This window comes from Diadema antillarum, unplaced genomic scaffold (assembly GCF_040938485.1).
Source record: "Diadema antillarum isolate AM-2024a unplaced genomic scaffold, OU_Dant_1.0 seq00001097_RagTag, whole genome shotgun sequence".
Classification (NCBI taxonomy): domain Eukaryota; kingdom Metazoa; phylum Echinodermata; class Echinoidea; order Diadematoida; family Diadematidae; genus Diadema; species Diadema antillarum.
The window spans coordinates 552,336-624,424 of NW_027271914.1; the positions used below are offsets into that span (position 1 = coordinate 552,336).

The 72,089-nt window shown below is 38.8% G+C and overlaps 4 protein-coding genes across 4 annotated transcripts in view; 2 read left to right on the forward strand and 2 right to left on the reverse strand.

Moving 5' to 3' along the window:
- Positions 1–428: 428 nt before the first annotated feature.
- Positions 429–8,737, reverse strand: LOC139743576 (small ribosomal subunit protein eS7-like). The gene is made up of 6 exons (XM_071654056.1): positions 8,716–8,737; positions 5,428–5,516; positions 4,820–4,891; positions 3,863–4,006; positions 3,005–3,220; positions 429–597 (listed from the first exon to the last, which is right to left on the reverse strand). The coding sequence occupies exons 2-6, from the start codon at positions 5,506–5,508 to the stop codon at positions 520–522; spliced, it is 591 nt and encodes a 196-aa protein (XP_071510157.1). The 5' UTR covers positions 5,509–5,516; positions 8,716–8,737; the 3' UTR covers positions 429–519.
- A 353-nt stretch (positions 8,738–9,090) lies between these two features.
- On the forward strand, positions 9,091–15,743 carry LOC139743577 (ribonuclease H1-like). Its single transcript, XM_071654057.1, has 6 exons — positions 9,091–9,221; positions 11,640–11,914; positions 13,432–13,580; positions 14,120–14,207; positions 14,788–14,912; positions 15,621–15,743. The coding sequence occupies exons 1-6, from the start codon at positions 9,118–9,120 to the stop codon at positions 15,717–15,719; spliced, it is 840 nt and encodes a 279-aa protein (XP_071510158.1). The 5' UTR covers positions 9,091–9,117; the 3' UTR covers positions 15,720–15,743.
- Positions 15,744–27,560: 11,817 nt separating this feature from the next.
- LOC139743578 (elongin-C) lies at positions 27,561–37,402 on the reverse strand. The gene is made up of 4 exons (XM_071654058.1): positions 37,339–37,402; positions 30,947–31,151; positions 29,611–29,659; positions 27,561–28,098 (listed from the first exon to the last, which is right to left on the reverse strand). Exons 2-4 carry the CDS (start codon positions 31,107–31,109, stop codon positions 27,957–27,959), a joined length of 354 nt encoding a protein of 117 aa, XP_071510159.1. The 5' UTR covers positions 31,110–31,151; positions 37,339–37,402; the 3' UTR covers positions 27,561–27,956.
- Positions 37,403–48,143: 10,741 nt separating this feature from the next.
- Positions 48,144–72,089, forward strand: part of LOC139743569 (uncharacterized) — a 25,603-nt gene continuing 1,657 nt past the window's right edge. The window contains exons 1-11 of the mRNA XM_071654050.1: positions 48,144–48,414; positions 54,096–54,185; positions 56,215–56,334; positions 58,709–58,846; positions 59,971–60,099; positions 62,665–62,781; positions 63,668–63,787; positions 65,789–65,905; positions 66,725–66,881; positions 68,586–68,785; positions 71,474–71,697. Of these exons, the coding sequence (XP_071510151.1) occupies positions 54,119–54,185; positions 56,215–56,334; positions 58,709–58,846; positions 59,971–60,099; positions 62,665–62,781; positions 63,668–63,787; positions 65,789–65,905; positions 66,725–66,881; positions 68,586–68,785; positions 71,474–71,697 (1,389 nt within the window). The 5' untranslated portion in view covers positions 48,144–48,414; positions 54,096–54,118. The remainder of the gene's footprint in view (positions 48,415–54,095; positions 54,186–56,214; positions 56,335–58,708; positions 58,847–59,970; positions 60,100–62,664; positions 62,782–63,667; positions 63,788–65,788; positions 65,906–66,724; positions 66,882–68,585; positions 68,786–71,473; positions 71,698–72,089) is intronic.

Genomic DNA, 72,089 nt, shown 5'->3' on the forward strand with positions numbered 1-72,089 from the left:
AAACCACTCGCTACGACTGAGTGTCTTTAAGCAAGGTTGACTGCATTTCATCTTTATTTTTTAGTGTTCTGAATTATGTGCATCAGTCGACTCCTGGGCATATTTATCAACATGGTGCAAAACACAACGTGCTGTAAAAGTAAAAATTGGCGTACAAGTAATTGTTTGTGCTTAGTCGGGTGAGATGAATTTAGCGTGTTTTTAAATGCAGAATCAAAACGTCAAATAGCGTTACACACAAAAAGCAAAAATATTTGTGTGCTTTTAGTTCCGCGCTGGTTTTTCTTGTGCAAAATGCATAAAAATTTCTACACCACGAAAATTTTTGACTTTTACAGCATACAGCATTGTTAGCTCTCTTCATCTTCTCAATCACACATACATCAGTATACACATTTGTAATCAAAACAACTTGAGAGTCAACTGTATTACTTTTTTTGGGTAGGCAGATTTCCAGCCTGCTTTATTACACATGTCGTGGTCGTGCCATTTTTCTGTACACTACATTCTCCCCCCTCTTCACAGACTGTACTCAGGGAACTCGAACGCCACTTCTTTGCCAGTTAGCTTCTTGTAGACAGCAGCAAATGTTTCCGTCTGAACAGACATAAAGGCAACAAAAAGACAACAAATTAACAAAAGTGAAATTACAAAAGATATATAAGACTGAAAACTTAAAGGGATGGCATAGTCTTGGTTGAGATGACGATTCAGGTTTTTACTTTCAAAACCGATTTTCATCAAACAAACTTTGAATTCCTCTTATAATTGTATGCTATTCTAAATTTCAAATAAGTAGTTTATAATTATCTTGCAAAAATGTAAAACCTGAATCCCAATCTCAACCAAAACTATACCATCCCTATAAGAAGTACTCACTGGATTACAATGGGGGTCAAAAGATCTGTTTGATATGTTATGAACATACAAGCAAAAGAACAATTGGTCTAGTATCTAATGAATGAAATCATAGTGCTAACAATCATGCCCCACAAATGAATGGGGAAAAAAACAGTCCTAAAAAAAAAAGAGGAATTGTCCTTTTTAGTCTCTAATAAAGATAAGGAAAATGTTCTCTTGAAAGATTTTGAGAAAATCTATCCATACCTAAATGAAAACTGAAATGAATGACATTTCATGTCTACAGAAAATGAGGTGTACTGTATTAAAGTCTCATTAACCCATATCCGCCGATCTACGGGATATCCCGTAGTTCGCGCAAATGCTGCGAACGCCGATCTGTGGGATAATCCATAGCATAAATGGCTTGGACGATGATGTCATTTATACAGCTTATTATAGCCTGTGAACTCTATCTCTGATATCCCACAGTCCTTTGCATCACTTCCTGTTACTGATATTTTCATTTGGATTTGTATTTGCCTTGGAGGTTTACAGCAGGCTGCTGACAGAATAGGTCTACATCTATGTGAGATCGAACACTGCTGAACGTGTACATATAGGCCTCCTTTACTATAGTCCCATCCATAGCGTCTATGAGTGCATAGACCAGACTAGTCTGCAGAGCGCAGATCTTTTGAGTTATTATTCAACATTTCTTCATATTTGTAAGCATTATACCCCAAGTTATATACCATCGGAAAGCTTACATTATGAAGATTTCAAAATTGATAGTTTTTTTTTTGTATAAAGGCTAGGAATATTTTTCAACAGTGCTTTCTTTTGAATAAAAGATGTGATTATTCATTATATGTAAATCATACGAAAATACTGAAATCATATGACGTCACATAATTCATGACATGATGCTGATTTACATCTAATATGAAAGGCCATCACTTTCTCTTTCAATTGGTATATAGATTTCCATAGTTTTCTTTTCATAAGTGTCAGTGACATCAACTTGAATTTGAGATGGCACAGTTTAGTGAACGTACATGAAATAGCCTCCGGCAGCAACAGTCTTTAGATTGCATTTACATGACCGGCAGATATAAGTTAAAAAACTAAATAGAGGTGTGGTGCTCTGGGTTTTCTCACCATAACAAAACATGAGAAAACATGCAAAGACAAAGGGCCGAATGCATAAACGCTAGCAATTGCTTGTGCTAGCCTTTTACTCGAATCCGTATACATAAAAACATGCAAGCAGAAGCTTTTGCTAGCAAGCACAAGCTATTGCTTGCTGCCCGCAAGCAATTGCTTAGAGACCAAGCATTTGCTGAAAAACGTATGCATAAAACATACCATTTGCTAGTTCTTGCTAGCAATTGCTTACGATTTTCCAAGCTCTGTAAAATGAGCTTGAGCTTTTGCTTAACCGGAACGTTCCCTTTTCAGTATCATTTTCATATTTATGAAAGAAAGACCACACTTGTGAAGGAGTGGTATAAATCTACAAGAAATTACTCATAAGTAGTGTAAGAAACTTTTTCATTTCAACAACGGGAATGTCCAGTGGTTAGCACGCAAAATGTGATGAAAAACAGGTAGGATGTCTGACTTCGGTGGAGAGCGAGGAGACCTCTCTCCACGGGCGATCTGGCAGATCCGGGCTGCTGTAAGCTGCAGTGATGGGAATCAGCCAGTAATACGTGTGTGTGTATAGATGTGTGTGTAAAACGATGTATGTGTCTGTCTGTGCATTTCATAGCTCTTCTGCTATGTCAGGAAATGTTTCCACACACACATGCCCTTTCAAATACATGCTGCCACACTCGCCTTTGTTCTTGTGTTCGCACAGGCGTGACATCCCTTTTGTTGACAACGCAAGCAATTGCTTGTGCGGGGCAAGCAAAAGGTATTGGCATAAGCAACAGATTATGCATATGGATTTAAGCAATTGCTTGATCTAGACCTTTTGCTAGACGAGCTTGTGCTTTTGCTTGAAGCAATTGCTTACAAGCAATTGCTTGTTTTATGCATTCGGCCCAAAGAAAAGGAAAACAAATAAGAGAAAGAAAACACAAACAACCAACAAAGCAAAACACACTGACACTCTCTATCTGAGCATGCTAGAATAGTCTAGGCTTTCCAGACCCACCTTGTGCTCGATCTGTGTCTTCTGGCTGACGTCCAGGTGTACCTTGATGTTCCTGCTGCCGTCCAGCTTGACGTGGATGCGCTTGCCGACGATCTCGGAGGGGAAGACCAGGTCTTCCAAGATGTTGTCGTGGACCATGGTCAGGGTCCTACTCCTGGGCCGCTTCTGCTTGCTCTTGTTGCGGGACTTCCTGGTCGGCTTGGGGAGGATTCTCCTCTGTGGGGTGGGTGGGGGGGGGGGGTGTGTTCAAAGATTTCAAACAAGTTGACAAAGGTTCTATAACAGCTGATATGAACAATCAAATGAGTGAGCTAACGATATAGGCAACTCACATTTGTCTGTTGATAGCGTATTAAAAAAAATATCATTTTCTGCTATAAAAGTGTACAAAAAAATTTTCTTCCAGGCTGAATAATTTTGAAACGATGATCAGTCAGATATATCTGGATTTTAGACTGAAGCATAATTGCATGTGAATAAAAATGGGGGAAATTTCCAAATTTTGTGTACAAACTATAAAGCAATTCATGAAGCGATGGAATCATCAACTCACTTTTTGCACATTCATATTGACTATATAAGAACTGTTTTGTAAAAAATTAGCAAACTTAAAACATTCAGATTGCCGTCCCTGATTTTAATCCAATTTCGATCAAATTTTCACACTTCTGCTTATCAAAGATTTCTTTCTTTTCAGACTAACTTTAAACTGGTCAAGTATTGTCCTTTAGTGGGATGAGAGAGCCGTATCGCAGAGCAATGTTCTTCCAAATATACTTGGCAGTCACTCGTTTATCTGGGTTGTTATCGTTGTTTAAAATAGGAAAAGAAAAGAAGAGAGAGAAAAAAATGGCTTACCTGGGCAATGAAGAGCACATGCTTGCCGCTGAACTTCTTCTCAAGCTCGCGTACTAGTCTGACCTGAATCTTCTGGAAGGCTTTCAGCTGGGGAACAGGAACAAGCACGATGACAGCTTTCCTGCTTGCACCTACGTCGAGCTCCTACCAATTGATTGGAGAATGCACCAATGTCAAATTCATTGCAAAAATCTTACAGTTCCAGGGTATGGTCACCACGCAATGACTGCCGAATTGTACGAATGCCAGTTTCCTCCACAAATTAAATACCCATGGGTTACTGTAAACTCAGAATTTTCGCTGTACATTAATTTTCATGTATTTCGCGCTATTTCTGGCTAGCTAGCGCAAATTCTAAAACCTGCAAATAATATCTTAACAATTTTCTCTGCACATTTCCGCAACGCGAATTCAACAACCTGCGAATATGTTTTTGAGCCACTCAGCGCGAAAAATTAATTGTGCGAAAATATTGAAGTTTACAATACAATAGTATGTTCTTACAACACAAAAACACAAGCAAAAACTGAAACACTGATTCACAATTACCTCAATCTCAACTTTTGGTAAGTTCAGTTTTTCTACTTTCACATGCAGAAGGTATTGCTATCATCTGTTTTCTTCCTTGTAGTATTGTTGCTCCTGATTATACATTCTTTCCTGACTGGGTGTACAAGAGTTTTCTTCATGAAACTGAAATGTCTCTGTTTCTACTGCCTCCTCTGGTCAATCTTAAACACATCTGTGCAGCATTTCATGAAACTTGTCCGTCACTGACAACTGTTTAAAGCTATTGAAATCCTTGCATCTGAGAGCAAATTTGTCTGTGAAAATCACCGACTAAACAAACTGTTTAACGCTATTGAAATCCTTGCACCTGAGAGCAAATTTGTCTGTGAAAATCACCGACTAAACACTTGATGAAATGCCCCTCCCCCGGGAGTAACATTCACTGACCTTGGCTCCTGTGATGAAGAGCTCCCTCAGTTGACCCTTGAGTTCTGAGTTGGATTCCAGCTCAATCAGAGCCTTGGGTGAGAGAGAAATGAGCGAGAATGACAAACTCAAAATATAAGTCAAGAACTTACGCATCTGCAATATGGTCTACATATCATTTTTTGCTCATCTATATGTACTTATATATTCATAAGTGTATAACAAGTCAAGTTCTACTACAGTAAACAAATGAAACAGAGTCTATGAATGGTCTGTCAGAATACATTCCTATCATAACTTGGACTCTACTAACAGCCACTGTAGAAAATTGCAGTTAATTGCTAAGCTTGAATAAAAAAAAATCAATGACTGACAATAAGTAAAGTACGTTAGGGATGTCTCTAAACAAAAAATCTTGGGGTTGCTCACTGTCTGCATATGACATAGCTGTAGTGTGTACAGAATATAAAGGTATTTGATTGCATGTTACACATTGTACATGAATAGACATCACTGAGTACTAGATGCCCTACTGTTTACATGCTACTGTTACTAGATAACCAAATTTTCAGTTGAGTATACAATGTAGATCATAGATGTACATGCAGCATCAGAATTCAGATACCCACCTGTGAGACGGACAGTTCAAAGTTGTCAGGGGTTTCCCCCTGGGGCTTGATCACCTTTGCACTGGCACTGAACACCGCCATCTTGACCTCTGTGCAGGGGGGGGGGGGGGAAACATGCCACAAGAGATGCACTTATCTAATTTATACAGTAACGCAACAGGACAGAAACATACACACATAGATTGGGACAGCAGCATAAATAGATTAGAAGTTAGGAAAAAAATTAAACTGGTGCCAATTTCTCACTTTTTGTTGTCAGAATAATGATGTACACATACAGATAAGCTGAAGTTTGTCCTTTAGATAACATTGGTTAGGCATTTGCATGGATTGCAGTGACAGTGTGAACCATCAAAAATTTTCAAAATTCATTCACTGTCAGTCATGTCAATAATCATATGATAATAATACTTGTCATCTCCGCACTGTCTGGCTGCAAGTGCAAGCACGCAATAATACAGGGCAATATAATGACTCGCTAAACCAAGGAGGTTGAAGAGATGGAGTAACAACAGAGTTATTCCCTTTGATCCCATGTTCGAAGCCGCCGCTCAAAAATATTTGAAGCACGTGCCAAACAGGATCTGCCCCGCAGATACGAAGACAATTGACTCGTGTCTCATTGCATAATCACCAGCCACTTTCAAAGCAAGATATGTCTTTGTGATGGTAATTACTTTCGCTATCCCTTCTTTAATATAAAAGGTAGGTGGCACATTTACTACAGACATGAGGATGCGCGAATAGAAATTGAGCAAAAAAAGCTGAAATGAAGATGAAAATTACTCGACTGGGCATACCCGGGCACTAATCTGATATATCTATCAATAAAGAATTATACTTGAAGATTATTCCATATTAGTTTCATTTGTGGAAATTAAGCAGAAAAGTGATAAAGCCAGCTTTCCAGGATGGTACAGTTTTAAAAACTTTCACATAATACAGTTCTGATTTACACTTTTGCGCAAATTTCTGAACGGAATTGACTTTTGTTTTACATGGTTTATAGATTAAGTGAAATTTCATTTCATTTCATAGACAAATAAGCAAAATATGGCCAACATTATGATAATGTTCAAAATGAATCTTCAGATTGCTCAGCAAGACGGCGGCCTGGAACATCCATCATCAAAGCCAAAAGGCACAAGTGCACCTGTGCTGTGGAATTCTATTGTAGGGGCAAGCATGGTGTCACCGGACACCATGGTATTACCGGACACGCACATTTTTGCGTACTAATGACATTCTGTACGCGCGAGACTTCGTAGATTAGCCTCACAGAACTTTGTGTGGACCGAAATCACAAAAAACGCCACATAAAAATGTAAAAACACGAAAAAATTAACATTTTACCTCAAATTTATAGTTGAGTGACCCACACCTCTTCATAGTTAATATTTATGCATGTTTGAATCATATTTCACGACTGAAATTCTATGAAATCCCACTCACATACAGGAAAAATGCTGAAGATTCCAATACAATAGAACCAAAAGTTCACTGATCGATATCGGAAATTTGTAGCTATCGTCCTCAAACGCGAACGATGCGGAATAGTTGTGCGCTAAAGGGGCCCGCAACTCATCACCCGCGCGTGCAGCTCCCATAGACAAAGCACGTAAACTAGAAGTAGAGTCTAACCAGTTGTCGATTTTCTCACAAGGTTTTATTGCGCGAACTGTTCGAAATGTTCAAGACAGACATTTTACCATAAAATGCGAAATTTGAGCCTCACTTGCCGATGTTTTCTTTGTCATCCGCTCGGTGAGAATGTGTACGGTGATTTGTGGGATAAATTGTGATTCTGGTGCAAGGATTAGATGCGAAAGATGTCGATTATTTCATTGCGAAAATCGTGTCCGGTAATACAATGCGATTTTGCACCGCGCAAAAAGACAACTTTTTGAGAGGGTTATGTTTGAAGCATATTTTTTAAGAACTGGAGTGAACAATTGACATTAGTTGGCTGAATTCGTAATTTCCAGGAGTCTGTGAATAAGTGATGTTATTTTTAGCCGAAATTTCATCCTCTGAGTATGGAATTCAAAGCCACGAAAAAAAGCGTCCGGTAATTGGATGTACCACCCTACATCAATAGAAATCTGACAACTGTTTGAATAATTACAGCCAGTTGGAACTCCATGTATAAAACCTCCTTGGCTAAACGCTGCATGTTTACATGATCCTAAGACAAATTGCTAAGTGCCCTCCCATACTTTCGCGAAAGTAAACAACACACCGAAAAAGTTAACCCATTTAACGCATTGTCACTCTGTTGTGCTATATTAGTGTTTTTGCCGGTATACTTGGGTGACCCGCACCTCGTCATAGTTAATGTTTGCCCATAATTGAATCACATTTGGCCACTGAAATTCTTTGAAATCCAACTCACATTCAGGAAAAATGCTGAAAATTCCAATGGAATCACAAGTTCACTGATCGATATTGAAAATTTGCAGTTATCGTCGTCAAAGGCGAACGATGCGAAAAAGTTGCGCGCTAAGGAAGGGGCCCGCAACTCGTCACCCGCTCTCCCATAGACTTAGCACGTAAAAGACGTGTGCGATGACCGTGATGTTCCCATAGACATACGCGTAAAAGATGCGTGCGGGTGACATATAACACGTATTCCTATAGCCCTATTAAAATTTCAGATTTTCGCGAAAAACTGTTCGGTTTTCACCACAATTTGCTTGGTTGTGGTAGTCCTGCCAAGTTTCAAGCGTACAGAACACAGTCCCGGGCATACATTTTTGTTCAGTGCGCTCAAAACGATTTTAAGCGGGGTGACGGTATTCGGGCCCCTGACGAGGTGCGGGCACCTGGCTATACCGCCGGTCCAGTGCAGACATAACGCGACGATGTGCGCGACATCTTGCGTAGTTTTAGAGTGCGAATATCCAACCTAACACTGACTGGCAGCAACTGTTTTCCCATTTGTATCAGAACATATCAATTGCTAGCCATTGGTACATGGAATTAGTAATTATACAGAACAAAAACAGATCTATGCAGATCCAACTCGAGTGAAAACAGTCAGATTGGCATGAGTCGCCTTCATTTGTCCCTGCCGCCGCGAGGGTGTAATCATGTAAATCCGATGCTTCGTTACGGAAAAATAATCCGCTTCTATCTGATCAATCCGACTAAATACTACACACTTATTAACATTATCTATACTTTCGATTCTTAAAATATCAATTTCAAAGAAGTTTTACACATGAGTGAAGCTCAGGCATAAAAATAATGGGCTATATTTTCGACAACCATTGTGGGCTAGTGCCTTACATCGACGGCCGTATGAAAAGAGGCCGATTGGTACAGCACTAGCGCCTATGCGCTGCCACCAGCAATGGACTCATTCACAGCATAGCATACGGGGAGCTGTCGGCACTGGCAGACTTTGGCAGCACTAGACCTAGATATTTTGCAATCGTTCCTACCAAAAAGAATAAAAAACGCTACTTCATTTTAAATTTATGTAAACAAAATGTTACACATCTTAATAACAATAATTTTGTTGATATCTTAAAATAGTTTTTATCCATTGGCATGCCACAATAATTTAAAAATCCACCATATATCAAAACATAATACAATGAAATACTGCTAAGAACCTAATTTGAAATTGCCGATTTGAAACGATTTGGATGGATTTGTTGGAGAGAAATGAGTGTGCCCTAAATTCTGATGCTCAAGAAAATATTGACAGGCAGTATACACTGCTTTCAAATAATGGGGCGGTCCTTCTACGCAGTTCGAAGAGGCAGGAGGACTGGAGTGTATTTGACTTGGTGAGTGTTATTGCAAGATTCTCAAGATGAAGAGTTCAGAATTTTAGTTATTTACGTGCATTGCAATGGATCGTAGTCCCATATATTAAAATGCATGTTGGTAATGTAGGCAGTATATTATTTTGATGATTTAAATTTACTCTTCTTGTTTTTAAAAAAAATGAATATCAAATGTTTATGTGTCCATTTAGATAAAACTTACCGTAATTAGCTCACCTGAGCTAAATGCTTGAAAAGTGAGTTATTGCTAGCATTCACCATGCATCATCCAGCATGCATGCACGCGGGAATTGGAATGCGCAGGCATGTCACAACTCACATGCATGTGTGACATGTGCACACATTTTTGTTTTAATATGAGTTATGACCGAAAGATCAGTCTGTATCTGGTCGTCGGGGATATGTTCCGCGGAGACTGCGTCTGGCATAACGGATCCAGAGGAGAGCGATAACATCAAAAAAATAAAAGACTCCTCCGGACAGACGGATCTTTCTGTCTAGTCTAGAACTGTCTAGTCACTAGTGCACACATGCACATATATACACATCATGCCTGCATATATAAAGCTGGATTCTGTGAGTGTACTGATCTGTCAGTGATATTAATGTTGTGTTGCGTGTTGTGCGTACCGTTTGTAAACTTCTTCTTTTTTTTTCTCATTTTCACCTCCTTCCTGAAAACCCACCCATAAAGGATATAGAGTAAAATATCCCGTTTGCGGCAGTTTAAGCATTGTTAAGGGTTTTTCCAACTTGTAAACAAATCAGGCAAATTATTTTCAACCATTTCATATATCATAGACAAGATTATTCATTAACGCAATTGTTTTCGTGAAAGAAATTTACCATTGACCAACGCAGTTTTCATGATTTACAAGGGCAAAACCCGGCACAATTTTCGCCGATAAGGGCGATATGCGACGTAGTATTTCTGCTTGCGGCACGATGTACAATCCCTATGCAATACGCGCGTGCTCCGCGATCTTTAGCTGAACGCCTTCACATTTCTCGCGAACATTGCGTAAGCGCCAATTCCCATTGCGAAAGCACGTGAAAATAGCGTGCGCACATGCATTGGCCGCAAACAAGATCGCAATTCTGGCGGTGTTGTTGATGTCTTTCTCGTGTTTTTCTCATTTTTTTTCGATGGTAACATCCACTTTCCGAAAAAAATGGCGGCCCACATCGGCTCGCGAAAATTCTATTTTACGTGAGGATATGTTTTCAAAATCCATGAACATCGAGAAAACGACAAAAAATCCAGTTTCTTGGACCATTTTTTCTTAACTGTTATGTTAAGAAGTACCGAAAATTTCATTTTGGATGCGATATGTTGTCATTTAGGTGAGAAAATTTCACTTTCGTCAGAGATCGTGCCCATTTTATCGGTTGGTTTTTGTTGATTGCTAGTGTGTTAGTATATGTGCAGTGTGCATGTAACAGTGCAATGCTGTGTTTAGCTGTATATTACCGTGTATGTTGTACCTGCCGCGAACGGCTGCACGGCCGCGTACTGACGCAGTTACTCTAGTCACCAAACTTGGGACGCGCATGTAGGAATAGGATTGCAATTCGTTCAACTGGGCACCACGGCCACTGCGATGGTCTACAGCCAGGCAGGGCAGGGTTCAGTTCCCAACAAACTAGCCCCCAAATGATTGAAGTAACATAAAAAGTCTTCTTCTCCACAACTAGAAGTGATGGAGCTAATCAAGTTAGTGCTACAATATACATTATGAGTTAGTACATTGGTGACTGTAGTTACAAGTTTGTTCATTATGGTTCCAGAGGTGCCCCCCTCCCCCCTTTGTGGGGTCCTGGGGATCAAATTGAGGTGCAATTTTTACATTTTTATCTTCTTGTTGAAAACACGGTCAAATTTTCACCAAACCTGACAAGCATTATGGTCATGGTGATACTGTGATAGTTTTGCACAAATAGGCACCATGCATGCCCCTTGTCCCCGGCCCTGGGACCCAAGGGTAAGGGGATCCCAGAATCCTGAAATTATAGACTTAAAAATCAGTTGTGAAAATCTTCTACAAAACCACAAATGCTTTGAGTAAATGCATTAGTGAGTGTACTTCCAAGTGTGGTAATCACAGATCGCTGGCGAGACAGAATTGCATGGGGCCAAGTATATTATTTTTCTATTTTTCTTGAAAGTGTGTGGTAAAATTTTCTACAAACTTGACAAGTATTATTGCCAATGTGATAGAATGTACAAAGTTAATGTATGGACACCGCGCCTCCCTAGAGGTCCCCAAAGTCCCCCCCCCCCCAGTTTGCTATGTTCTTCTCAAGGAAACAACAGTCTTCAAGAATGCATGGAAAGTAAACTTGCGATACCCAGGTGATTGCTAGACCCCTGGGTCTCTTGTTTGATAAATATTGTCATTCTATCCCCTTACTTCACAGGGATGAATGCAAGAACCAAGTCCATGGATTTGCTGGCGCAAGGTACAAGAAGTTTGGAACTGAGGACGAAGCATGGGGCTTTGTAAGTGGGACAGATGATAAAGGCAGTGGGGTGTCTACATCCAGCCAACCTAAGCTACTGACTGAAACCTTGTCCAGTGGCTACTCTTGTCCGATCAAGACATTCAAGCGATCACACTCTACCGATGCAGAGCCAGCTGTTCGTGCAAAGAGAAAGACGATCCAACAGCCCTCAGCTAGTGAACATGCATCAGGTGAATAATAGAACTCATCATGACAGGCACTCATATCAGTTATTGATATTACTGTTATCCTCATGATCATCATCAGTAGTAGTACTAGTAGTGGTGGTGGTGGTGTTAGATATATGGTTCCGTGACATTTGCCCCTGCGACAGCTGCTCCCATTGAATATTTGCACGCTAAGCCAAACAAATTCTACCCTCGAACATAACCCTGACCCTAATCCTAATCCTCACATCAAACTAAGCCTAAAACCCTATCATAACCCTAACCCAAACACTAAGTCATTTGAGAAATTAAGACCAGAGCAGTTGTCACAGGAGCAAATGTTGTGTCACCTACAATGTGGATATGCAATGTCCATATTGTGCATTTTCAAAACCAGTCCAAATCAAACAAGACAGAATAGATCTAGTACATTATTGTCAACATTTAAGTGTGCTGAAGATGAAGCCAGCTATCAAAAACAAGAAGAGTTTGCCCATAATACACAATTTTTTCCCTTTCTTTGGTCTGGAAATGGTGATATAACATATAGTTTTATGAAACCTTTATTTATGTATATCTCCAAGATAATGAGTTAATGTTTAGATTAGTATGAAAGTGTGTCAGCACTCAAATTGCAGTTGATAATTCAATTATCTATACTGTATCTCACATTCTATTTAACAAAGGTCATCCATGTTACAGTAAGTATGGAGAAAGTTGAGAGTCATAGGGCTCAACTGGTGGCAAATAAAAATGTGCCAAGTGACATAAGGAAAACATATTGCATTTAATTCGGAAAAAGGAAGGATGACTATAAAATAGAGCACTGTGACAAGATGAAGTTTACCCTCTCCCTTACACATCAATATTTCAGACATGGTAATCACTGTTTCATTTCATTTTACAAGGGGAAACACTGATGCATGAACTAGCACTTGAAGTTAGTTTCTTGTTCCTCAAGAGTGAATCTATGTTTACTTGTCCAGTGATTTTGAATCTGCATGTGTACAGCTTTATGGCAGAGTATTGTGAATATACAGTCAACCTTGCCTAAGTCAAATCTATTTGGACTGAAGAAATAGCTTCAACTTAGAGAAAATTCAACTTATGAGGGATTAAAATCAACGCAACATGAAGAGAAGGGACACAAAAAACCTTCGACTTGGGCAATTATTCAACTTACGAGAGGTCGACTTAGGCAAGGTTAACTGTACTACTAAACAAAGTAAGTCAGACAGAATTGTACTGGTAGAGTACTGTAAAGTGTTTTAAGAAATGTAAAGCTGGCTTCTGTCAAGTCATAAAGACCCACCTTCAGCCCCCAACAAACAGATGGGCACTAAATGATGACACATGTACCAGAACTGCTCAACCCATCCAAGATAATGCCTCCTTGATCTGTGTTGAATGAATGTGAGTAAAGAAGATAGCACAACTGTCACAAGGGAATATCATTCTGGAGTGTTTGTTGCCATGTCATTGAAATATCACAGACTGTGAATAAAGCAAAACTGATGAGCTGCCTTTCCCTTTTCTACCAGGGCTTGTTGTGTACACGGACGGTGCATGCACCCACAACGGGGCCCATGGTGCGAGGGCTGGCATTGGAGTCTACTGGGGCGATGAACATCCACTGAACTACAGCGCCCGTCTGGAAGGCAAACAGACCAATCAGAGGGCAGAGCTCACGGTAAGCAATGTTCAAGTTTGCAAAAGCTTGGATAGATTTTTTTCCATTACACATGGATACCCACAAACTAGTAGAGGGCATACTATTGTTTTTGTCTTGTTTTGCCACATTTTATATGCAGACACAACTCTGTTCCTTGTGTGATATGGGCATGCCATGCATCATGTTACTCAGCTGACGTTTGCAAACACATAGTTGACTATGTGGACAGTCTTTTCACTTCATCTCCTATGATTTATCAATCCTTGTCAAAGTTTACAGAGAATAAACAACTTGCAATATCTAGCCATAGATGGTACAATGGAGGAGAATGGCAGTGTCCTCTGAATCTGGAATGTTTAACAGACCATTTTTTTTTTTTTTTTGCAAATGTTCAGCATGGTCAAGTGTTTCTAGGCAGTTCGAATATTTTTTAGTTATCAATTTTTAGTTATCAATTTGCAGCAATCATGATTTGTGAAAAAAAAAATGTTTGCTATTCCCTTTCTTTGTCAATCTCTGCGATCAATGTGCCATGTTTCCTATTTCCTTCTCTCAAGGCGGCCCTGAAAGCTCTGGAGCAGATAAAGGCACATCACAAAGGGAGGCCAGTGACTCTCTACACAGACAGTAAATACACAATAAATTGTAAGTTGCATGGAAGGCATTTTGAATACCTTTCTCATGCTTGCAGCTTCGCCAGCTTCCTTTCTCTCTCTTCCACTATATATATGTATTGTGACAGATATTGTTGAAATTTTGTATTCATTTGTATGATGGCCAAATCTAAACTCCTGTCATTTTTGTCAATTATTTGCAATTAAAAAGAAAAAAAAATAGATTGATGCAAGAATTTCATCAATTTGAATAATTATACAGTATCTACTGCATACTAGTAGGATTAGAATCAGCACTGGCTGTTGGGTGGAAGCTCGATGGTCTAGTGGATTGGATGCCTGTCCTGAGATCAGAAGGTCGTTGATTTGTGACCTCTTCAGAGAGGGATATAAGTTGTGTCCTCATCCCTGAACAAATGCAAGACCTATTATTTTCTTTCTTCCATACTTTCTATCTATCTATCTCTTTATCTGTGTATCTATTTATCTACTCTATCTATCTATCTGTCTGTATTTCTATTTTCTTTGTATCTATTATCTATATTTTTGTCTCTGTATTAAAAAAAAAAAAAACAACAACCTCACCTGGAAACAACAACAAAACTTCTCAGGTGTGACTGACTGGATTCACAAATGGAAGACCAACGGGTGGAAAACGTCCCAGAAGACAGATGTTATCAACAAGGATGACTTGATCAAACTCGACGTCCTGAACAAGGAGCTGACTGTAGATTGGGTGAGAAATCTTGATTTTCGTCCACTTAAAGCAAGGAATGCTAGTATGACAATGCTACTCTTTATTGATAACCCTTCATTCAGTTTTTGACATGTGTGATAGGTTGCACAACTCAAGACAGATATTCCCATTTGTGTTTCAGTACAGTATCTATTAGCGCCATTATCTATTATATTCACATGTTAAATGAACTTTCAACTACAGCAGATCAGGAATACTAAGCAGTGTGATACGGTCACTGTATTTTTCATAGAGATACAAATACTGTACAGCCAAAGGTAAACCATGTATTGGACTATGCAGAAATGAAGTGCTGTATTTAAAGTGAGCAGTAGACCCCACAAATAATGCTCCTCCAGATTTCCTGTTTATTTACTACTGCATGATGATTTTATTAACCCGTTGAGGACGGTTTGCTTTTGCTACAACTCGCATTTCCCATAGACGCTCGCTTGAGTATACGCGGGACTCGTCCTCAATGGGGTAAGAGAAATTTCAGGTCCTCCTTGCAGCAAACTGTTGAGATATTTATTCACCTTTTGACATAATTTGACCTTTACTTGGCCTTTAATGTCACTGGAGACACATTTTATGCTTCGACTGATGTAAGTTCTTCTCATTCAACTAATTAATGACATCATTTGCTTGTACCATAGTCTTTGCTTGATATCTAATTCTTCGATTATTTCATTTTTATTCTGCCATCAGAAATATGTTCCAGGACACTCGAACGTCAAAGGCAATGAGAAGGCAGACAGATTGGCCAGAGAGGGCGCCGATCAGCCTCTACCATCAAAGGGAAGGTAGCACCAGGAGGGGTTGTACGAGGTGTATGTTCATCACAACAAATGGTACAAGAATGAATGAACTTGTTCCTATCAATGTTGTGCGAGTTGTGAAAAACAGAAATTAAATTGGGGAAGTAGAGCCTTTAAAAGGGATAAAGAAAAGAAATATAAGAATGATGTCATAGAATTAATTATTTTTGTTGTTGTTTTGTCTGTAGTAAATTGTGGTATTTTTTTTTTTCTGTTTCATTTTTTTTTCACTCTTGCCACAAGATGTCCCTTTTCGAAAAATGGTACTGAAATTATGTTTTGTATACAATATTTACATGAAAATTCACAGTAGCAAGTTTTTCTCATATGTGCACAAGGTGACCAGATGCTCTTCATTTCTTTTTGAAAATTGTTTTTTTTTATTTTACTCCCTTAGGAATTTTCACTCTAAACAAACTCGTAGGGATGTGAAAGATACTTTCTGTCACGTAATTGAGAAGAAATAGCAAAACGTTGCAATATATTGAATACTTAATCCAAATTGATTGCTGCAGTAGATGACTAACCCGTGTTAGCACATTTCCCAACTCCCAATGGTCACTCGCTGTTTGATATATGATGGAAATCTTTCTGCTAGACCATTCATTTGTGTGAAGATTATACCAATCTGTGACATGCTTAATCGATCGGACATTTAGGACAGAGAGGCAGAGGTCTGAAACCAAGACTACAATTAAAGGACAAGTTCACCTTTATAGACATGTGGATCGAGTAAATGCAGCAATATTAGTAGAACACATCAGTGAGAGTTTGAGGAAAATCAGACAATCCGTTCAAAAGTTATGAATTTTTGAAATTTCTGCTCAGTCACTGCTGGATGAGAAGACTACTACAGCTTGTGATGTCACATGTGTACAACAATATAAAGAAAATATAGAAAAAATTCAACATATTTTCACTTTTCTCCCATAATAAAAAGAGCAATTGACCTCCCTCTTTCAGAAGGCAGGGAAAATGATATTACCCTTAACATACGTCAGTGACGAGTCGAGGAATTGCGCACTTTTTGCAAAAAGTAAAATTTGTGAAATTCTTTGTATATTTTCCGTAAACAGCTATCGTTCTATGCATGCGACGTCATACACTGTAGTAGTCTTCTCATCCAGCAGTGACTGTGCAGATACTTTGAAAAATTCATAACTTTTGAATTGATTGTCTGATTTTCCCCAAACTCTCACTGATCTACTGATATTGCTACATTCACTTAAAGGCACATAGTCCCGGTAGTGTAGAGGGCGCTGTTGATGATACTGCTGATCACTGTTAGCATTGATACGAAGATTGCCGAAGTTGAGCTGTCATCAAGAGTAAAGCACGTAGGTGTTGCTAAGTAACGTTTCCTTCGTTGCTTCTCTGCGCATCACGCAGTCTGTAGTAATGCCAGGGTGCGTGCATACGTTGTGCTTGTTATTATGACATCACAAAAGAAGTTTGCTAAAGCTGTCATCCCCCTCAGCCGAATCATCAGCCGAACTGTGATTGGACCACGATCGGACCACTGACTACAGTGGATCGCACTTCTTCGGACTCGGGGAAATGGGCCAAAGCGTAAGCGCTAAAGAGGAGTCGATAGCGTAGGTCTCTATAGGAAACTTGCGTCGTGCGCCTGCGTACGCATTTTGACTAAACCACTGGGACCATGTGCCTTTCATCCACATATATATGAAGGTGGACTTGTCCTTTAACCCTCTGCATGCCACATCAATTTCCGGTCCATAGGTTTGTGTGTGAACGTTGTGCACATTTGGCTCTTTGGCACATAAAGAATTAAAGAGACAAAGTACTGCCTTGGAGGTGAGCTCTGAAGAAGGAAAACAAGGAAAAGTAGAAATTACGCGGTGCGTAAAATATGTCCCCGCCGGAAGTAGCATTTAGTATCAAAGTGTACTATATAGGTCAAAAGATCAAGGTCAAAGGTCAAAGAAGTCAAAGGTCAACATTCTGTGTAGAAGTTTTGAAGCCCTCACCTAGTGCCATCACATAAAGCAAACGGAATCGAAATCGGGTTAGAAATGGCGAAGGAGTAGCATTTTGTAGCAAAATGTACAATACAGGTCAAAAAATCAAGGTCAAAGGTCAAAGAAGTCAAAGGTCAACATTCTGTGTAGAAGTTTTGAAGCCCTCACCTAGTGCCATCACATAAAGCAAACGGAATCGAAATCGGGTTAGAAATGGCGAAGGAGTAGCATTTTGTAGCAAAATGTACAATACAGGTCAAAACATCAAGGTCAAAGGTCAAAGAAGTCAAAGGTCAAAATTCTGTGTAGAAGTGTTGAAGCCCTCACCTAGTGCCATCACATAAAGCAAACGGAATCGAAATCGGGTTAGAAATGGCGAAGGAGTAGCATTTTGTAGCAAAATGTACAATATAGGTCAAAAAATCAAGGTCAAAGGTCAAAGAAGTCAAAGGTCAAAATTCTGTGTAGAAGTTTTGAAGCCCTCACCTAGTGCCATCACATAAAGCAAACGGAATCGAAATCGGGTTAGAAATGGCGAAGGAGTAGCATTTTGTAGCAAAATGTACAATACAGGTCAAAAATCAAGGTCAAAGGTCAAAGAAGTCAAAGGTCAAAATTCTGTGTAGAAGTTTTGAAGCCCTCACCTAGTGCCATCACATAAAGCAAACGGAATCGAAGTCGGGTTAGAAATGGCGAAGGAGTAGCATTTTGTAGCAAAATGTACAATATAGGTCAAAGGTCAAGGTCAAAGGTCACGACTGAAATTCTGTGTAGAAGTTTCAAAGCTCCCACGTACTGCTATCATATAAAGCAAACAGAATCAAAATTGGCTCGTAAATGACAGAGAAGTAGCAAATTGAAGATTTTGATCACACACGGACGCACACACGGACACACGGACGGACGGACGGACGGACGGACGGACGGACGGACGGACACACGGACACACACACGTACGGAGCCCGTTTCATAGTCCCCTGCTCGAACTCGTTCGGCGGGGACAAAAAGAGAACATGGAGAGGAAAGGCAGAAAGAAGATCAAGAAGAGGAAAAAGAAGATAAGCAAAAACAGTTAAGATTAAGAAGGGCAGAAAGAAAAGAGAAGAAGAAAAAGGAATAGAAGGTTTGGAATTCAAAGTGTCAGATTGGAGGACAAAGTTTTGACCGTGATAGCGAGTGCAATAAGTCGGTAACTATAGAGCGACATGTACATTGGGATACTCTAACCATTTGTACGTCATATTCAGATTGTGTTTATTGAAATAAAAATCATATGTGTACATTTTGCATGCTCTATGTCATCTCCCAAGAATATTTAATGAGATTTTGTTTGGAAAAAAAGAAGAAGAAAGATGTGTACAATACCTTTCACTATGCCCAAAGCAAATGTAAACCTTTTGAAGTACATTGTATTGAATGCCAAATAAACGGAAGATATGTTACACACTTTGCATACATTTCCTTTGTTTTGAAATGCAAGTTTTGATTGTAGCAATCGTCAATGACAAAGATTGTGTGATTTTCTAGAGAAAGCTCTTGCATTGTATCTCTTAAATGTAAAGCTACTCTAACAAAGCCTCTCCTTGCAATCATTCTTACAGTGCGCATAGTAGATAAGGAAGCGTATGAGTGGTGAGGGTGTGAGCGAAGGTGGTTAGATGACAAAAGTGTGGAAGACCCAATACTGTAAAAGTGGATATTTTCGCGCGAGTAATTTTTCGCGCTTGGCCGGGTAAGAAGAGTTTCGTGTGTTTTTAATTCCGCGTAATCAAGACATCACGCACAGGAACATATGGCAAGCAAAAATATTCGCGTGCTTTAATTTTCGCGCTAGTGTCTGGTTGCGCGAAATGCGCAAAAATTTCAACACCACGAAAATATCCACTTTTACAGTACCATGGAGTAGGAAGGCTGGCCCTGCTCGGATGAATTCGAAAATCTCCGTAACATATTGGCCCGAATTCACGAAGGTGGTACAATTGAAACCATGGTTTAAACCATGGACAAAAACCATGGAGCACCAAGTGTTGCATGGCCTATTTCGTTACGAAATCAGTCATTTCGTCGACGAAATTACCATTTCGTTGATGAAATGTTAATTTCGATAACAAAATAATAATTTCGTTGACGAAATGACTGATTTTGTACCGAAATGGGCCATGCGACACTTGGCGCTCCATACAAATTGTCCATGGTTTAAACCATGGTTTCAATTGTAGCACCTTTGTGAATTCCGGCCACTGTGTACAGCTCTATCATTGATCTCTATGTACATACACACAGGGCTGAAGAATCTCAGCAGGAGTTTTCCATTACTGATTAAAGGGATGGTACATTATTGGTGGAGATGAGAATTGGGCTTTTAACTTTTTGCAAGATACCAAGAAAACACTTTTAAGAGGAATTCAAAAACAAAGTAAAACAAAGAGATCGTAATAAAGTGTGGGTCCCACACTTTATTACAATCGCTCTTTTTTGGATATCTCACCAATTTCAAAACCAATTTTCATCAAATAAACATTGATTTCCTCACAGAATTACATGATCTTTCATATTTCATAAGAGGTTTCTCATTATCTCACCAAAAATGTTAGAAACCTGAAATTAGGTCTCAACCAAAACTATATGATCCCTTTAATGTATGCTTTGATGCTCATATTAGCTGACAGTCAATTCTATTTGATGAAAATTGGTTTTGAAATGGCTGAGATATCCAAAACAATACATACTGACAAAGTGATCCTAATCCACTTTTTATTAGGATCGCTTTGTTTACTTTGTTTTTGAACATCCCGGCCATTTCAAAACCAATTTTCATCAAACACAGTTTGAATTCCTCTTTATAGAATTGTATGCTTTTTAACAGTTGATAAAAGTGGTTTCTAAGTACAGTGTATCTTGCAAAAAGTTCAAAGTTGAATCCTTATACAGTGTATCAACCAATACTATACCATCCCTTGAACTCTCTTCCCAACATGAATGTGACATGCACGCATACATTTCTCTGTTCAATACTGTACTCCACAATTGCAAATTCAGTGGTAGATCCAGTTGGGGGCACGCACCCCCCTTTATTTTTTGTTAAAACAAAAGAAAACAAAAATGGAGGGGAGTGGGCATGAAAGCCCCTCTTTCATTTTGTAAAGGCACCCCCCCCCCCCCGAATCCTCCAGAAACATCTTTATTCATATTTCCACTGTGACGTCAACCTGTAACCCTTTTATAGCTGAACAATAGATACAGTTATGTGCTTAATTGCCAGAAACATTTGCATGAAAGTGAACATATGAAGAGTTTGTTAGCAAAAACCGATAAGTCCATTTTTGAAGATTTTGAAGTACGGTCTCAGTCATAAAGTACAAAATAATACCTTTTAAATGATATATTGGTCACTACATATAAAGGTACATTTTTGAAGTTATGGTCAAAAGAAGCAACTATTTTCTTATTACATGTATTCTCTGTATTTTTCCTGACCTTTAATTGCAAATATCTCCATTTGGCAAATATGGACTTATCGGTTTTTGCAAACAAACAATTCATATGATGCTGTTTCAAGTGCAGGTAGTGATACACGTACCAAGTCATTTTCACATTTTATCCTATACATACATTATCTCTTTTTCAAATTCATTTTTTGGACTTAATCACAGCTTGCTTAAATAAGGATGGTACACTTTTGGTTGAGGTGGGGCTTCAGTTTTCCAGCTTTTTTGTGAGATACGTCAGCAATGAGAAACCTCTCATCGAATATGAGAGAGCATATAATTCTAAGAGGATTTCAAAGTTATTTGATGAAAATTCATGGCTTTGAAATGGCCAAGATATTGAAAACAAAGCGATTCTGATAAAAGGTGGGACCCACGTTTTGTTAAGATCGCTTTGTTTTGTTTTTTGATATCTCAGCCATTTCAGAGCCAATTTTCTTCCAATAGACTTCCTCTTAGAATCATTATGGTCTTTGATATTTCATAAGTGGTTTCTATTAAGGCATCTTGCAAAAAGTTTCAAGCTGAATCACCATCTCAACCAATACTACACCATCCCTTTAACAAGTAAATTTACAATCCAGGAAAGGCATGACTAGGGTGAGCTTGAAGAATGGTTTAAACTTTGGCCTGCATTTACACGCACAGAGTAAAAAGATGGCATTAATACACAATGAACTGCAAATACATTCACAGACAGACTGAAAAACCCAACACACACAGACACTCACACCGGTGCAAGACGATGGGAGATGATCTGAATCTCTCATTCCTCATGTATACACTTGTACCTTTACTACAAAGTATTTTAAAGTACAGTCAACATTGCCCAAGTCAAATCTATGAAGTCCAAATTTTGGACTGAAGAAATAGTTTTGACTTTAACAGAGACTCCAACCCGGAGCACCTTCTGATCTGGAGATTCTCCCGCCTGAAACCCCTAGCAAATGGGAGACTCCAAGTTTATGTGCGCAAAGCGCGAAGTTCCTTGGTTTATAGATGCTCTCTGGTGCTATCTAAGGCTTATTTTTGCAGCATACGATAGCAATAAGTAAAAAATCCGATCCAACGGGAGACATTGAGCCAGGGCGGGAGAAATTAAATCTCAAACGGGAGAACGGGAGATTTTGAAAAAATGGGTATTCAGCGGGAGATCTCCCGTCGAAAACGGGAGAATTGGAGTCTCTGCTTTAATAGAGAAAATTTGACTTACGAGGGATTAAAATCGATAAAATATAAAGAGAAGAAGACTTCAAGACCTTCGACTTAGGCGATTATTGAATTGTATTCGATTTTGATATGCGAGGTTGACTGTATAAAAAACTAAAATATCTTTCTGTATTGTTGAGGGAGGAAAACAAAGAGGGTTCATTTACAAAAACAACAAAATCCCATAATCTTCTACATGGAAACCCTGTTATAACAAACTCACTTAATAGCCCGAATTCACGAAGGTGGTACTATCTTTGTCCATGGTTTAAACCATGGACAAAGACCCTACGGTAGTTTTGTATGGGGCGCCAAGTGTCGCATGACCTATTTCGTGACGAGATCCGTCAGTCATATTATTGTCAACGAAATGACCAATTTCGTAACGAAATAGGCCATGTTAACATTTCGTTGACGAAATGACTGATTTCGTAACGAAATAGGCCATACGACACTTGGTGCCCCATACGTTTGTCCATGGCTTAAACCACGGACAAAGATTGTACCACCTTCGTGAATTCGGGCCAATGTGCTTAATCCGCTGGTCATGGTTTTCCATTACAGTGTGTAGTTGGTATCTTTTTTTAGTACATTTACGAGGTACGTAGCAGTTGTACAGGCGACTCCCGCAAATAATGAAGTTCTCGGGACTGGCAGTTTTCTTTCATTATATCAAAATTTTTTAAAATCTAAACAAATAAAGTGTTTTAAGATACCTGTATCAAGATGATAATTTGGGGCCCTGAATATTACTTTGTTGTATTCAGATTTTGTTATACAGTACATGTAACCATGTTCGTTATAATGGGAGTGCACTTTACATGTACACTGTACTGAGGTAAGAATCTGCGGTCCTGGCGACCTCGTTATATCAGGGTTTCCCTGCGCTTGAAATTTTTCCACATGGATTTGGGTGCCTGACTCACAGATGACCATCTCTCACCAAAGTGCCACCAACAATCTCTTGAAGAAGCTCGGACAAAATGAAACACAGGAATTTACAAACTGGTTTGAAAGGGAGAAAAAGAAAACAAGTCTAGAAACATTTTCTTTTTAATTATTGCATTACAAAATAACTTAACAAAACAATGTCACAAATCACCACACAGAAAAAAAATTGAGCATGTGCATTTAATAGGCATACAAGGGGGCATATCTTCATAATGTCATGTGTAAAAAAGAAAGAAAGAAAGAAAGAAAATGCATCAAATCACACAAAAACAGAAAATGGGAACAAACTTAATGAAGTCTTACATGAGATACTCCCAAATGGATGGGCCTTCTCCTTTGCTCCACAGAACACTAACTGCTCATTATTAAAGAGACCTCGCAAAATGTAGTTTGCTCGTGACTGGCAGAACTTGCTACATTAGCTTGACCATCGGTAGACCTGTACTCCTTACACTCATTTTAATGCACACATACACTGTACATATTTTTTCCAATGAATAAGACAACTGAAACATTCTACCTCGGGGGTTTCATCATTTACAAAAATAAAACTGCAACATCTTTTTTTTTTCTTTCTCATTTTCAAACATTTCCTATTAAGCGGTGACTATCAAAAACTAATCGAATATTTTAGTAGTTTCATTTACTCTTGGAAATTAATTTCACGTCACTAGGTGCCACAGAAAACATTTCATATTTTCGCACAATATGAGCTGACATATTTGCTGAGTAGAAATTAGCTTCATACAAGTGCAGAAATGTGTGTTTTTACAAGCTAAACGACGAACTGTCTATATGACACTCACATTTGTATAAATACAAATACACAAAATACACAAGTGTAAAATCTATGCCCGCAAACTGAGAAGATGTAATATTCTTGTACAGTTACACATATTTCATCAACATAGTTCCTCCCATTTGGAAAATTAAACGCTCATTTTCACAGTTTTGCTTTTGTTTGCTATTTGTTATTTTACAGAAGAATGACGTAAAGCTTGCATCATTTCTTGGCACATAAAAATTTCTTTTCCAGCCATCTTATGTACACAGGCTTCGTCACAGGTTAATAATTTACACACATTCAAGTCATTCCTGTCAGAGAAGAAATTAACACACAGTTTTATGCACATGGCACTGACCTGCCCAGATTTTATATTCACGAGAAAACAAAGGATGAAAGATGAGTTTAAAACTTGCCTCATAAGGTGGGAAGTCATGTGTCTGCGTTATGCAAATTTGGTGAGCAAACATCAGCACTGATAAAGCAATTGTTTATACAAAGGAACCTTGCTATGAGGACCTGTAAGCCATGACAATTGCCATGCTATGTTAGGTTTCTCACTATACCAAGGTAAAAAAAAGAAAGATAGAAGAAATACACAGAGATAGGACCTGCGAAGTCATCTTGCTATGTGACAATCATGTTACCCAACCTCTTTATAAGGTTTTGCTGTTATCAGATTGTGCTACTTCAGAAGAAGAGTTAACTTTCCTTCTTTTCTTTTCTTTTTTTTTTGTAATATGAGGATGAGACTAGTCAGTTTTTGATCACATGATGTCAACTATCAGGTGACAAATTTCAAAACAGCTCAAGAATTTGATGCCACTGACACGTATGTCACAAAAAATGTCATCATACCTCATCTACTCTTCACTGAGAAATGCTCCAAAAGAGGTCATTCCACTCTGGCTACAGCTGTCGCTCAAGTTATAGCATCGTTTCCGAGATCATTCGCAGAGAAACCAGCATTCAGCCAATACCCACAAATAAGCATCTTTATCAAATTTAGAATTGCATTTTTATCCAGTCAAGATTTTGATTTGGTGCAATTAGCTTCATGAAATATTTTCTCACACATGTTCTGCTGTAACCTGGTGTGTGGTAATGACATTGGAATGGAAGAAGGAAATAACAAGACATGTTTCAAAAGAAAAAAAAAAGAGATAACAAAAACTGCTGATTAGAATATGCATTATTATTTGTTTCAGCAAGTGACAAAATCCGCTTCTCCACACACACACTATTGTCAGGCCAAGCCATACACTGTATCATCCTACTCTTTAATACCCACTGCTTCCAAAAAAGTTGTTAATCAGTGGTGCACACTGAACATGACCTCGCATATTCTTGGCGTTAATGCCCGACAGCTCTTTTTGAGAACGGCTTTAAATAGCTAAAGGCTTTGATCAACAGACTGCCCTTTCATTGGGATATTACAGCTGTATCTGGCTAATCAATAGTGGCAATCATTAGCATAGGAAGTTACACAACATCAAATCTTTACACTATGTACGGTGTGGTATGTGACTCCAGTTGTGACCACATAGATAGAGAGTAAGTGTAAGACACCAATGGAGGCTTATTGTTTACCGGCTATGGCATAGATAATATACTGGGATGAAGATCTTGTGTGTAGGAGCTGTCCAATACAGTATTCCATATGCAGAATTACAGTATATGTGATACCAATTTGGAATAACGATACATCTTTCTAGAAATAGAGCATATTGATTGTATAGATGTTTGATATATAATACTGTACATAGATTTTGACAATGCTATATAGCATGCACACTACACCTGTGTGTCATATTTACTGCTGTGAAGCCAATCCCGATTGTTGATCAATATTGGGTCTGTGGATGAACACATATATTTTAAATACAAAACTATGAAAAGCAACACAAATGTCCTCACAAACCATCACTTCCAAAAGAATATTTGCTATAAGTCAATATTTGCTCTGTTGGGGAAATATGTCGTGAATTATTATTATTATTTTTTTTTGTATTCTTCAACATCAATACAGGAGTGTAGGAGTATGTTTTTACACATCATAATTCGAATACACAAACTTTTCCCAACACTGTCCCTCTTTGCAACATTCACACTCCCCAACAGTCTCAAGAACATGCGTCACGTGTGAAGTCTACTGTTTTAGGATCAAAGCAAGAATGAAGAACAATGGACCTGTGACCACCATCATCCATAGTGTCCTACATCATTTAACCTCACACGTGATTCATATGGGCATTCAATACTGACCAATGTCCAGCATCAGACCACTTGAAACGTGATGTTAGAGGACAAAGGTTGGTACCGGTAGCCTGAATATATCAAGTTCATTAATACTCAGTTGACTCCACTGAAGTCAGATGCTAGCTGGAGGTTATTACCATACTTTAAAGACCTACAGCATGCTATGTTGTATCTCTGGACAATGCAACTCTTATAAGTGCCTTGTTTCAAATATGATATGCTCTTCAGTATCATCTTGATATATATATATGCATACATCATTTCTACAATTATCGATATTGATATTGTAATGAAAATCAAACAACAGAAGCCAGTCCATTTTCCCCTCATCGAAAACTGTACCAAATGGAAATTTTCAGTTTTTAAATGAGGGGAAAAATAACATTTCTGTTTGATGACTTCAAGCTACCACATACACTCATTAATCCAGTGTTAAACGCTAAAGATGGTCATCAATTTCTACTCTAATTGCAATAGCCATAATCAATAATATCTTCGATACATCACTCCCATTCTAAAAATGTTCAATACGCTTTTCTCGTTTGACCAACACATTAACCTGCCTTGATAATACAAATTTGCATATGTATGAGCTCCACAGGGTGCGAAACACTCGACTACCAAGGATCAAAATTAACCTCAGAATCAAACTTAGCATCAGCGCCAAAGTTAACGACGCTGTGTAGCACTGCAGTGGCTAAATTTACTAAAACAAAATGGTTGAACTTTGTTGACTGAGCTGTACAATGATGTACACATGCATGAAAAACACACTCCAGCTTTAATACAAAAATGTTTAAAGTTATGCCGTCACTTTTAAGATATTTATAAGCAAATATCTCCCTGCTCATAAAAACCATTCAATACATGGTTCGTTCTAATACTACTGTCTTTGGGGGAAATTGAGTATACTAAATCTTGTCACTCACAGAGTTTTCATTTGTTTTTAAGCATTTTTAATGAATTTCAAATACAGCAATCCGTTTCCCGTTCCTCCTTTTTACAAAATATCACACACACCGGTGGCAGGTAGGAATATGCAGCTAATAGAATTTGAATGAAAAACATCTAACAGTGCCTTTAATGTGCTGCTTCCACAGGAGGAACACGTAAATATCTGTGACACTTTATCAACCTGTGAAAAAAAAAGAAACTCTTTGTTTCCCTGAAAAATGAACCATACATCTCTTGCAAAGAAATGTTTTACAGCATCATCAAATCTTTATAACATAGTTAAAGAGAGAGCGAGAGAAATAGGAGGGATAGGGTCAAGAAATAATTGCGTTTCCTGTATTCTACCCCTCCTGTCACTCTCCGCGTTGTGTTATACCATTTCAGTGACACACCCTAACTGTGATAGGCCACTTTCTAATATCCCAGGCTACGATAACATGGTTTTCAGCTCTTAGTCTAGGAGAAGATGGCAATTATAAAGTAAGTCACTCATAGGTTAGCTTTTAGGTGTGCCTGACCGACCAGTGAACCAAGCCTTTTCCCAGAATCCTAGAAAAAAATCCCCAGGATTCTGCGCCCTCGCTTGTTGACCTTTGACCTGCCTAGCAGTCCAGGAAGTTGGCAGCCATGAGGAGTTCGAGGGCAATCTCCGGCTGGATGGGGAACTCGGGGATCTCTGTGGAGCTGTTGGTGTAGCGCACTTTGTAGGTGAAGTACATGCACACCTTGCACAAGACGTGGGATCTGAAATGACATACCACATACATATATTAGTGGAATGGATTGATGAAATGCTGGTAATTTGTGAGGATCACACAGAGATATCTTAGCCATGCATCATTTTAAAGGGGAAAATCTTGTAAAAAGTTTATCAAAGTTGCATAAAAATTAAGGAAGTTACGAAATTGTAAAGTTTGCTAATTTTCACAGAACAGGTTTTGAACAGTCAATATGAACATTATGCACATGGGTGAGTTGGTGATGTCATCCCCTAACAACTTGCTTTATAGTTTGTACACAAAATGTTGAATTTTCCAGCTTTTTGTTCTAACGCAATATATATGCCCCAGTCTTAGATTCTGATATATCTGACCGATCATTACTGAACAGCAACATATTTTTGCGGCATGAAATTTTCACAAATTGGAGCTGACAGCCTTTTTCGCAGCAGAAAATTCTGATGAATTGCTACTGGCATTCAATGCATATAGTGTAGACAAGAACTTCCGCATGTATTTGATGTATGTATACATTATGATTTTGATCCAATATTTGCTGTTATACTTGTAAAATGTTATTCATTCTTTTCAGAATAACTTTTTCTGGCCTAAACTTCCCCTATAACGGCAAACAATATTCTCTGGCATGGACAAGCTAACAGTAACAACTAACCTGCCACCAAGACAAAAACCACAGAAGTGGCTGAGAATAGGAAGGCGGAGCTGCTTGTCATACAGTCGTATCTGCATGATCTTATCAACTCTAAGTCTTACACCAACGAGGTGTGTGAAAATCTCATTCATTTGTACACGATGCAATTTCTACTGCTACTGACACAAATTACAATAATTATTGATACTGACCAGATTGTTTCACAAATTATTTCATGTTTTTCATAAGATGTGCCAGTGCTACATAAACTTTTGTCATATAATTCTTCTTATTCTCACTAATTTTGTTTGTTTGTTTGTTTATTCCATTTTTCCATCTGAGAAGATGGCTGGATGTCCCATACTCGGCTACACCAGCTGGTCTTCCATGGGGTCCAGTTGGATGTGAGGTGGGACCACTTCATCGGGTTATGTACCCTGCTCTTTGCGATGAATGAATGAAGCGGTATCTTTTACGTGCATGAGTTGCGACTCTCTCATACACGGTACCTCCATTTTATGTCCTACCCTAGGGACAGAGTGTTTTGCCTCTTACTAGAGGGGACGGTGTAATTGCAAACAACGTTGTTCAGTAAGAATCGGGAATTGAACCTGGGTCCTTTGGATCTGGGGGCAGATGCGCTACTGACTAAGCCAAATCAAAGTGGGGTTGACGCACTGAATTTTGACGAATGATCACTTTTAGAAATTGCTCTCACAACTTATAATGCTTTTTACATTTTTTAAAGACTTAAACAAAAGTCTTGAAGTCTTACAATTAAACAAGCTTCAGTAAGACAAAACAATAGTATGCAAAACCATCCATACACTGCAAGATTAGCAAGAATTTAGATATTGACAGGTTTTCTGTCTTGTGAACACTTACGGGATCTCTTTGAAATGAACCTCATTTGTTTCATTTTCAGCAAATTGACCTGTTGGAAAAAGTAGAAAATACAAAGTATGTATAAGGTACTGAAATCAATACACATGTACATGTAAAATACAATAAACATTGGAACCAAACTCAAAACTGAAAATGTTTCCTTGAAACAACAGAACTGTTATGTTATATGAGATTTTCTTCACTGTATGCTAGTCCACGCATTAGTGAATTTGTTGTCATAGTGTAGACCAGCTACTTTGGACCGTACATGTGCTGCTGTAGCAGCAGTGAGCTGCTTAACCCGTTGAGGACGAGTCCCGAGTATACTCGGGCAGGTGTCTATGGGAAATGCATGTTGCAGCAAAATCAAACCGTCCTCAACGGGTTAAAGTGCTCACTCAATTTGTTGAGACTGTACATAAAATTTGTCTTACTCGGCTGAGCATCACGAATTAAAACGCAGGAACATTTTTGCTTTTACAGCATTCAGAGGTCCGTCATTTAAATGTACTTAAACACTGTTTCAATAGACAGTATATCTAATAATCGGTCTAACATTGAGTGAGTCCTAATGAAAATTGATAATGTGATCTGGGGCCATGTGTAATGCTCTCCCACGGGCTGAAACATTCCGGGATGTTCTGCATATCTTGCATGATATTGTGTCCCAATGCCCGCATGGTAAGTTCTGCTGTGACAGTGAATATGCATACACCTGTAGATGACATGTAGGTACACACTGCAGGATAACTTTCCATAGATGACAATAAGCCAGTTCGGGGTTCCAATTTGAGCATGAGCAGAAAAAGGTCATCTGTACCGGCAGAGCATGTTGGGGTTTTTTTCACTGGGATAAGCATCTGTGACGTAATGATTATTCAAGTGATCATTATGAGTGGTGCTTGCCAGCACATCCACCTAACAGCAAAAGTGGTACTTGACAATATCAATAGAAAAAGATTGTTAATACATTCAATGCAAAATAATGAAATGGATGCTTTCCAAAGTGCTAATTAACGAATCATTGTGCTGGTCACCTGGTCTACGCAAGTTCATTCTTTGTTTGAAGATGACTGATGAATTCCATAAATTGTTACGTCGGGTAAGCTGAAATACCTTCTCTTGCTTGAAAACTCGTGGAGTGCCTCATCAATTGAGAAAGAAGAAAGGTCATTTGTACCGATGTGCCCATGAGCTAACCCCGATCTGGCTTATAGGTCAAGATGGTGAACAGGACTTATAACTGATACGAAAAAGAACAATTCTTATCATTTTTTCCTTTCAAGAGATTTCGGATAGCTTGTGATACAAAACTGATGGCAGTTTCATCACTTACCGGGTCCGCTCAGCATCGCCTTGATTGTTCCCGAGGTTAGCGCGTGGTCACGTTTGACGATGAATTCATGGCCGTCGGAGGAGACCAGCTTGACGTACATGGCATCGGGGCCCTCGCAGCCGCCGTAGACCTTCTCATCATCTCCGTCCTTGTTGTCAGCCATGCTTGACAAGTGTGTCTGTTTGTGTGTGGGGGGAAGGGCTCTCTGTGAGGAGAACAAAAGAACATCAAGTGATATCCCTATTAATAATTGAGAATTAATGCACATCTGTTGTTGTGGGGGGGGGGGGGGGCACTGTGGCATAGTGGACAAGACTCCCGTCTTTCAATCGGAGGTCCGGAGTTCAAATCCCCTCTAGTGTCTACGTCTTGAACAAGATGTTTCTATCCACCATGTGAACTCTCGCCCCAGGTGTATAAATGGGTGCCTGGCAACGCAAAGGGAATAATAATTACAGGAGACTCTGGTAGAACAATGGCAATAGAATGTCCTGTGAACAGGCTACCCTGGATAAAGAAAGACTACGGTACCTGTTGTATCTGTTTGCACAATTATACAGTTGGAGATGTTTGTTTCAACAAAAGTTTTGGAGAAATTTCACTTGAAATGAGCATCAGAAATGTGCCATTATAACTTGTCTTTGGAAAACACTGTATACAAGTGTAGCTTTTAAATCATTTGAAGAAATACACATAGTTAGTTTGTACTGTACTATGCGTACAGTACTGTACAAGAAGGCAATCATTATTACTTCTTTTTTTGTCTTAGAATTTTTTTTTTTCAGGGTAAGGGATTTTTTTTCCCTCTCTCTCTTTGATGTATGTTCTCTTCCATAATATTCTTTGTGTGCTACTACCAGTATGATTTCACATATCATACATGATCTGTATCTAAAAAAAAAAACTGTCTCTACTGCATCAAAAGTCATCGATGCTATTCAACCACCATACTTGTGTGTTCTACAAATGCACAGAACTTTGTCAATTCACTGAAAGTGGCTATGACATCGTCTCACTTCAAAAAGTAGCATATTATATGTGACCCTGCACAAAAACAAATTAAAAAGTCGGAAGACATGGATTTTTAGTTACAAAGTAAGTGCATATTCTGAAAGAGCAGACTCTAAGCATTAAAATGTGAATTCAAATGGACTTTCCTAACCTATGTATCTAAACATTTGAAACATGTTTGAAAGAAAGCACACACTCTGGAAAAATGTAAACTGAGAAAAGAGGCTCTGAAGTACAGGGTCTATTCAAGCGCTTAATCCTTAAAGTGGTGCTACCTGTGCAATGAATCGAACAAAAAACAGGATGTGTCACTAATGACAACACACACCAGCTTACATAAATTTTTTAGAAATGTTGCACGTATGCTATAAACTGTAGCTCTACCCAATGTAGTGCGACAGGGCCTTAGGTCACAGTGACTCATTTTCAGGTGCTTCCCGAGGCATGTCATGCAAGACAGCATGTGTTGGGGCAATCAATTATTTGCTTTCATTCATACCAAACATGGCACCACTGGCCGGGACAAACTTTTACAATACAAAGTCCACTATCCATAGCTCATCCCCATACAAAGTCCCAGCCTGAAGCAAAAATCACTTAAATATTGCATCATCAGACATGACTGCTGTGAGCCCCGATAAACACGGTCACTGTGTTCACTAGTGAGCATGTGCGGTATAGTATGAAATTCAAAGAAGGTCATTGAACACTGACCGGCTTCGAGAAACCCTCACCTTTGTACCCAAGTATTGACATCCAAATTCATTAACTGATTGACATTAAACATTCGAACGTAGCGTTAATCGTAAGACCTCCCGATAAACTCCCCACATTGATTTCATTACTTGGTCAGTCTCAATATAAATCTACCACTTGATTGCTCTAGATCATCCTAGACTCGTCACGTTTTGCTATGAAAATGCAGGAAACCTCCAATAAGCTGTCCTCGTCTTGATCAACAAATTGCGGAAGTCCAAATGATAAAGAAGCCTTGATTTTTGCCATTTGTGACTGCACATAAAATTGTTTGTGTGAGTCTGCATTTATCAATTCAAGGTATTGCCTAACTTGACCTGGTTTTAAAAATGGTCCCAACACTGTAACAGGCAACTGCTTTTATAGTTGACAGGTATTTTCACCCTGATAAACACTATACACTTGTGCAAAACATACTAAATGTTTGGCCATGTGGATCAAGTCACCCCATCTCATATACAGTACATGCATTTGAACAAATCAAAGCAGTGGTGGCGCTATTTAACTTTTACAATAATCTGTTCACAATGCTGTGCCAGTGCTCAGCGCTAGCTCTATTTGGTCACACACGAAAAGCAGCGAGCACTATCTCTAGCTCCACAGTACGTACAGTTTTCTCAGCAATTGCTACATATGCACAGTACGTATTGGAGAAAGAAATAACAAATTTGTAAACCCTAAAATGTATTTTTAACTTTAAGTACTGTGTCACGACAATATTTAAGCCATGGTAAAAAGGAGAAAATTTGGTGGGATTTAATGCTGCATTAACATACAACTGACATACTCTGTGAGTGCCTGTTGCAAAGTACTCTGCATTTAGACAAGAAATGCACTAGTAAATACCGAATGCGTGACAGCAAGTTGCACCCGGGTGCGTAAAATCACCTCATTCATTTGCATGCAGCGTACACATACAGTGTACAGCTAGTGTTTAGAGACCTGACTGCTGGTGACAGAATGCTACAACCTTTAAGAAGAAATTCTCAGGGGTGTAGACCTACACCTTCAAAGGAACATGTTGCATGAAGCTACACTGTTTTGAATGTACAAGTTTTCTCTTTGTTATGTGACTTATGCTATGTTATTATGCTCCTTGACATAAGTTGTGAAGTCAGTGGTTCTCAACTGTTGGGAAGACTGAGCTTCAACTAGAGGGGGTGGGAAAAATCCCCCCCCCCCCTCCCTGATCCTTCTTATATTTTCTGTATACAGACATAATGTAACTTCCTGGAATGAATATGAGGAACACTAATTACAGTTTACGGTACACATGTATATCACTACACAATCACTTACAAGAAGAGTGTACATGTACACTTTGTATACTGTATGAGAGAAAACAAAAAATTCCACTTGGCAAATAGCATGCCATTCACTCAGGGCGATCCAACAGTGGGGCGCCTTGGGGTTAGTGGACCCAATCATGTTCGTTGATCACACTCAATCATTCTTGTTAATAAAATTGCAATTACTGCACTGCGCACCTGACCTGCACAAGATCACAACGTGCATGTGATAAAGTTTAAGATTGCACAGAGCCTACTTTTCTTTGTAAAATATACTTCAATCTAAGACAAAAGTGTTGAAAGGATGTGGGCAAAACCAGATGAAGAAAGATGGAAGGATAGCCAGGAAATAATTTTACTTCTCAAATGTGATTGGCAGTTTTGATCAATGGTAAATTAGAGAATTCTAGTTCAAAATAGTTGTAACAAAGTTCTGTACAGACTTACAGTATGTAACCTGCATTTATAGCAAATTGTGATGCGATATCAGGAATATTATTCCCTGGCGCCTGGATATCATTATCATCAGCATTTGCTCCTTTGAATATTAATTCAAATTGAATGATCAACCGACACAAGCTTTATTTCTTTCATTAGATGTTATTTATAGCTACGCTATTCACTATAGATCTACCACATGTAAAATTTTCAGAACGTAGCAGTCACAGATCACATGACCTATCGCTGTCATATCTGGATGTTTTGCTTGAACAGCATACATGTCTGGGTATACTTTAGACAGAAAGATCCGTCTGTCCGGAGGACTCTTTTGTATTTTGCCATTAACGCCGTCCTCCGTAGACAGACGGAAGGTTGTAGTACCCATTGCTGTGTGGATGTTCTTAACCACTGTCTCTATGGAAAATTGGGTGAGGTACCTCACCCTTCTCGATTGCGTCTAATTCACGGCCCTAGGTCGGCAAATTTATGCTTGAATAGTTAAATCAACTATTCAAGAATAGACTACACTCACCAGATTAATGAATAATCCAATATTTCGGTCGAATTTTCAACGCAAAACACACATCAACCAGCCCGTCGCGTCGTCACGTTCAAATTGTAGAAACATACAGTATGAATCTATTAGCCAATCACATGCGAGGTAGTTTCTACGTGTTTTTTTTACTTAATAAAGTACCTCGCATGTGATTGGTTTACAGATTCAAAATGGCGACCTACTGCTAGCGAACGGCGATGTTGCGATATGGATAACATTTCTGCATTATAATTGCGTTACTGTGAGTATTTCGATTGCAAAATGTGAGAAATTAACCCCAAATATTGCTGCATAATGTATCATGTCATGTCAAACTTGTTTGAATGTAAAAAAGCTGTCTGAAATTTGGTTTATCGTAACGTTTGATCTGTGCGCTACTGCCACACAGGAGCTGGCATCATTGACTTCGGTCTGTATACGGACGGGATCCGTGAAGCCAGACGCAGTCTCCGCGGAACATTCCCCGACGGACAGATACAGACCGATCTTTCGGACAAGGTATACTTGTGAAATAGGCCCCACCACTGCGTGTCCGTATTATAATACTACATGGCATCTTGCCTGTTTCAACTCGAAAATTCAGCCCCACCGTGTGGTGTTCAGCGGTACACAAGCACAGCAGCGGGGCTTTCTTCCACAGGATAATACATACATGTACTCGTGAATGCGGCCCACCAAACAGCGTTTACGCGAGATTGATACAATGCAGTGGTGGGGCCGATTTCCACAACTTCATCCTCCCTTTCTCCTGTTTTTATCTTTGTTCTTTCTTTGTTCTCCCTATTATTTTTGGAAAGACTTTCAAATGTCCCTCAACTAATTTAACCATATATACAACCCTAAACTAACCCTAGCCCAACCAGACGCCGTGCAAAGACGGCGTCAGACGGACTGTGATACACCAATCTACTAAAGACCCTCGAACACGGCCACACAACAACAAAACTGTTGAAAATTTCTACATTCTTATCACAAATTTTACGAATCACTCACATGAATTGAAATGCTTGGACTATGAGCATGGTATATCAGTCCATAGTGAGCCCTCACTCAACATACACTGAGCAAAAAGTCCAATCTTAACCCGGAATGCTGTGATCATCGGTGGGCGATTAAAAAAAAATCTTTCCCAGCTTTGAACGATGCAAATTGTGCTGGTAGAGTTTGTATGCCCGCACGGTCGACAGCACCCCCTTTGCCCAGCATTTTGCAGTGCTGCGCCGACATTTCGAATCATTTCTGTGATTTCTGTGGCATATATACAATTAAAAAAGGCTTCATTTTCAGCAAGTTGTGATTTGTATGTCAATATCAATAGCTAAAGATGGAAGCTAAATAGATAAAGTTTTCATTTTACATAGTCTGAGTAACAAATATGGTGTAGAAACTCTAGTAAATTCAGAATAGTGTCGGCGCCCAAGAATTTAAAGATTACTTTACCGCAAGTCGCTAGTCGGTACAGCTACAGCCGTGTCGCGACTTACACTTGTGTACAGTACATAGTTAAACTAACCCTAAACCTTAAACTTACCCTAAAAACCTAACCCTAAGCCCAACCTGTCCTTGCTTGCTAACATACGCACGGATGCATGCGCACTGCGGTGGGGCCGATTTCACAATTTTGCCCATGCCTGGCTTCGGATACTGCACTAACTCTAACATAATGCATGCCGAAAAAATATTCTATGCATACTCTATCCAGTAGAAGTATATTAGAACCAACTCATCAGTTAACATTTAAGCTACACACATACATAGCTACAAAGAATCTAGAAAATCTTCATTGTTAGATTGGTGTGTATTAGACTAAGGTTAGAATTTTAAATGGACCCCTCGCTCTGTTTAGACTGTTGTTAGTTTTCCCCTAGTTTTAATTGTACAATGTACGTAAATAATTTACTATCGCATTTTGAAGTTATGTTGTGCCAATGTTAGAGTAATCACGGTGACAATGAGGATTGATTTGCCATTTAATTCACGTACTTTACTACCCCCAAACCGTGGACGATGGTCCATGCATGTTGCAAGAAAGGTGAATTTGTTGAGCTACGAACGAACGAATGAATGGTGAGCTCGTGAGTGGCCGTGTGTCACAGGCCGTGTACAACATGTATACAATTGTACACTGCAGCACAGGCCTACATTCTATTTTGAGGCAGAAAATTTCATCACGATCCGGTGTAGTTAAAACCGGCGATCTTGGCCAAAACTATACCAATAATCATCTAGATGTAAACATTCGCATCTCTGACTGCAGTCATTACATAGAAATGAATATTTAACATGTCCATCGTGATACAGAAAGGATTTAGGCAAAATATACAACCGTTGTTACTCACCGACTCCTTCGTTGCTGGCCACACCACAACGATCGATTGTAGCGTCAAGACGTCAACGAAACAACAGTGCAGTGCAGTGCATACAATAGCCAGCAGCTCATACCACACAAACCAGTCCAGTAACGTTGTGTGTCCGTTCGTTCACATGCGCCGGATGCAGTACGCTTGTACAGTTTGCTGTGTAGTACGCGTACGCACAAAAACTTGGTGCTCGCCGCTTGCACACTGATGATGGCGATTTCGATTGCGAGGCGCACAGATCGACGCGCTCTCTGCTGGTACACATGGCGCGCCATTCACCCAATAATTCCGAAAAACTCAGTTTATCGCATTTATCGCAGGATAAATTCAGTTTATCAGTCGATAAACTAATTTTTCGAGAGAAATGGTGTTTATCCAAAAAAAAAAAAAAAAACCCCAGAAAAGAAACCACATATATTAACCTTTTCAAGCGAAAAACTAAATTCATCGTGGAAAACTAAGTTTTATAGTAAACAGAGTTTTTCTCGAAAAACTTAGTTTCTCGACTGATAAACTTAGTATTTTGGTGATAAACCTTTCAGTCAATAAACTTACTTAATCGAAAATAAAAGTTATTTTTGGCCTATTACACATCCACCAGGAAATACCTTTCGACGCACTCAAACTGAAATAGGTGCTGTGTATGTCAGTACATAAACTTCACTGATTGATATTTAAGGTCAGACGGAAGGAACATGAGAATAAAAACATTGTTATTGATAAAGGATAAAATATTTTGCACAGTGACGAATGAATATTATTAACAAAGAGATTGTTTGTCAGTAAAAAAAGATAAGAAAAAGGATATTGCTGTATATGATTTTAGAAAAAGGATATTGCTGTATATGATTTTGTGTTTTATGTATTTTGTGAACAAAAATACACCAGAATGTAAGGCTTATTCAATTGATGTAAAGATAACAATGATATATTTGTTCTGCATAATTTGATTCCATTGATGAAGAATAAAATATTCTTTAGAACAAAAAAATTTAGCCTTGTTGTCAGTAGTGGGTGCTATACGACACTGCTGCATTACGGCAGTTGTCAACTTCACCACGCGCGTCGCCCTGCAATCACAACGCAACGGACATCGATGAAGTATCGTTTTTGCTCGCTGTTTTGCCATGGACGCCGAAGGTACAAGTGGGCAGCCAGAGGAGCCAGCATATCCAGAACTTTGAGATGCAGACGTAAGTCTGTTATTTTAAATACTTTGATTCAGACTGGTACAGTGAAAGTGTAAGTTCGTGTTATTGGTTACAGCTCCCAGGAGTTAACGGTCAGGACGTACTGTATGTGAATAAATATTTACACATACTTCTCATCTTAACATGACCTATACATCCGACTTCCCTAAGATAAAATTAGTTCGAAAAGGTAGACCTTCATACAGGATAAAATTGATCATTTTGGTGAAATTTACCGACAAAACCAAGGGCAAAGCTCGAACTTTCGAGACCTGGCAATCAAGAGCTGCAAATAAATTTTTTTCAAAATAATATCTGTTTTAGATTATTATTTTATTGGTAATCAAAAATTAAGTGACATTGTGTATGTTTTTTCATGTTTATCATTTAACATAATTCTGTAAAAAATGGCATATTTCATGAATTTACCTTAATTTGTCAATGAGACTGCTATGAGCTAATGAGGATTTACCGCATCAAGCATTTGCGGCATGCCATGAGGCCCACACAGAAAAAAAAGTGGCCTTTTGGTTTCATGTTGGATGCTTGCAATCGCGACTATTTAAAGTTGCAAGTCTGCAGCTACCTGAGCTCCACGTCTTAATCCTGTCCTAATTCTGTGCAAGCGCCCTTTTCGGCAATGCTTAAATATCGACAAACTTAGTTTTTCGCTTTATAAACAAAGTGTTACCGTTACACTGTAAAAACATCGGTGTTAGATTTAACACCACGGGTGTTAAATCTAACTCCGATCAAACTTCTATAAAGGACCACACCCACAGGTGTTAAAAATGCACTGTGATGGTGTTGAAAAGTGTTCACCTGACACTTCGTTGTGTTAATTTGACACTGTACCTGGTGTTATTTTGACACTGTACTGGTGTTGATTCAAAAATGACACCACATGGTGTTGATTTGATATTTGTTGGTGTTAATATCAATGGCTTAACACCCGTCCAGCTTCAATAAGAGACCACACCAGCTGGTGTTACTTTGGTGTAAATTTATTTTCACATTTTTCATCGTCTTGTTTAAATTAAAAATCAATAAGAAGTGCAGTTACTAAGAAACTCTTCAAAAAACAGTTTAAAATTTGGAAATGACACCCGGAGGTGTTAATTTAACACCATGAATGAGCACCGAAAATTTAACACCAGCTCGGTGTTCACTATTTAACACCGGACTTTTTGCAGTGTAAACTTAGATTTTTAATAAGCTCAGTTTATCAAAAATAACCCTGTTTATTGAGCGAAAAACTTAGTTTATCGATAAACTCTGTCTATCGAGTGTAAACTAAGTTTATCGATAAAGCCTGATCATCAATTGAAAAGCTAAATTTATCGTGATAAACCTAGGTTTTCACTCGATAAACAGAGTTTCTCCCGAAAAACTGAGTTTATCGATTGATAAACTGAGCTTATTGGCACTACCTTTTTATACTCAAGTGCGACAATACTCTGCAAGAGAGATGCACTAACTTGGAAGAAGAAGAAGAAGAAGAAGAAGAAGAAAAACTACGTTTATCGGCGATAAACTCAATTATCGGAATTATTGGGCAAATAGCGCGCCATAGGGGCAGCCGGGCTTCAGTCTAGGCGACGGCGAAGGCAAGCAGTATCCATCACGCGGTACAACAGTCGTTTCCTTTTCAACAGTACAAAGAGTCTCCGAGCTGTTAGACTTTATGCAGGCAACGACTGCCACTTTTTAATGCCTGGGATGAAGTTCACACAAATAATTTTCATTCCTAAATTGTTATGCAGAAATATATCTAAACTTATTTAAATCAATCAAGTATGAAACCAAAGCACAATAATGTGCCGGAAATAGTACTGGCCGCCGGTGTAGTGACGTTTCTGTTTTACCCAGTAGCGCATAAGGATTCCAGGAATCATACAGTACTCGGTACACTGTACTCAACGATTTCTTGGAATGAGAACCTAGGGCCTATGCCAATCTGAGGTCGCACTTTGGTCTTTGTCCACTTTGACTGTAGCCAAATATACGCCAGGTTCATGCTTCCTGCTCACCAGCTGCTAAATCATGAATTTTACACCATAAATAATATGATAAAAGCACTCTATGTACACAATACATGCACATACCAAGCTACTCCCCCCCCCCCCCTCCCCACCTGTTACTAGTAGATTGTACAGTCCGACCTCTTTATATCCGGACATGTCGGGACCGGAGCTCATCCGGATAAGGGATTTGGCCGGATATTGGAGACTCAAGCTGCCTACCCAATGGGAGCTCTTATATGTATAAATTTTGCGTGAACATTTCACGTCCTCGTCAGCAGATCAGAGTTCAGAATTCTCTGATAATTTTGCGTAATGTGCGATGCAGTGATTTATGGGGGGGGGGGGGGGTTTGAATGTCTTAATGCATGTTATGTTAGATGAATATAAGATATGAATGTGCGTTACTATATTGAGAATAATATGTAATTCATGTGAGTTTGTGTAGGAATTTCGTTGGAGTTTGATATCCTCTATTTCCTCGTAGGCCTAACTATTAGATTGGAAGAAACCCAATAATAATAATAATAATAATTTTAAAAAAAAATCCGCCGAGATCGCATCCGGCGGATTTTTTTTCCGGATCCGGATAAAGGGAGGCCGGATAGGAGAGGTCGAACTGTAGGCCTATTGTAGCTCCTGTGTAAAATCCACCTGGAATGGACGCTGCACAGTCTTACACAGTTGGTTGTTACGTTAGTTAAGTTGTGGGGGAGGATCGTGGGTATTTATTTATTTTATTTCATTTTTAGAAAATACGCCTACGTTTGAATAGGCCTACATTATTTTGAGGGCTACATTTCATCATATTAGCTTGCTGACAGCATTGATGTGAATTCATGTAAAGGGATGCAGTTATATATCTCTACTATAATAAACAGCAGATAGACCTGAAGCCACGGGGGATTTCATGAAGCGTTTTGTCGGATTTTTTTGTCTTGTTTTGTTCTGACAAATGATGCAAGGATTTCAGTAGCTCACAATGGTTGGTTTGTCAGAAAAAAATCTGACAAAACGTTTCATGAAAATGCCCCCGAACCCTCCTTTAAAATACACACACCAATGCACGCTCATCACACATACCCGCACACACACGCACACACGTTCATACACTAGATAGTATATTACATGCACTTTCGATAATCTCTATCTACTCAGAAATAATAATGACAAAAACATCCGGAGATGTCGGTGTCATACCAGTTTCCGCAAAAACTTCCACCGTAAAATAGGTCGTCTCAAAGTCGCGGTTAACAAACAATGTTAAGTACCTTAGTGTTTGTTTGTGTTCTTTTTTTTAGGGGGGGGGGGACTGAGGGCTTTTGGGGTTCATGTTTTTGTTTTGTTTTTTAACTTTTATCGACTCGATCCTCATGTGATATTTCGAAATTCAACGGATGTCCTTGGCTTGTTTTATTCAGCAAAGAAACACCGAAAAAGTGACATGAAGAATACAAGACACAATGACAATTTGGAATTGTTTCAACTGTTCCCTCTGATTGGTCACTGAATACTGTTCTATTCCCACCATTAATGTTATTTACAAGATTGTGGCCAAAAAGTCGTTAACAGAAGTGCATGAATGACGTATGCATGCACACAAAAAAAAATGTAGTGTTTCTTCACAGTAATTGCGTGCATGGATGACATATGAAGAGTGTGTTCGCAAAAACCGATAAGTCAATTTTTGAAGATTTTGAAGTGCGGCCTCTGTCATAAGGTACAAAATAATACCTTTTAAATGATATATTGGTCACTATATACAGTGTATAAAGGTACATTTTTGAAGTTATGGTCAAAGAAGCAAAAATTTCTTATTATTCTCTTTATTTTTCTTGACCTTTAATCGCAAATATTTCCATTAGGCAAATATGGACTTGTCGGTTTTTGCGAACAAACTCTTCATATATTTTCGGAAGCATGCACCGACAGCCGTTGATTATGAAATACACTATATATACACAAGTCAAAGTATCAACTATCAAAGAAGGTAGGCCCAGTATCTAGTACCTCATCAGGTATCATTAATTACGTAATGTCAGACATAATTATAGCAGTGGGGATGTGTGAAGATTGTTGCTAGAGGGAATAGTGAAATGAAAGATGGGATGTGACAGCAGCCCACCCCCTACACAATAATAATAATAATAATAATAACAATTGATATGATTTATATAGCGCCAAATCCACTCTGCAGAGTGCTCTAGGCGCGGAAGGAAGAGAAAGTGACGAAGTAAAAGACATACAAATATCAAGTACATGTAATGAGTAATCAAATTGAGGCTCTTAAAAAAGAACAAAAGATATATAAAGAAAGAATAAGGCTATACCATTGATCCTGCCCCCTTGGCCCCAAATTACCAAACGTTCCGAGGCCCCTATCAAAAAACGAAAGGTGATGGGGACCTATAAAAGATACAAGCTCTGGGTCTGAATGTATCATTCGTTACTATTGTGGCATCCCGAAAAAAGGGGGGAACAATCATAAAACCTGATAAGTCAACCAACTCGACAATCCTCTTCCCTCATACACACTCACGCAGTCGAGAGTGCTCTGGGCTCGAAGTATGATTTCAAAAAGAAACATAATAGGCGTCCGATGTATAAAAAACCAAAGTGATACAGATATTACGAGTAAAGAATACTATTTCGTCTTATCGATTGTACATACAAAAGATTGCACAGTCATAATCCAATGCAATGCTGACATAATAACGTAACAGAAATATACTCGCTTTACCCACAAAACAGAATCCTGCAATTTTTGCACAATGACGATGTCGCACAGAGCACAAATAATTTGCTGTCTCAGTGACTCATGATTATGTACCTCTTTTATAATAATTATGTCGAATGTTGATGCAGCCTTCCTTGAGTTTCAAAGAAATATTTCTTTATATATTATATATATATATATATATATATATATATCATATATATATATATATATATATATTTGTATCTATATTATATTATGTTATATATATATATATATATATATATATATATATATATATATAATAATAATAATAATTTGGATAAAATATTACTCTTGCAAAAGATTACTCTTGCTGGTACCAAAAGGGAAGTGTGAGGAACGGGAGTGGGACGGTATGTAATGGAAGCGGTGTGTAATTTATTTATGTTATATCGTCACAGATACAAGTGAAAATCCGTGTAGGTGGTTTGGAAATGCATGACCGTGCGAATAACGGTTGTAAGTGACTTGTATTTCCTTCCACGTGATGACTTCCTTTACAATTACCCACTGTCCACAAAGAATATAAGGAGATAAAAAAGAGAACATTCCCTTCGTATTCTTTTGCGCACTAGATTGTAATAATGATGTAATGGCATGACAAATCTTCAGTTTACCTGTACTCTCTAAAAAAAAAAATCGAGTGAAAATGTTCACTCTTGAAGGAGTGAATAACAGAAAAAAGTAAATTTAGACTGAAATTGGAGTGAATTTTGAGTGAGAATGTTCATTCCCACTAATTTTGGAGTGACCTCAGGGATCACTCTAAAATCTTCGAGTGATCCCTGAGGTCACTCTAAAATGAGTGACAATGAACATTCTCACTCAAAATTCACTCCAATTTCACTCTAAATTTACTTTTTTCTGTTATTCACTCCTTCAATTGACAGTGAACATTTTCACTCTATTTTTTTAGAGAGTATAATCTTTGTTAAATTTTCGTTTTTGACGTGAAGTTAATCACAAACATCTATGATTATGAGTGTGTGTGTGTGTGTGTGTGTGTGTGTGTGTGTGTGTGTGTGTTACAATAACCTAGCCGTGTAATGAATGCCAAGTATTCACTATACACGACTAGATTATTGCTGGTTGGTTGTTGTGGACTTATCGGCTTTTCCAATTAAACGTGCGAAGTGGACTTACTGGTTTTGCCGCAAAACACTAACTGATTTTTATCATGAAAAATTGACTCATCGGATTTTTTGCGAACATACTCTTCCAGTGTCTTCACTTCTTTTTGTTCCCGGGGGTGGGGTGGGGTAGGGTGGAGGAGGGGTGGAAGGGGTTGTAGTTGCCATGTGATCATCCAAATCCTCCAAAAAACATGAAGTTTTTAATAGGCCTGCTATTTTCTATTACAAACTATAATATAGCCTATGGAAGAATTGTGAGTTGAATATTCATCTCGTCAGGTTTTTGTAGAATATTATTATTTGCGACCAACACCAATATTTGGTGAAAACATATCAAACTTTGAAATGTCATAACTTTCTCATTTCAAGTCCACTTTGAATGAGAAATCCTTTTCTATTTTTCTATATTCATTATAATTAAAGTCAACATGTAATAATATTCATTGCATTAAGAAAAAAAAAAGGCATTTCATAGCCGGATATTAGAGACGGAACGACAAGACTGAAATTTGCCATGCTTGAAATCACGTGTTAAAGCTTTTCGCAACTCTCCTCAGAACCAGTGATTAATGTGAAAAGAAAACAAATTGAATTGTCAGTTTTGTGATGTCATCTTTTCATACCTGAAAACCCCAATCATGCCGAATTGTGCGATGTCAGGAAAAGAGTATAAAGGGCACAACCCCCAGAGGAAGTATTTGAAGACTATCATATAGGCCTACATCAAAACAATGGTTTGACAAAGATCCTGTTTGACAATATGGAAATGCATGCAAAGAAGCCGCAAGCAGAACAAAATTCCCCCTTTAATGGTTCACTGCGTGTCAGCCTGTTCCTATATAATCCGACTGATTTCAAGTTCACACCCGAGTCTGCATCGCGAGAAACAGCAACAACTCTTGGCACATCATAGTTTCTTTTCACTGTCCATCACACGCTTATAAGGTGAGTACTTATTAGAGTCTTCTGACAAAACATGTGCACTTTACCTTCGTTGTAAAATTTTACCATCTAAAATGATGTAGTCACGCCTCGAAACAAAAGTGAAAAGACCGGTCTAATTAAAATGTTGCGGAAGGGCTGTGATTATATTTCACGTATTCCATTGAAGCCTCAAGTCGTCTGATTTTATCATGATTGTGACCTAGAAAACGCTCGGAGAGCGCTCACAGACCTTCGTCAAGCAGCTCATTTCCATCCATGCTGTGATTTTCACCCTACATTCATTGTTATCATCTGCATGGCTGGATTCTTTGACCATCTAAACAACAATCATGGTGACGCGACATTTGCTCCTGCGACAATAATACAGGGTTAGTGCTCTCTTCTTATCTTCTCCAAGGATAGGGTTAGGATTAGGGTTGTCATAGGGTTTTAGGATTAGTTTGACGTGAGGATTAGGAGTAGGGTTAGGGTTGCGTTTATGTTTGTGGGTAGCATTAATGTTTGGCGTAGGGTACAGATATTTCATGGGAGCAATAATATTGTCACAGGAGCAAACACTAATGTCATCGAACCAAACATCATCAATATACCCTCACTGCCGACCAGCCGTAGCAACCTCCATCGTCCTTTTAGCAGTTATAAGTCCTGTGGCCAACTGCAGCGCAATGGCTCCTGAGGATCGCAAAAGCAAGCGCGCCATCTAGCGTTCATTATAGAGTTTCTCACTGTACAGTCTAGCTCTTTGGATTTGCAATATCCTAATCCTCGAAAAAAAAAATTATAAAATCCTGGATTAGATCAGTGATACGGATCACTAGGCCGCCAGAACTGATTTGATCGCTGCCAGAAATCATTTGATGGCTGGTAGTATGGAGAGCCATCACATAAAAAGTGACGGTGATCGAATGAAAAGTGGTGGTGATCAAAATAATGAAAAGTGACGGTGATCAAACGAAAAGTAGCCGTCATCCAAGCCGTGTAGGCGATCAACTCAAGGTTGTCCTTTCCGCGTTCCATAGCACATTAGCCTGCTGAGTGGTTGATGAGAGTACTCTACAACATACACCTCATTTTGAAGTTGAGGGACATAGTATCATATTACTTTCTTTTATTTATTTACGGGGGGGGGGTGGGCTATACACATGTACATTTTGTTTCGACGTAGATTCAGAGAACATGCGACTTTTTATTTTTTGAGTGGTAAAATCATGGGACGCGTTTGAGCAGCAAAAAAGAAAAGAAAAAAGACGACTCCCAGGAATTGTGTAAAATACTTGGGTCTATTTAAGACATAAAACACGAAAGACATTGAATCTTTCGTGTACTAGTATTCATATAACATAATATCTTAATTTTTAGCACGTATTATACGACAACGTCCAAGTAGATACTTGTAATTTGATTGGAGGATTGTTGGTGACGTGATATTCAATAAGTACTCCATTCAACGCGCCGTGCAATTTTGGTTCTATTTTTACGTGCAACTTGGTTCGATTTTTTTTCGTTCTATTCCACGGTTCGAGAAATTGTACGGTGCTGCATGTACTGTGTGTTGCATATTGAGGATCGCATGCAGCTAGCGTAGGGAAGTGCGGTACATGCATGCGCGTATGTAGGCCTACGTAGTGCTAACGTGTACGTGTATGAGCGCTAGTATAGCTGTGACCTACCACACTGATTGCACAAGCCAGTGAGAGAATCGCAGTGGATCCACATGTAAGTATGGCTATATTTTTTCATACATATATAGACTTCTAGGCCTACTTAGACCTACCCAACAATCCTCCAACCAAAAAGATCTACTTGGACGGTGTATAAAACAAATAGTGTATGGTCTTTGCTCGTGCAATGGAACGAACCATTGCACTCGTGACCATTCACTATTTGTATATTGTTTTATGCAGGGGTTGGAAACATATATGTGTACGATGTAGAATTAATGCATGAGAGGCCGCAGAGGACGCTGTTTCACTTACAAACCTTTAATGATTCACCCCAATCACGTGCCAATTGTCCTGTCTCATCGCCGTATATAATTGCAAGGATTATGTTAAAGAAACTTTGATTATATCATTAATTTGAAAGCTGCGCACTTTTTTATCTTCAACCAATGGCAAGACTGAGATTCAAAGAATAAAGCTCCTCCACAGATCGAACAACAACAACAACAACAACAAAATTGACATCCAATAATTGTTTCGTCATGAACTTTCCGTTACCTAATCTTAATGTGGTTTCAATTGTTACAAAACTGAACAGAAGTGAACATTTTTTTTTCTAGATTTAAAAACAAACAAACAGACAACTGAATTCTCTTCTGTTAGGTGTTACTGATCGCACAACACTATTTCATCAAGTTGCAGCCCTGCAATCGTGCATGAAAACTGGAATGAGCACGACTTCAAGGCAATTACTGGCAAAGTTCTGGCCTTGAAATATTGCCCTTGGCCGTGATATGTCATCAAAGACTGTGAATCTCCTTTCTCTTTTCCATCTCTATTTTTTCTTTCCCCCTCAGCTTTCCTATTGTCCAGATTTTAATGTTTGCGTTTTTTCTTCTAGCGATATCGTACAATATTCTTATTTTGGCCCTCTATTCATAAGCACTATACCCTGGTTATCACTAACTGCTGCCTATGAAGTATATGTCACTCACACTTCGTCAACATGAACTTTGATTTACTAGACGAGTTTGTTTAGGACGGTGCTCATTTGATCTACCACCGCTAGTCATGTGAAAAGCGCCCAAGAAGCCCCTGATCATAGACGGTATATCTCGCTCATCGTCTATTGATTATCTAACTGCATTGTTGTCACCAGTGACAGATACCGAACTATACGGATTTCGTGAAAAAAAAAACCAGGAAGAAGGCGAAAACGCCTTAACGTATGCCCGTCAACATAATTTGCAGTAACCAGCTCAGGGAAGTAATTGTTTCGCACGAAATTTTTATAAGACAACGTACGGTTAGCGAGGCTGTATTATCATCAAGTCTGCATTGTTTCACGTAAGTAGGCCCTACTTGATTGAATGATTATATTTCATTGTTTACTGCCTATCATAGTCCATAATGTCTATAGTAGAATCTTAATTGATTACATAGCAGGTGCGAAGCAATCTGCACTAATATTGATGCCTGTGAGGTGTGTATCCTTCCGAAATCAGCCGTAAATTCTCAGTTTGTGCTTTGCTGTTTTTTTTTTCTACCTCACGTGCCTTTATTCAACCATCACTCGGCCAAATTCTCGATTTAGGCGCGTACCGAAAACTCGGCTTATTTTAGACCGGGACTGATTGATAATATCCTTTTTAGTGAATATCCAGTTGGCTTGTTCTGCATAGGTGACAACAGGGAACTATTTGGGAAAAAATGCACCTTAAATCGTTGAGCGGAAGGCTTTGGCAAAGCCGCGATAAACGTATCACTGACAACCATGTAATATCCTGTATAGAGTTAGAAACTTAAGGTATAGATAGATAGATGGATAGATATATAGATGGATAGGTAGATAGATAGGTAGGTAGGTATAATGCTAAATATAACAGATAGCAAGTTATATATATATATTATGATTTCATATGGATAATCAGAGATATAGATTGATAGATTAGACGGACAAATTACAAACATCTATGAATTCAAATCTGTCTTAAAAACGCATCTCTTTATAACTGTAGCAAACACGAAACATCTGCAATGTATATATTCTTTGTTTTTGTTTTTCTGGAGCACATAGCGACAGAAACACTTTATGTGTTATGCGCTATATCAGTGTTGTTGTTTATGATAACGATGATGATGATAAATAATGATGATAATGATAGAAATAACAATAATAACAATAGTAACAATGCTACTAATCAAAATAAATATGAAAATGATTATCAACAGCGCTTATTGTCATCAATGTTAATCGTATATTATTATTATTATTATTATCATTATTATTATCATTATTATCATTATCGTCATTATCATTGTATTATCATCATTACAATGATATTCCATAACACAATGTATTTTAATAAATTATTCTTCAGTAATCGTTTATTTTCAGCGGCTTTGCATGGGGAGGAGGGTAAGAAGGATTGATATTCTTTTAACCCTAAAAGGGCCGGGCATTTTTGGCTATGCTCAGACCGGGGGGGGGGGGGGGATGGATTCCGCCGCCCCCCCCCCCCCCCCCCCCCCACCAGATCTCGGCCATCGGTGGTGCGATCGCGATGAAATTTTGCATGCGTGAGACCCACGTCATAATCTACAAGATTGTGTCATAAGATCAATCAATTTCTAATTTGATTAATTGATCATGCAAATTAAGCTCAAGATCATATTTCACCCTAATCAAAAGTATTGAGAGTCTAATTTTTGATCTGTAAATCTGTTTTAGCATATTCAACAATTGTACATCACAAAAACTTCCAAAACTCATTTCAATTCTTATGTATTTTATTGTGTTCAGAATTTCTTATGTATTTCATTGTTTTTCAACTTTTGTTTTTTTTGTCTGTTTTTTCATTGGAAATTGTCACTGACCACTTTTCTACCATAATTAGCACAAAATTAATCAATGAAAGTGATTAATTCTAAAAATAATCAGGTTTTTATGACTTTCATGACAGAGCACTGTTTTCCATAGGAAATGTACACAAAATCACAAAATTGTGCCCGTTTTGGGGCGACATTCCGTTACAAATATGGGCGTGGCTTCGCTAGAGTATGCGCGGACGTTGCAAATTTGTTCTCAAAAGTTGCGCGAGACTTGAACAAACAAAGTCAAGAAGCCTCGCGACGAGGCCTTCTCGCGTTACAGAATTATAGCGCGAAACGTCGAGGGGGGCGGATTCCGCCCCCCGGCCCTTTTAGGGTTAATCCTCTAAATGTAGCTCATCTAAATACGGTTGTGCATCGTTTATACTTTACCGTACACCTATGAGTGCTTATTTTCTAACTCATACTATTTCATCTCAAATCACCTTACGGAAAATTGGTCGATTTGTTGAATTTGAATAGTGCAAATGATATCTCGCATGCATGCTTATTTCATCACCATTGATGTCCTATCCTATAGTAATGAGAATAGTGAACAAGGCCGGGTATACCGTGGCAAGTTCAACCGCATCGCACAGTTTATATACACGTCAAAGTTTATTCTAAGCTCCTTATCTCGAAACCATTCTTCTTCCCCAATATATACATCTTGCTTAATCGGTTTCAACGAGACGTAAATTCATGTTAATTGTAGTGTCTGATTTGCATTCCTCTTCCTCTATTTGCATCTACTTCACTCCTGAAGATTTCGAGGGGGTTAAAGTCCCCGGATAAAGATACACATGCAGAAAAATGTTGATTTTTAGGAGGCGTATTTACCTGCTATAGTAACTCTGATGACCTGGGGCATTAAGCAAATACAACCACACCTGACTATTAAAGCCAGTGGGCAGCTAAAATCGCGTAACTTTAGTAGGTATAGAGTGACAATGGTTAAGTATGCATGAGGGTCACTCGCTCGTAAATTAGTGAATCTTTTGTGAGTGTGTGTTTGTGTGCCAAGTTCGCTATTCCAGACCTGACACTAGTAGGACATTCTGGAAGAAACGTATCTCCTTGGAACTGGCAGAATGGATCAGACTCGGGACTCGTAAATACGTAATATGAGGTCCTGACTTCAAATTCTCATCTAGAACATTAACTCTTTGTGTACCACTAAGTCGAATTTGCACAAATTTCAACATTTCACACACATACCTGTGGACAGGAAATATAAGTGTGACACGCAAATGGGCATTTTCTTGCAAGAATTACCCACATAATGAATGGTACCTGTGGAACAGTCAAACACGCCCGAGGCGATAATCGATGGTGTTTGGACCGTTTCGGAGGTTGCGAGTGTAATTATACTAAATGTCCAACCAAAATGATGTGTGTTATTTGTTTTATAAACTGATGAAGTAGATCTTTGCCGTTTGATAACTCATCCTTCATCTTGAAGTCCGTACCATGTTTAATGAAAGACAATGGAATCTCGCCCGGTTACCGTCCCAGTCAGAAAGTGCTAATGACCGGTCATTGTCATTCACACTGGAGAACACTGTTCCATGTTATATGAAGGAAGCTTCCACAGTTTTAAAACTGTTCTTAAGACATTTCTGCTTAAAAAGTATTATGAATGAGTATCGGTTTGCATCTGGGATAAACATTATACAGTACATTTCCTTTTCCCATTTTCAACCCTCTCCCTTAAAGCGCATAAAGGCACTATGGTAGTGACATTCGCAGTATAAGCACTGTATCATTAGCAGATGTACGTGTTTAGGCAAAATAAATGCCTTGTCAGATATAATATATATACGCTCTCAACCAATCATTTGATGAGGATTTACTGGACAAATTGTGGTACCCAAGATGCCCCTTGACACATTTGGAATTACAACACCTACAAAACATCAATGCCGGAATGACAATAATAGCAGTTCCCTCTGAATGACTACATACTGTATAGAAATATAACTATCTCTAAAGAGGCTCCACTGAATGAATATGATCATGTTATGAAAATAATACAAACGCGAACTTTGTATACTAGATTAAACCTACCACATCGAGAGCAAACTGAAAACTTCAAAGGGAGTAAATCACAGCCCTTATTAATCAAGATCAGTTTACCTGAAGGCTATAAGTTCCTGATCCAAGCTCTTGACTGATAATTGCACTATTGGTAATGGAACCATCGATTCGTGCGCCGACGAAACGGGGTTATCCTACGAGACCGACACCCTCAAGTCATACGGCCCACAGGCCGTACCACCCATGAGTTCGACACTGGGCAAATAAGGCCCATGAGTCAGACACTAGGCAAACAAGGTCCACTATTTCGACACAAAGCTAAAAAGGCCCACGGGTTCGACATTACATTACAGAGCTTAATCTGTCGGTCTCGTGGGCCTTGTTTGCTTAGTGTCAAACTCGTGGGCCATGTTTGCACAGTGTCGGACTCATGGGACTTATTTGCTCAGTGTTTTGTCTTGTCTAGTCTTGTTTGTACTGCACCAATCGCTGGTGACCGCCACTGCTGGGCTACAGACGTGCAGTCCCTCCTGCAAACAGTTGCAAGACTTTAAAATCTCATTTCAGCCAAACAAGATTTAGACTCATGGGCTGTACATGACTCGTGGGCTTTGTAACTCGTGGGCTGTATGACTCGTGGGCTTTATAACTCGTGAGTGTCGAACTCGTCACGTGCACCCGATGAGACAACCCTTGTCGTCAAAGGGAAGTGTCAAAGAATCTTGCGCTTCAGAGATGCTATGACTTTGGTAAAGAATCATCTTGACCTATTCAGCAATAACAGAAGATAGTGTCATAATAGTGGCGATAACTCCTTGAGTTGTATTAGACAATGTAGCTACAACACATTAATCTTAATAGGTTTTTCGATTATTGAATGTTGTTATAAATGGTGATAGCAACATGAGAAGGGTTTCATTCATACATACAATTGTGACAGATGAGGAGTCAAAATGGAGGCAAGAAATATATAAAGTAACTAAAATGGCACAACATAATGTGTGTGTATGTGTATGTGTGTGTGTGTGTGTGTGTGTGTGTGTGTGAATGAGAGAGAGGGGGGGGGGAGAGAAAGGAGGAGATGGAGGAAGAGAGAGAGAAAGAACTATAACTTTGCATCCCTCTATGAACATCATTTCTATTTATTCTATATTAGCCCTATATTTCGACCACAAGTCCTAACTGTGAAACGAACAACCGAGAGCGACAACACTTACAGTAGCAATAATTATTTAATAAAGCGACTGTTATTTCACCCCTTATTATACTCTCGGGTGATATTAATTTTTATGCTAAAAATTGGATGAAAAGGAGAAACGTTTTGAATCATTCGCGTTAGTTAAGATGATGAATACATGTTACACGCTCACAAAGTTGCAAAATTGATATAATTGCTACAGTTATAATCCTTATTGATATCATCATCGTTCTTATTGTTATTGTTATCATAATTGTGACAATGCTGCTGCTGATGATTATTAATCTTTTTAATCATTATTATCGTTATTGATGTTATTTTATCATATCCATACATTATCATACATTACCAATGAAATGTTAATCAATGTAAAAAGAAATAGTTATCTGTGTTGTGCTCTGTTAATTCATTGTTACCCCACCCCCACCACACACACTCAAACACACTCATGTCACATCTCTGTCCCAAGGCCTAAACAGAATGATGATCCGTTCGTTCTGATTCGTACGTATACGCGATTAGTTCGAATCCCAGAAATTTGACATATAAGATGCAATGATAAAAGCAAGAGAATATAAAGCAGAAGGGGGAGGGGGGGGAGGGAGGTTTATGAGGGGTCGGATCCAGGAATCTTATAGAGGGGAGGCGCCTTTACAAATTAAAGTGAGGCCCACGCCGCCCCCCCCCCCACATTTTTTCTTTTTATTTCTCTTGTTTTACACACAAAAAAAAGGTAAAGAGGGGGCGAGCCCCCGGTTCGCCCCCTCTGGATCCGCCACTATCTATGTGTGAATTTTCTTTAATTTGTCTCCCTCTACAAATGAAATTGAAGAAAATCCACACCTGAAATGCAATGCTATTTCACCATTCTTCGTCCATGCACAAATTATTGATGATAGCCTATATGATTTGGAATTCACAGGTCGCCGACTGACCGAAGTGACGATGCAGTCGAGTGCTGTGATTCTCTTCCTTCTTCTTCCCTCGGTTCTCGGTATTACGTATACACCAGGTGAGCCTTTGAAGTCCAGGCGTTTTGTGTTGATTTTCCTAGGGTTTCTGATCACGACTATAACTGTAAAAGGAGAAAACGGTTGCAGGATTGCAAAGTATACGTCGCAACGGTCTGGATCTCGAGACTAGGGTACAGTCTGAAACCGAGAATGATTGAATCACAGTTTATACCAACGAGTTTTGTTTACTTTGAGATAGATAATCGCAGATCTGAAAACTGCAAACTATACGACAATGGATGGACACTCAGTGATTGCATGTGTTGTGTTTCTGACATTTACCAGCAAATTCCCCATTTTTTTTCTTTCTCTTAGAAATACAGGAAAATAATACATGATGATCAAAGATGCCAAATATAAATCGAGTGTTGTGCTTCACGTGGCAGTTCAAACCATTAGACTGGCTTCAGACCACGTGCGTATAGTTTTATAAGTATACCTTTTTTTTTTTTTTTTTTTTTTTTAGCAAAGGTTCTTCCAAATAACCCGAAAGCTTGCCAGCAACCCTGTCTGACACAGCGTCAACTAATGCAAGCAAACTGGTTTCTACGTCTTGAAACGTATACGTGGTGGGATATCTTGTTCACATGGTGTGGGGGGGGGGGGGGGGGGAGGGGGATCCGAAGGGGGTGGCGTCAGTGGTTGGGACTCATTACCGGAACACTTTAATTTCGGTAGTGCACTCGCTTATTATATTCCATTTTCAAATACAGGTTGATCATTATATTTTGTATTACCGTACATTCACTTCTTGTAACTATTGTATTGGAAAGAATTTATATGATATTAGAAATAAATTGAAATGAATTGAATAGGAATACATCCCGAGAATCCAGCGTACTCTTACAGGCTTTATGTTCGCTCGGAAATTTGACTTCCCAGTCCTCCATTGTTGTTTTAAAAAGAAAAAGAAAAGAAGACAGAAACAAAAAATTGGGGTCCCTATTAAAAACTAACTTGCCCCAGACAATACAGACATAGAATCAGAACATGATAAATCTTAAACAAATCAAACATCATTATTAGATAGGCCTATAAAATAATAATGTCTCCACGAGGGAGCTCTTCATAAATGTCTCCACGAGGGATCCCATAATGAATGTCTCCACGAGGGAGTTCATAATGAATGTCTCCACGAGGGAGCTCATAATGAATGTCTCCACGAGGGAGCTCATAATGAATGTCTTCACGAGGGAGCTCATAATGAGTGTCTCCACGAGGGAGCTCATAAATGAATGTCTCCACGAGGGAGCTCATAATGAATGTCTCCACGAGGGAGCTCATAATGAATGTCTCCACGAGGGAGCTCGTAATAAATGTCTCCACGAGGGAGGTCATAATCAATGTCTCCACGAGGGAGCTCATAATGAATGTCTCCACGAGGGAGCTCATAATGAATGTCTCCACGAGGGAGCTCATAATGAGTGTCTCCACGAGGGAGCTCATAAATGAATGTCTCCACGAGGGAGCTCATAATGAATGTCTCCACGAGGGAGCTCATAATGAGTGTCTCCACGAGGGAGCTCATAAATGAATGTCTCCACGAGGGAGTTCATAATGAATGTCTCCACGAGGGAGCTCATAATGAATGTCTCCACGAGGGAGCTCATAATGAATGTCTCCACGAGGGAGCTCATAATGAATGTCTCCACGAGGGAGCTCATAATGAATGTCTCCACGAGGGAGCTCATAATACATGTCTCCACGAGGGAGCTCATAATAAATGTCTCCACGAGGGAGCTCATAATGAATGTCTCCACGAGGGAGCTCATAATAAATGTCTCCACGAGGGAACTCATAATGAATGTCTCCACGAGGGTGCTCATAATGAATGTCTCCACGAGGGAGCTCATAATGAATGTCTCCACGAGGGAGCTCGTAATAAATGTCTTCGTGAGGGAGCTCATAATAAGTGTCTCCACGAGGGAGCTCATAATGAATGTCTCCACGAGGGAGCTCATATCGCTCCGTTGAGCGATAGTAAAATGGCTATGAGATAATGACATGGTTGCCTTCTTCTTTCAACAGGTACAGACACTTGCGAAGGACGATGTCTGGATCACTATGATCTCTACAACATTTGTCAGTGTACGGAGAACTGCGAACAGTTTGGGGACTGCTGCTTGGATTTCTACGTGCACTGCGTCGGTGAGGGCGTCTTTAATCTGACAACAACATGTCGGGGGAACATTTATCGTTGTCATATTTATTTAGAACGCATTTTTGCTGATAACAATATCTGTGCGATGTAGCATCACAACAACATTTTAATGCCTTGTTATTTGGCACAGGAGATCTGGCATAGAAGTTTGACTATCGGTATTTTTTTTTTTTTTTTTTGATAACTCCCTCATTGGGCAGAAATGCAAATCGGGCCCGAGTCACTATGTGATGACATTTTCAAGAAACAACATACGTGCAGTTTGCACGTGACACGTATTTTCATTGATAGTTTCAAGTCTTATAACAAAACTCGTCATAATATAATGTAAAACACTCTTCTATTCGTATCAACTTTACTCTCTGAACCCATACGATCGACTCTCAGATCTCGCAGGAGAGTTTAAAAATAGTGGTTGTACATTAAACCTGTCTCTTACGTGTCAGCTAAAGATACCTGAAAATGGCGGCCGTTATAGACAGGGTTTTTGATAGGATATTTCTGTCGGGGGACTTTTAGGAGCCGCATACGGCAGGTTTGACTGCCTTTCCCCTAGTGTCCCCTGTACGTTCTCATGCAAACACGTTGTTTGCCTCTAACAAGCTCTTAAAGATTAAAGATTTGTTTTTGTACAATTTAGGCCAATTTATGTACAAGTATTGTAACAATTTGCTTCCATCCATTTCTTATTCTATGTTCCTAAAAAAACAATCATTTCATGAATATCCCACTAGGCGTTCCAATGAATTTCATTTACCCCTCTTACGCACGATCCTTGCTAAAAATACACTTATTCATATAGGCCCAAATTATTGGAATTCTCTGAATCATGATATAAAAAACGCCCCATCCATACATTCTTTCAAGAGGAGACTGAAGTCGTTTCTATTGCAGTCGTATGACTCTACAGTACAGAACTAGCATCTTTCTCACATACAGACTTACTCACTTTTTCTCCTCTTTGAAGAATAAATTGTAATCTTTTGGATGTCTGCTGCCATCTACGCTTTCGCCAAAAGAGTCAAAGACTTGAATTTCTGTCTTATTCCTGTTCACACGTCCCTTCATATCCTTGCTTTTCTCATTTCAGACGCTACAATATCACTTCTTTTCTCCTCAACTATCGTCTGTTTCTCTTGACACGCTTCTGTCGAAGATCACTGTCTCTGTTGTGCATTTTCGTTTGCTAATTTGTCTTCTATTTGTTAGTCGTGTCCATTCCGTTTTGTCCCGTACAGCCTTTTCTTCAGTAGTTGTTTTGTTGTCTAGTCTTGTTTCATGTTTGTTCGCGTCTGTTAGTCTTGTCCATCCCGTTTTGTCTCGTACAGCCTTTTCTCCAGGAGTTGTTTTGTTGTCTAGTCTTGTCCTATGTTGTTCACGTTTATGATAGTAAGTGTATTTATCTGTGAATCTAATTCTCAGTGGGCTTCCAGACTTCTTCCTCTTTTTTCTCTCCTTTTGTATTTATGATGCTTCAATTAATCTTTCCATTGATGTTATTATTCCAGAGGGGCCCACATTCTACAAGCTCTGTCTTTTGAGTGGGTCTCTCCATTTTTCGCACTTTAAGCAAAGTTATACATGTACTTCATTTCGATCGCTTCTGTTTCTTTTTTACTACAATGTGTAATTACTATAAGGTCCTCCTCAATTGTTTTACATTCTTTTTGATACGTAATGTTCTGTTTACCTTATTCTCTGTTGTCAAAAGAAGTGTAACTTATATGTTTTGTCGAAAAATGAAATAAACTTTGAATTGAATTGAATTAAATTGAATAATTGCTGATAAGGAAGTGAAAGTTGATACTTGGTAGTTATGCCACTGGCTTTACCATGAGGGTCCTATTGTACACTGACGCAGTCATAAAATTAATAGGTATAGGCCTATACCTATCCAATAATCAGAGGCTAGTCTTCACAACCTTAAAACTCGCCTAAGTCTTGCCGACAGAGCAGCAACTAGCTAATATCACACTAATACAAAAAGATTCAAAGTAAACGGGCCTAAATGAAGGGCAAATGGGAGCAGTGCAGTGCGCAACCCTTTTGAGCAAGTTATTGTTATAATTGTTGTAACCATTGTTGATTTTGTTGTTCTTGTTACATCATTTTCATTACACAATCATCAACATCAATGTAGTTGGTTTTGTTGTTCTTGTTAGTCATTATCATTGTATCATCATAATTAGCATGACTCTTCTCAGTATACATTCGATCATTTGTCAATCATTGTTATCATTAATATCTTTATTTTTCTGTTTTAAGCGAGTTAATCATAGGGGATTATAACTGATTGATATGCAGCTTTTATTCCGTTTCCAGTTGCTCATTATCTAAACTCCAATTAATTCGTCCCCACAGAACCAGAAGTCCCCGCTGACTCCTGCCAGGGGCGGTGTGGCCAGTTCAGCTCTAGCAGTCCGTGTCAGTGCAACGATGGCTGTGTGAGTTATGGGGACTGCTGCGAAGACTACGAAGAATTCTGTGGAGACGGCACAGGTATATACAACACATACACCTAAACATTTTTGTGTTGTTTTGTTTTGTTTTTTTCTTTTAGTTTTTGTGACGCAATGATGATTAAGATGATATCTTCTTCGATATTCGTTGGCCGAAATCCATGGACGTTTATAGTTTAAAGTTGGTTTATGGGCGGGCGACACGTCAACAGACAGTTAGCATATGGTTAGTTCAATAGTGTAAACGCTTGCTGACATGCAATAGAAGAGCACGCTCAGATTTGGACTTATTAGTCCACAGACTTGATTTTCACTATGAGTGAAAATTCTTCTTCATTTCTTCAGCAAATCATTGTGCCTCTGCTTTATCAACACGACTACAGTAAAGAGTTCGCGCAGTTAAAAAGAATGTAAAGTAACCCAAGGCAGAGTGTTATGAAGAATCCGAAAATGGCGTAATGCATGCATCCATTCGGGGGATATTCATTGAGGTAAAATCTCTAATGTATCAGACGCTTTATTTCTATGTTTGTATGTATATGACAGAGTTTTAGTCGTTCTTATGAAAGTGACGGTATCAATAACAATAACGACAATAATCCGAAAATAACATTTTCGGATATACCAACCTTAAGAATAACAAACGTTTTTAAATTTTCAGATAAATAAACCTTCAGAGTAACAAAGACTTTTTTTTTCATTTTGGATTTACGAACCTTCGAAATAAAGAAACTTATTTTATATTTGGATCCACGAACCTTTGGAATAGCGTACTGTAACCGTTTCAAAGCACCCCCGCTATTGCTTGCACCGTTGCCTTTGCAGTAGGTGGCTTCACTAAACCTGCTAAAGTCTTAACAATCGCTCTGAATTCGCTCTCTGACAGATCCCGATATAACAGTTATGTAGTTAATAATATGGTCGCGTTCACCACGTAAACGCAAGGAAGATCGCGGAAGCTGAGGGAATGATCTTGATAATACAGTGAGGATACAAATCTATTCTCCATACAATGACTAACATATCAAGTAATACGACTATAAACATTTCCACGGTGCATTTTACTGGCCGTACCAATATCAATACTATTGCCATTCTCACTAGACTTATATTCTGACTGTCATCTCAATCTTTAATAATTGTAATCATGATAATTCTCTCCAGACCCTAATCTATCGTGTAATGGAAGGTGTGGTAATGACTACAATCCGTCTGACCAGTGCCACTGCAACGACCAGTGCGAACAGTTCAACAACTGCTGCAACGACTATGTCGATCTCTGCACCAGTGATGGTGAGTTATTTCCCCCCCCCCCCCGATTTTGTGCTTCCCAGCTAACGTTTATTTAGTGCAATGGTGATTAAAGGTGCACTTACTTGGGACCCAAGAGGGCGCTTTTACATGTACCCACACATGTGACGTGACCCACACACAGCCATGTATAAACAAAAGTTGGCCAACTCGGTTTCAGCTGGTCGCAATGGCAAACAGTCGTACGTGATATAGGTAGGCCTATCTATGCTTACCTATAGTAGTACAAATATGACATCATGCCGCTAGAGTGCTGCCCACTGGAGCAAAGTTGGCCAAATTCTATCGAGACGATAGATGACACTGTACCCAACAGCCTTGTTTTGAACGTCGGAATAAAACGAAATGTGAATACCAGGCCACTTCGTCTCTTGATTCGGCAGTTGTTCCTGGCTTAGTTCACCTACTACAAACAGATCCTTCAAACACCACAGTTCAGGGGCGGATCCAGGAATTCTGTTACGGGGGGGGGGGGCGCAATTAATATTTCTGGTGTCACTTTCATTTCATTTTTTTATCAACGACAAATAAAGGGGGGGGGGGGGCGTGCGCCGGTTGCGCGCGCCGGTTGCGCGCGCTCCCTCCGGATCCGCCACTGCAGTTTGCTTGCTGGTTGCGTATCTTTATATCTATACGCCATACGGTACTGCTTTTATCGACAGTTGTCTAGCCTTACACCGTCGATCTCCTCAATGAAGATCCATGGAAGCAATTGCATCTTTAATCATACGGCAAACCCATTCTTGAATTCCGCATCCGTGAACCTTTCATAGAGGTTATATGAGGCGAGCTAGAGTGTGATTCCTTAAAAGGGATGGCTAGTAACTGATCAGTGGGAATCAGTGGGAATGCTGGAGGATGATTGTTCGAATCCTTGTGGGATTCATTTAAGAGTACATTTTATACAACACCTCAGAATGATGTCGAATTGTGATTGGCCAAGAACATGTCACATGACATTCAATAGAAAATACCTATCAAACTCATTGAGAGTGACAGCCATACAATAGGCCCCTGGCATGGGCCTATAGCACGGCTCGAAGGTACTATAGCACGGCTTCGCGGGGGGCTACTAATGCATGGCCGCTCACAGAGTTCTGTGGCTCACACCCGTAGCAAAGCGCCAGCAAACTACATTGTACAGTGTACGTGCTGGCCGGCTGCGCTGCGCTGCCGGTAAGTCTCACAGACCAGGCGCGGCGGAGTACTGCAACGTTAACGTGTACGCGCAGTTACTTTACCTAGCTAGTTGCATGTATCGCGCGGCCTGTATACACCTAGCGGTACTGCTGTGTTTTTACTTTTGACTCTGATCTGCTACGTGGACCACAGTGATCCCAACATCAAGACTTCATTTCAAGTTGAGAAACCGTAATTTGATTATTTTTCTGTGTTTTTATACAAAATCATTTTCGGAAATAGACAAAGTCTAGACCTACTACTAGATCTACCGACATCTCAGATCGACCTAACAGTCAGGCCTAACTCGATCTAACGTTAGCGTAGAATGGGTATAGACCCTGCGGAGTTCGTGATTCCTGTGACTGTGTGGTCGAATCATGACGAGTGTTTGAAAGCAGTACACAGGGTGGTTTACAATTCTCTGCCTAATTGTTACATTTATTTTTGGGCCTTCCTGAGTTGGCGGTCACTAATTTTGTATTGTGATTGTGGACAAGGTGTTGTATAAAACGAATAATTTATGATTTTGTTCGTGCATTGGGGCACGTAATACCGCACTCGGCGCGAGATTCGCCACTGGTCTATTCAACGCGGCGCTACGCGCCTTGTTGAATAGACCAGTGGCTCATCTCGCGCCTCGTGCGATATTCGTGCCCTATGCACTCACAACTCATAAATTATTCGTATAATATATCTATTGTTGTGTGAAAATTATTTGCTTCAGAATGGTCTCATATTCAAGTAATGTGCAGTTTAATGTTTCCAGGTTAGCGTGCCTGGTCAGTGACGGGCATTAATCTGCACATTACTTGAATATGAGACCGTTCTGAAGCAAATGATTTTCACACAACAGTAGATATATAATGTACTCTTAAATGAATCCCACAAGAATTGGAACAATCACCCCTCAGCATTCCCACTGATTCCCACTGATTACTGAGTTACTAAGTTACTAGCCATCCCCTTTAATTGGTATGACCAAGTAGATATCGGCCGTAACCAAAGTCTTTCAGGATTGGGGCGCAGAATTCAGGGTAGAGTGTTCTTGGTGTAATGGATGTCACGCTTGGGTGGGGAGGCACTAGCACTTAGAAAACTGCATTCTCCCGCGTTATTCATAAAACATCTAAGTGTCTTGTTCTACGTGATTTTACTTCAGATAATGTCGATATTTTTGTCACACAAGATCTTTACAAACATACAAATAAATTGTCATCATGTATACAGACATAACAATGGCTGATGGTGAGTATTATGACTGATTGATCTGTCTTGCACTTCCTTTTGTAATTCTTAATTTCTTAAAAAGAAGTAATAGTGATAACAATTTGAGATCTTACATTTTTGGTTCATCTTCATCCCCAGACTTCTCCTGTAGAGGAAAATGTTTTGCCGATTACGATAGCAGCCTGGAGTGCCAATGCAACACTGTGTGCGGTGACTATGGCAACTGTTGCCCGGACTACGAGGCGGAATGTTTCAGTAAGTAAGCTTTCCCTTTCGCAGCGTCGTTTGCCCGACTCGTCTGGGAGGGTTCATTAAGATATAAATGGATACATTTTTTTTTTCAGGCTCACTTCTCCATTGAAGTCTATGTAAAGAGAATCAGTGAACAATTGTTAAATTTTTGTGTTTTATTAAAACAAAAAATCAAACAAAAGTTATATTTGATGATGATGATGATCAATCATCTTGTGATTGCATGTGGAAATGAAAACATTATTGAAATATGAGACGGATCAGGATGAAACATTGATAATGACGATAATGACGGTGATTAAAAACAACGGTAGTTATAATAACAATACTCATCCGTTTCATCTGAAAGGGGATGGATATTAACTAAAATCAGTGGGAATCAGTGGGAATGCTAGGGGATGATTGTTCCAATCCTTGTGGGATTCATTTAAGAGTACGTTGTATAACTATTGTTGTGTGAAAATTATTTGCTTCAGAATACGGAGTATTCAAGTAATGTGCAGTTTAATGTTTCCAGGTTAGCACGCATGTATGACCGGGCAATCAGACTGCACATCCCCTTTAATCTTCGTCGCTACGCGATCGTGAAATTACCCCGAGGTGGTTGATCGTATTCGTATCATGGCACGAAATTTCAATCCGAGCAGTTCCGTTTGTGGTCATGTTTGACGTCTAACTTATTCCTTCCAGTCAAAATCAAATTAACTATAGCAACAATAACAACAAAGCCACCATTTTCTGCAGTATCTAGCAAACATAGTCACCAGAGCTCATGTAAACTTTACGGAACCTATTTCTGAGCAGCGGTTATGAGGCCTTTGTAATTTGGTGTTCAGATTCAAACTTCATCTCATCGTAAATATTTTGTTGTTGTTGTTCATTTAAACAGGTAATACAACGTGTAAGGGGCGCTGTTCCGTGCCGATCGATTCCAATTGGTTCTGCGAGTGCGTGGATGGGTGTGACGTCACAGACACGTGCTGCGATGACTACACCGGAGAATGCGTTGGTAAGAGAAACGGGTCACAATTTGACGATTACAAATCTTTTCCCCTTTATTTTTTCTTTCATTCAGTTTTCTTGTTTTCGTTATACATACGTCGACTTTAATGACATATCGTTTATTTTGTCACTTATTTTGTTTCCCCCATGCATTAACGGTCATTGACAACTCAGTTGCTTATGTGTTTTTTTCTCCATTCATGTGGGGATTAAAATGGCATTGTTTTGTGCCCTTGCTGCGTGGAATAGACACAACTGAAAAGGATTATATGCATGCAGGGAGGTGAAACTACATCTCCCTGGTTATATGTACTTTCTCCACTCGTCCCCCCTAAACCACAGCAACGTAGTAGGTTCCATTATTAATGATAAAAGGCAAAGATACCATTTTCTTTTCAGAAAGGGCAAAAAAAAAAATTAGTTTCAGTAATCAAAGTAAAGTTATTGCTCCTACAAAAGGACACACCCAGGGACGCCCGTAATGTCGTTGACCTTTTCTCCCTATCACGTGTTGACGTTTTCACTTATTCGTAGAACTATTTTCTCATAACGATGACCATCATATCAGTTACAACGTCGGCATATTTATGTACAAATTTTCTGCCAACGAGTTACCGGATGTTTTTACTAGCATGTTCAGAAAAAACTATTTGATTCATAATTATCCTACCCGCCAAAGTGACGCATTTCACCTTCCACGTACTCGAACAATTTTCGCTAAAAAAACGATAATGTATACGGGCCCTAGATACTGGAATGACCTCTCCCCCGAAATAACAAGCTGCTCGTTTTTATATTCCTTTAAACGTAAATTAAAAGAGTTTTTATTGAGTGCATATTTTGCAGACACTGAACAGTCGTAATGTCTTATGTAATACTGTGGTATGTTATTGTCCAATCAAACATTTTGTCAACACGTTACAGATTCCATTTAGGGTCTTGCCATGGGGCTCTCTGAATTCATCATTAGCAATTCCACACTCTACTTCGTTTCCCTCTCTTCCTCTTTCCCTCTGCCCCTCTCTAACCTTCTATGCAGAGCTTGACGGCAGGCACCAAATGGCTTAATAGTTGTACATGTTACTTTTTGTGTCTTACTGATCATATCCTGGTGAAAGTTTTAATGCAACAATAGTTTATAGTATATACACCAAAGTAGGCTGTATAATAATGATGGCTCGGTCACAGTAAGTTCATATTAATGTATAGTTTGTTTGTTTTTCTTCTACTTCTTTTTCTTCTTCTTTTTTATTACATAAAATCTTCTTCTTTTTTATTACATAAAATTTGGCAACCTTACATCATCATTCTGGTCTTCTATCCGTTCTCCGTTTCTTTTTCACAAACACTGATTACTCGGGGCTTACAGCCAAACAAGCTAGCTTTCATGTAGGTCCCGTCATACTTCTCTTTGATCAACCCCATTTCGATTTCGATTTTGACCAGTTATCATTACATGTAATTACTGTGTTATCACCATGTATATTGTTTGTTTTCTGCACATTGTTCACAAGGTAAAAGAACTTGTCTGGTTTCTGTTGTAATGTTCATAAATGAGAAGTATGAAAATAAAAAATGAATTGAATTGAATTGAAAAAATAGTAATGTATTCATCTTATCAAGGTATGTTAATTAACCAATCTATTCATATTATACACCTCATGTCATATTTGATTTCGAATCTTTCCATACCAAGAATTTTGAATTTGTATTATAAACCTATAGCTATCATGCTGCAAAGTACTCCTTTCCTTTTTTAAAAATATTTTCTCTCCTTCTATCATAATTATCCTCAACTCTGAAACGTATTACACTAGTAAACCCAAGTCACGCTTTCAATAGCTTATGACGACCCACTCCTAAATGTATATGACATAATAAATGAAAATTCCGTGTACACACCATATATATGTATTTGTATAATGTATGCATATGCATAATTGTAAAATAAATCAAATAAAAAAAGTAGATCAAATCATATATAACATATTAATTCATTTGTTTTCAGGGACGTGTGACGGCCGATGTGATCTGGCCTATGACAGCAGTCAAATATGTCAGTGCAATGAAGACTGCTTGACGAAAGGCGACTGTTGTGCAGATTTCAGTGACGTGTGCAGAGGTGGTACGTTATGCTGGTTGTTTAATTATTTTTATAGCGTGTCATGAGACCCACCTATAGCCTTTCATCAAGACTTTGAGGCTAAAAGACTCTCAGCAAGACGTCCAATTTGTAGGCCACGAGCTTCCGCATATTTTAGTGCTCGACATAATACATTTGCGTGATTCCGGCATGGACCATGACTTCAATCCTCCGTTTGTCGTAGTTCGGCATATAGATGGTACCTATCAATGACAGTGCATGCCGTCGAGTACGGAATAGAATAATCCAAAGGACTTACGTGTACGTAACTATGGTTGTTTGATTGATATAGTCAAATAACCATGTTACGCCTATAAAAAACAACTTAAGGAGCGATGATTGGGGGAACTCGGGATTTACCATTTGCAGATGAAAAAAAAAACAGCATTAGTGCTTCAAAATAGTTCTAAAATGTGAGTTAGGGATAGACACTGTGAAATTTTGAATCAGTAAAAACGATGTTTTAAGTATTGTTAAATATACAAAATGTGTACAATAGTTACAGTATGATAAAAATGCTCTCAGACTAAACCGTCTACAGTTTCGGTTAATTGAGAAAAATACAGATATCTCCTTATATTTTAGGCTTTATCAAGAAAAATTTTAATGATAGGATGTTTTGTGGTATAACAGACCTACACATATGCATTAAATGTCATATCTTAAAAAAAATAAAACCACTGTTCCCAAAGGTAAACAGGACCTTTAAGGGTGACAACATAAAAAAGAAACCCAAGACTATGTGCTAATTAAAATACAGATTAATACATTCTGTGACGGGCGTCTCTCTTTTCATTTCAGGCACCGGCCCTCAACCTATTAGCAATGAAGATATCGCAAATCTGGCTGAAATGCTCTGGGCGAATGATGTCAATCGACTCATCAATGCCACCGATTACGTCATTAACAAGCAGAGCAAAACTGATGAAAACAGTGACGTTGATATATCTCAAGACCGGTAAGTGAACATATCACTGAGGCTCTCTCCCTCTTTCTTATCCTATGCTGTCGATATACAAGTGTATAATGGGTATATATACGAGTGTATAATGGATATATATACGAGTGTATAATAGACTGATGGATATACAAATATAAACTGAATTATGTATCACATTAATATTACTAGTATAAACTAGAAATGTCGCTATGGCGACTGATGCCTCCGCCATAATGCATGATTCTCCCAATAGGTGTATAGTACAATGTCTTCACAATGTGTGATGACAGTTTCACATAATTTCTGGCAAAATATCGAAATGACAGGTTAGTCAGAAATATCTTGAATGTTCACTTTCCATGATCTGGGTTTGCTATAATTGTCTATTAAAGAGTGCAGGTACACATATTTGGGGAATTGAAAATTTTTACTTGACTTCTGACCGACCTTATTATAAGTCTATGCATTGAGTATAATTTCCGAGGTATGTAGAAGGAGTGTAATTACAGTACAAAATATATCTTTTTTTTTCATTTAAACCTGACCTTTGACCCTTAACCTTTGACCTTTGACCTTCTGGCAGGAAATTTCCAAGAGAATCTCCATCAAGTACATGTACATACAAAATGTATATTGAATTTTAAAACTAATAATGCAATCATTGCATAATCTAGTATATGAGGGAAATAGTAACATTTTGAGGAGTTGACCTTGACCTTTGACCCCCTGACATTGACCCATGACCCCTAAATTCCCTAGATAATCCCTGCCAGTCAGTACATGCATATGTACCAAGTTCCATGAAGATACATTGAACCACTTGCAAGAAAAGTGATATTGCATCATTTTCACCTAACCTTTGACCTTTTGACCTTTGACCTTATGACATGAAACTCTCTCTGGAGAATCTTTACGCAGTAGTACATGTCTACACTAAGTTTCAAGAAAATAACTGCGGGCACTGCATAGATATGGGGGAAATAGCAACATTTTTAGCATTTGACCTTGACCATTTGACCTTTGACCTCTTGCCAATGTCACTAAAATCTACTCAACTAATTGTCCCATCATACATCATCCTTGGACCAAGTTTGGTGAAAGCTGCTTCATCCAGTTTTGAGTTATCACGTAAACAGATACATTTTAGGATTTGACCTTGATCTTTGACCTTTGACCTCTGTCCGATTTCACTGAAAAACTAATCAAGTAATTGTCCTATCATACATCATCCTCCAACAAAGTTTGGCGAAATTTGCTTGATCCAGTCTTGAGTTATCGCGTAAACGGATGCAATTTCATGATTTGACCGTGACCTTTAACCTTTGACCTTCAGCCGATTTCACCCAAAATCTACTCAAATCATTGCCCCATCATACTTCATACTTGGACCAAGTTTGGTAAAATTCCAGTAAATATTACTCAAGTTATCGCGTAAACGAAAGCGGACGGACGTACGTACGGACGTACGTACGGACGTACGTACAGACGTACGTACGGACGGACGGACGGACGGACGGACAGACAACCCGAAAACATAATGCCTCCGGCACCACTTCGTGGCGGAGGCATAAAAATACTAGTTTGTGAAATGAGATGTGCAACGAGAAACTTTAACGAAATAATGTTTGTGATACACGTATCACTACTGAAAACGACAACTATATCGACCAATTCAGAGACTGACACTAAGATTTCACTGACCCCTTTTTTGTTCCTTGTTAGATTTTTCACGAGCCTTAACGAGTCGGCCTTGACTAGCCGTACATTCACTACATTTATCGCTTTGCTCGACAACTACATTGCGACCACGAGGCAAGAGGAGAGTTACACGCTCGAAGAGTTGGCGGAGATCGAGGACTTCTTAGATGCCGTCTTCGACTCTGACGTCATGAATATGACAACGCAGTTCCTTATCGATAAAGGTATGGAAGAAGGGACGTCGTGGTAATGTGGAAAAGGTACTCGACATCGACACTTCATTAGCATCTTGTTGATTATAAATAATAAAAAAGTTTATCGATTAATGGGACAGTTAACTTGCCATACGATGAGACTTAATGCGCACTAAATGAACAAAACGAACAAGGTACTTAAAAAAAAAATTGATACTCTTTTTAGCGATCACACAAGACATATACTGTGTCAATGTAAGCAGAATCCGCAACCGGCATGTCGTGATCATGAGAGCCTTCAGTAAACTCAGTGATACCAAGGAGGTACTAGGCGAGGCTCGCCTAGTACCTCCTTGATGATACAAGCAATCACATGTACACTGTATTGTGTTCGTCAACACTCGCTTTCACTTCACAACCTGCGTCATTAATTTCACCAATGATTAGGTGCAATGAAAGTTGAATACATGTATTGTGCAAAAACATATTGCATAATGATGGGGACATGCACTCGTGCACATTATACGACCAAACTGTGTGTTTACTATGATTTCAAGATTCAAGATTCAAATTTGTTTTCACTTCCAACAAATAAGCAAAGAAATTATATACATTGCATATGTACAGGATATTTGTAATACTTGCAGAATGTAATTTGACAAAGGACGTATGAAAATGAGAAGTAGATGAAAAAATGCAATTATATCTTTGTTAATATATACATAAAGCGTATAATACAAGTCAACTAAGGATGAGGATGGAAGTGGAGGCGTCCCACTAAGAAGCAGAGCTTGTACGATATGGGACCCTCAGAAAATACACAAGGCAGCAATATAAAACAAAATAAAACGAACCGGTGTCAACTGACATCAAGATGATTGGGAAGGGGAAAAGAAAAAAAAAGGGGGAAAAAAAGAGAAAAAGGGGAAAAAGGGGGGGGGGGGAACTACAGCACATGCCATCGTGGATGCAAGCAATCTGGATTCCATAATATGAAATAAGTGATAACGAAATACAACCTGGATTGAATATAATTTTATACATAATTATGTTGGTAAGAATGCAGGAGAAAGAGAGAATAGACACATCGATATATGCAGAACACTGACAGGAACATAATTATAAGGGGGACTTATGTAAAAAAGAATGATGACTTGACTGAGATGATAAAACGAAACTAACTCAGTTGGATGTTGTAAGACTTCAATAAAAATAATTTTGATTTATTCTTGAAGGATTTCAGAGATTGAGCTGTTGTAATATTGTAGTGAAGTGAATTCCAATACTTTGGCCCATCGTAGATGAATGTGTTTTGAGCCAACAAAGTTCTCAGAAATGGCAAATGGAAATCATTTGATCGCCTAGTTGGATAATTGTGAACGGATTGATTTCTTTGAAACATTGTTTCGAATATATTTGGAAGATTATTTTTCTTATAATTATACATAAATTGTCCTAAATTAAACAAATACAAATAATTGATTTTCAATATTTTATGCTTATAGAATAGTGGGTCAGTATGGGACAAAAATGCAGTATGACATATGATACGGAGTGATTTCTTTTGCAATAAAAGTAATTTATCTAAAAATGTTTTATATGTATTTCCCCACGCAAGAATGCCGTAATTTAAATATGGCAATATTAAGGATGAACATAATACAAGCAGGGACGACAAAGGAAAACAAAACTTAAGCTTATTAATTATACCAATATTACTTGAAATGATTTTACATATATTTTCAATATGAAATTTCCATGAAAGCTTATTGTCAACTGTTATTCCAAGAAATTTCACATGGGAAACCTTTTCGAGTGAAGTACCATCTAAAACAATGGAACTGCCATTCACGTTTTTTATTTGCTCGTAGACATTTTGATAATCAAGGAACGCATTTATCATATTTGCCTATATTGATATATGGCATGAATAATCATAATACGCTGAAGACATTTCTGTTGTGCTTAAAAATATCATGATGTGCACTTAGGATCTATTGAAGCTTTTATAAAAGGAAGCAGAGGCACTACAATGATTTCATGACTGTGATAATTATCAGAATACTCGTACAATCACAATGTGCAGAAATTACATTGGCCACGACCACAATAAAAGAGTAAAAACAGTGATCGCGAGAGAGAATGATAAAATCTAATACTCCTGCATTATGAAATAAGGTGCCTGTAGTGTTATCGTCATTGTCATTAAAGTCGCTATCATCGAACCGGCTATAATCATCTTTATGATCAGTAGTGATTATAATCTCTTTATATGTCAGGGGCTTTAGGCAGTGTGTGCCAACCTCATGGGGTTTACTGTGCCAGTTGGCACGTCGAGTATCAAAATCCCATGGCCCGAATTCACGAAGGTGGTACAATGGAAACCATGGTTTAAACCATAGACAATTTGTATGGAGCGCCAAATGTCGCATGATTTCGTTACGAAATTAGTTATTTTGTCGACGAAATAGGCCACGCGACACTTGGCGCTCCATAAAAATTGTCCACATTTCAAAGCATGTTACGACCTTCGTGAATTCGGGCCATAAAGGCTATTAAAATATAGCGATCATAATGGCCATCATTGTTATAATCATCATAATCATCATTATTGTCGGGTTTTTTTTTTGTTCTTTGTTTTTACCGCTAAATGATGTTACCATTGCTGCTGCAATTAATCTATAGCGTGCTCTTAATTATGAATTATATAACCCATAGGCTGGCACGACGATGAGGCGGGTTTCCGCGACTTCGTCAAGGAAGTGTGGTTTGGGAATTACAGTCGGCAGGAGAGCGACCCGTTCTTTGATTCGTCAGGTTTCGAGCACGTCTTTGTTGGCGAGACTCGTAGTGACGTCACGGGATTCCACAACTGGCTCCAGTTCTACTTCCAAGAGAAGGCTGGCGCCCTCAACTACTATGGTTATGTTAACGAAGTTGAGGTAGGTTCTTTGTTCGTTGTGAAGTCCGGCCACCATTTGGCGATACTATTTCTGATCCTCGAACAGACAAATGATTAAGAAAAAAAAAACCAACAACAACACATACTGTACACACAGAGAAAAAAACAAACAAACAATAAACTTGTCATTATGAAAGGAAACCAGAAGCCAAAAGTACACGTGGATTGAGTGAAAGCAGCAATATTAGCAGAACACATCAATTAACATTTAAAGGAGATGGCTAGTAACTGATCAGTGAGAATCAGTGGGAATGCTGGGTTATGATTGTTCCAATCCTTGTGGGATTCATTTAAGAGTACATTGTATATCTATTGTGTGGAAATCATTTGCTTCAGAATGGTCTCATATTCAAGTAATGTGCAGTTTAATGT

Bases quoted from the DNA above. Each gene is read 5' to 3' on its own strand.
- LOC139743576 (XM_071654056.1), bottom strand. From the start codon at position 5,508: ATGGCGGTGTTCAGTGCCAGTGCAAAGGTGATCAAGCCCCAGGGGGAA. The intron at 4,892-5,427 runs GTGGGTATCTGA...CTCTCACCCAAG, and splicing joins TTGAACTGTCCGTCTCACAG to GCTCTGATTGAGCTGGAATC. The intron at 3,221-3,862 runs GTAAGCCATTTT...CCCACCCCACAG, and splicing joins ATGTGCTCTTCATTGCCCAG to AGGAGAATCCTCCCCAAGCC.
- LOC139743577 (XM_071654057.1), top strand. From the start codon at position 9,118: ATGCTCAAGAAAATATTGACAGGCAGTATACACTGCTTTCAAATAATG. The intron at 9,222-11,639 runs GTGAGTGTTATT...CTTACTTCACAG, and splicing joins ACTGGAGTGTATTTGACTTG to GGATGAATGCAAGAACCAAG. The intron at 14,913-15,620 runs GTGAGAAATCTT...TTCTGCCATCAG, and splicing joins AGGAGCTGACTGTAGATTGG to AAATATGTTCCAGGACACTC.
- LOC139743578 (XM_071654058.1), bottom strand. From the start codon at position 31,109: ATGGCTGACAACAAGGACGGAGATGATGAGAAGGTCTACGGCGGCTGC. The intron at 29,660-30,946 runs GTAAGTGATGAA...TTTTTCCAACAG, and splicing joins GGCGATGCTGAGCGGACCCG to GTCAATTTGCTGAAAATGAA. The intron at 28,099-29,610 runs GTAAGTGTTCAC...ATGTCATTTCAG, and splicing joins GTTCATTTCAAAGAGATCCC to ATCCCACGTCTTGTGCAAGG.